At 36.4% G+C, this 72,089-nt stretch overlaps 2 protein-coding genes across 3 annotated transcripts in view; one reads left to right on the top strand and one right to left on the bottom strand.

Moving 5' to 3' along the window:
- Positions 1-11,782, top strand: part of SERINC1 (serine incorporator 1) — a 26,159-nt gene extending 14,377 nt beyond the window's left edge. Inside the window, exons 4-10 of the mRNA XM_032157987.2 lie at positions 962-1,041; positions 1,292-1,429; positions 3,142-3,311; positions 3,429-3,519; positions 7,911-8,055; positions 8,172-8,402; positions 9,950-11,782. Of these exons, the coding sequence (XP_032013878.1) occupies positions 962-1,041; positions 1,292-1,429; positions 3,142-3,311; positions 3,429-3,519; positions 7,911-8,055; positions 8,172-8,402; positions 9,950-10,085 (991 nt within the window). The 3' untranslated portion in view covers positions 10,086-11,782. The remainder of the gene's footprint in view (positions 1-961; positions 1,042-1,291; positions 1,430-3,141; positions 3,312-3,428; positions 3,520-7,910; positions 8,056-8,171; positions 8,403-9,949) is intronic.
- A 13,373-nt stretch (positions 11,783-25,155) lies between these two features.
- On the bottom strand, positions 25,156-58,615 carry HSF2 (heat shock transcription factor 2). Of its 2 annotated transcripts, XM_032157966.2 has the most exons (13): positions 58,337-58,552; positions 45,664-45,772; positions 45,380-45,507; positions 44,485-44,609; positions 41,842-41,917; positions 38,904-38,965; positions 37,914-38,001; positions 35,822-35,970; positions 35,161-35,400; positions 34,427-34,532; positions 30,147-30,200; positions 26,602-26,686; positions 25,156-26,185 (listed from the first exon to the last, which is right to left on the bottom strand). In XM_032157966.2, the coding sequence occupies exons 1-13, from the start codon at positions 58,427-58,429 to the stop codon at positions 25,890-25,892; spliced, it is 1,611 nt and encodes a 536-aa protein (XP_032013857.1). In that variant the 5' UTR covers positions 58,430-58,552; the 3' UTR covers positions 25,156-25,889. The 2 variants fall into 2 exon arrangements, with proteins under 2 accessions (XP_032013857.1, XP_032013864.1); XM_032157973.2 differs by lacking the exon at positions 30,147-30,200 and having other exon boundaries at positions 58,337-58,615.
- Between the last annotated feature and the right edge of the window lie 13,474 nt (positions 58,616-72,089).

Below are 72,089 nucleotides of genomic sequence, written 5' to 3'. Positions count from 1 at the left end.
TTCAATCCAATCAAGTTGACACTCAGTATTAACTATCAGAAGTCTACCCATTGTCAACTTGAACCCGTATACATCTCCTGAGATCATACATAATCTGCAAATAAAGACATAAAAGGTCATACAACTAACCTTATAACTGAAAATGCACCAGTCCCCAACCAAAATACTAATTACATGAAGTTAACAATACTTAAATGCTGATGTGAAGTCAGTAAATCTTATGTCACATGATAAAGGAGAATGGAAATAAAATGAAGATATTTTCTTAGTACAAGTATATGCATGCATGAACATGTTTTTGACAAAACAAGGAGGAAGTACTCACAACAATTACAGCCCTTGTTTCTGCAGCTGGACATGTGGTCATAGCTGGTATTGATGACTGCCTTCTGCTACCCATTGTGCATTCCCTTTGCCTTCAGCAAGCAACTCAGCAGGTCGTGGTTTTTTTCCTGGTGGAGTGACCCAATGATCTCCATAAGCGCCTACTTTAACTGGGGGACCACAGTGATGTTTTGGGTCCCTGGAATCAATGTCAGCTCAGAGCCAGTGTCCAGTAGTCCCCAAAATGTCTTACCATTTCCCTTTCTTTTCCAGCCATTTGCTCTGATGCTTCCTCTAGCGCGGTCTGGGCTTTAATCCATTCCTTTCACATTTTGACTTGCCTTTCTTATCAGATTTTTTTTTTGCTTTGTTTTTTCCAATTGGAAAGATCTGTAATATAAGCTTGGGTTCATGGTAATGGTTAATTTCACTCTCTCCAAACTACATTATCTAAATATGATGTTACCTTGTTTTGTAGTTACAAATATGGCTACACTCCAGATCATAATATCCTCAGAAAGAAGTAGAACATTCACATAAAGTGTAGCTATTTGTTAAGATGCAGTTAAATGATTTCATATATGAAATTATTTGATGAATGTTTATTAATAAAAAATTATATTTCTTTTTGTTTTAGATTTTGGTTCTTTAAATTTGCTGCAGCAATTGCAATTATTATTGGGGCATTCTTCATTCCAGAAGGAACTTTTACAACTGGTAAGAAACCCTTTTTAAGTTGTTTGACGTTGATATTTTATAAAGGAATCTGAAATAATTGTTACCTGGAACTATAACTCTAATTGTTTGTCTTCTTATGGGTGTGTGTGTGTGTGTGTGTTTCCCCAGTTGGCAAAATCAAGATGTTCATATAAAATTTTATTTTCCTTTTTTGTGTACTGTGATTTTGAAAGGAAATGATAAAAATCAAACTAACCAATCACTTACGTATGCTTTTTTTCCCTTTCAGTGTGGTTTTATGTAGGCATGGCAGGTGCCTTTTGTTTCATCCTCATACAACTAGTCTTACTTATTGATTTTGCACATTCATGGAATGAATCGTGGGTTGAAAAAATGGAAGAAGGGAACTCGAGATGTTGGTATGCAGGTAAGCTTTTGTCGCAGAACAACTTCAGTATAGTTGAACTTTGAAGTCGAGAATAGATATGTAGTCTAGGTAAATCACTTAGGATTTTTATGGTCTACTTTCCTATGAAGAGGTTTTCAATTTAAACTTTGTGAGTGTCAAAATATCACATTATATCAGCAAGCAGATCTTTTAGCAGATTAACTGGGAACATAACCCAAGAACCAGGAAAGAATCCAAAGAACCTGAATAGCTAAAATAAATGTTCCAAAGCATATTACTGAGAAAGCGTGTGCACTTTATAGCCTAATTTTCTAGCCTACAATGGGTTAAAAGTAAAATATTAAAGGGAAGAGGATTGCTAGGAATAGATAAACACACAGTGATACAATTCACAAACAGCAGCAAATAAAAAATATAAAAAGCAACTCAGACGTTTTATGCAAGTGCAAAGGATGCTTTTATGTGCATCAATAACAACTAAAGGAATTCCGATAGTAATGTAATTAATGATTATTTATAATGATGATGTTGAGTTCTTTGGGGTTATACTTGAAAACAGATATCACAATTCAGATGCTTACAGGGCCAAACCAGGTAACAAAAATGAGGGAACAGGAGGACAAAGTTTAAGTGCATAGGCTTTGTGCAAATAGTAGGGACTACAATGAATTGGAGAGTATGAATGCCCCATCTAAAGTGCATTACTACTGCTCAGCTCCATTTATTAGTTGCCTTGTGGGAATGTGAACTTAGTATTGCTTGATTTTTCTAATGTTTTTTCAAAAGAAGTTATAAATCTGGATTTTCATGTTAAATGACCTGAGTTTCAGCTAAAAAAATTTTTAAATTGGAGTGCAAGCCAAATCCAATGTGTCTGCTGGCCTAATATTCCTCTCACACAACTAATTTGTGGTGTTTTATCTCAGTGGTTCAAGTTAAAATAATTTGGTGCTCAAAGAAATAAGCTTTAGTCATTTGGAAATTTCACTTACGTTGAATACCTTGTTCTCTAAATGCAAAGTCTAATGCAAGGGTTTCTGTCTCTTTTGTTCCCTGCTGTATCCCCAGGGCCTGGAATGCAGGCATTCAATAAATATTTGTTGGATGGATCCCCTGTCAGCGAGGCAAATCTACATAAATACTTGTATATTAAGCACATATTAGCATAAAGGCTAAACAACTTGTGTATGTTGAAATTTACATAGAAAAAGCATAGGTTGACTTATTAAATAATAATAACTTACCCTTGCATAATATGTATCTTTTAAGATTTTAGTTCATGAGGAAAAGCATCATTGTTTTGAGGGCTTAACATTAATAATGAAAATAATTTTCTTAATGCCCTTGTTTACAACTGAGTGATAATGGTTCTTTAAAAACCTTAAGTAATATTCCTCTTATAGTTATTTTTCTTTATTTTGAAAATAATGGCTAACATGTAAACATAGTTTGTAAACTCTAATATAGATATTACTATTAAATCATATTAGTTTCTTACTAACTTGCCATCCTTGCAAATACATAATAGCTATGTGTAAAAACTAGAATTCTTCAGCAATAAAGGTCAGAATTAATTTTCTTTCCTGCTTTTATAGCCTTTATAATGCTGACAAAGTTGCTTAAAATATATTTTTTGACAAAATGACAGATTGTTTATAAAACAGGTCCCATTTCTAATTTTTAATAATTTCTGATAAAAAGCTAATTATCCAATTATATTTCTTTCACAGCCTTGTTATCAGCTACAGCTCTGAATTATCTGCTGTCTTTAGTTGCTATCGTCTTGTTCTTTGTCTACTACACTCATCCAGCCAGTTGTTCAGAAAACAAGGCATTCATCAGTGTCAACATGCTCCTCTGCGTTGGTGCTTCTGTAATGTCTATACTGCCAAAAATCCAAGTATGTCCTTTAAAGCATTAGCTTTTATGAAGCTTATACCTTTTTAAGTTTTCAAAAATCTAGAATGATGTCAGACTATTTACCTGTGTTGCTATATATATATTTTTTTTTTTGTAGGAATCACAACCAAGATCTGGTTTGTTACAGTCTTCAGTAATTACAGTCTACACAATGTATTTGACATGGTCAGCTATGACCAATGAACCAGGTGTGTTTTATTTATATTACATGTTCCTGAAGGTTCTGCAGTTGTTGTTGTTTTTCCAGATCTTTTTGTGAGATTAAATTACTTAAAAATTAGGCTCCTAGAGGAACAAAGTATGAAGTTTTTATCTTTGATGTATTATTTATTTCACTTAGTTTTTTCCATCACTAACAAAATTATAAGAAGGTTACATGTATACCTAAGAGAAATTGTGAGTTCAGTTTCAGAGCACCACAATAAAACAAACATCACAGTAAAACAAGTCATGATTTTTTTGGTTTCCCAATGCATGTAAAACTTTTGTTTATCTTACACTGTAGTTCGTTGTGTGCCATAGCATTACGTCTAGAAAAACAATGTGCATTCCTTAATTTGAAAGTACTTTATTTCCAAAAAATGCTAACAGTCATCTGAGCCTTCATCAAGTTGTAATCTTTTTGCCGGTAGGAGGTCTTGCCTCAGTGTTGACGGCTGCTGACCGAACAGGGTGTTGGTTGCTGCAGGTTGATGTGGCTGTTTTAGTATCTTTAAACTAAGACAGCAATGAAGTTTGCCCATTGATTGACTCTTCTTTCACAAAATATTTCTCTGTAGCATATGATGCTATTTGATAGCATTTGACCCAGAGTAGAATTTCCTTCCAAATTGGAGTCAATCCTCTTAAACCTGCTGCTGCTTTATTAAGTAAGTTTATGTAATATTCTAACTCCTTTGCTGTCATTTCAGTAATATTAATAGCATCTTCATCAGGAGTAAATTCCATCTCAAAAAATTGCTTTGTTCATCCATAAGAAGCAACTTCTCATCATTTAGGCTTGATAATGAAATTGCAGCAATTCAGTCACATCTTCAGGTTCCACTTTTTAGTTATCTTGCTCTTTCCACTGTATCTGTAGCTACTTCCTCCACTAAACTCTTGAAATCCTCAGTCATCCATGAGGTTTAGAATCAACTTCTTTCAAACTCCTGTTAATGTTGATATTTTGACATTTTTCCCATGAATCATGAATGTTCTTAATAGCATCTAGAATGGTGAATCTTTTCCAGAAGGTTTTCAGTTTACTTTGCCCACCCAGATCTATCAGAGGAATTACTCTATGGCAGCTATAGCCTTACAAAATATATTTCTTAAATAATAAGATTTAAATGTTGATATTACTCCTTTTTCCATGGGCTGCAGAATAAATACTGTGTTAGCAGACATGAAAATATTAATCTCCCTGTACATCTCTATCAGAGCTTTTGGGTGACCCAGGTGCATTGTCAGTGAGTAGTAATATTTTGAAAGGATCTTTTCTTTTAGCAGTAAGTCCCAACAATGGGCTTAAAATATTCCATAACCCATACTTTCAACAGATATGCTGTCATCTAGGGTTTTTTCTATTCATTGAGAGGCTGAATAGACTTAATATAATTCTTAAGGGCCCTAGGATTTTTGGAATGGTAAATGAACATTGGCTTTCTCTTAAAATCATTGTCTGCATTAGTCCCTAACATGAGAATCAGCCTGTCCTTTTAAGCTTTGAAGCCAGGCATTGACTGACTTCTCTATAGTTATGAAAGTCCTAGATTATATCTTCTTACAATAGAAGTCTATGTTGTCTTTATTGAAAAATCTGTTGTTTGGTTTGGCTGCTTTCTTTTTTCTTATTTTTATTTTTTTGAGATGGAGTTTCACTCTTGTTGCCCAGGCTGGAGTGCAATGGCACAATCCCCGCTCACTGCAACTTCTGCCTCCTTGGTAAGCCATTCTCCTGCCTCAGCCTCCTGAGTAGCTGGGATTACAGGCCTGTGCCACCACACCCAGCTAATTTTGTATTTTTAGTAGAGACTGGGTTTCACCATGTTAGCCAGGCTGGTCTCGAACTCCTGACCTCAGGTGATCCACCCGCCTCAGCCTCCCAAAGTGCTGAGATTACAGGCGTGAGCAACCATGCCTGACCAGTGTAGCTACTTTCATTAATTTTGTTGGCTAGATTTTTAGGATGACTTGCTGTAGCTTCTGCATCAGCACTTACTGGTTCACTTTATACTTTTATGTTATGGAGACAGTTTCTTTCCTTAAACCTCAAGAACCAACCCCATCTAGTTTCAAACTTTTCTTCTACAGCTTCCTTCTCTCTCTCAGCCTTAATAGACTTGAAGCGAGAGAGAGGGCTTTGCTCTGGATTAGGCTTTGGCTTAAGAGAATACTCTGCTGGTTTGATCTTCTATCCAGGTCACTAAAACTTTCTCCTCCATATCAGCAATAAGACTGCTCTGCTTTCTTATCTCTCATTTGTGTGTTCATGTTCACTGGAGTGGCACTTTTAATATCCTTCAAGAACTTTTTCTTTTCTTTGCATTTGCAACTCAGCTAACTGGAACAGAAGGCCTAGCTTTTGACCTGTCTCAGCTTTTGGCATGCTTTCTTTACTAAGCTTAATCATTTCTAGCTTTTGATTTAAGTGAGAAAGGGGAGACTCTTTCACTTGAACAGTTAGAGGCCATTGCAGGGTTATTAACTGGCCTAATTTCCATATGGCTGTGTCTTGAAATAGGCCCAAGGAGAGGGATAGAGACAAGGAAATGGCTGGTTGGTGGAGCAGTCAGAACACACACAATGTTTGTCGATTATTTCACCGTCTTATATGGGTGTGATTTGTGGTGCCCCAAAGAAATTACAATAGTAACATAATAGGTCACTGATGAGAGATCACCATAACAGATGTAATTAATAATAATGAAAAATTGTGAAATATTATGGGAATTACCAAAATGTGAAACAAAGTGAGTACATACTGTTAGAAAAATGGAACCAATAGACTTGTTTAATGCAGAATTGCCACAAACCTTCAATTTGTAAAAAGAACAGTCTGTGAAATGCTAAAAAAAAAAAAAAAAAGCAAAGCACAATAAAACAAGGTATGTGTATGTAAGAAACTGGGTGAAATTATAAGAAAGGTATCTGATTTGCATAGAGCATATAATTGTTGTATATAGAAAGAAAAGCTCTTCAAATTCCTGTTGATTCAATTGTGAACAGTATAATTTTTTCACATTATTAAATTACTGTTTTAGCCTGTGACTACCTTACAATTGAATTTGATAATTGGGCTTTGTAATGCATCGTATTATAGGCTAGTTATATTGCATACCATGAGAATAGAAACATATGTTAAAAGGAGACAAATTAGAATAGACAAAAATTATTACCTATTAAAAGGAAGAAAATTATCTCTTTTCCTAAAAAATTTATCTGATGTTATATGAATCTCATTGAGTTTACAAACTGTAGGTGTTTTATCATAGGTACTTTATAACTTGGAGACCAATTTATTTTTGTTTTTTGTTTTGATGTATTACAGAAAGATTTCCTGTTTTTTTCCAGGTAGGTGGTTAGAAAAAAATTACTAGTAGTTTGCTTTAGAGAAGGAAATAGCCTTACCTAATTGGCTTTAAGATAAGAATCATTTTCATTAGGAAGATGGAGTTTGACAGATCTGGCTTTGCGGGAGAAAAATATGTATTTTGGACACTTAGTGAATATTTTACCAATCCTACTTTTTTTTTTTGAGACAGAGTCTCGCTCTGTTGCCAGGCTGGAATGCAGTGGCATGATCTCGGCTCACTGCAACTGCCTCCCAGGTTCGAGTCTTTCTGTCTCAGCCTCCCGAGTAGCTGGGACTACAGGCACATGCCACCACGCCCCGCTAATTTTTGTATTTTTAGTAGAGAAGAGGTTTCATCATGTTGGCCAGGATGATCTCCATCTCTTGACCTTGTGATCTGCCCGCCTCGGCCTCCCAAAGTGCTGGGATTACAGGCATGAGCCACCGCACCTGGCCTACTTTCTTCTTTATAAAAGAATAAAACTTGAGTAAGCAGTAGGTCGTTATACCTTATTGGGTAATTTCCATGAGGCATTTGCTGGAGTCCTTATAACTGGTTTTTGTGTAAACTGTCTTGCTTTTTTAACAATGTGCTGTATCAAATTGATAAGCTCCATAAAGTCTGTATCATAATCTCAACATATGATAGAAAAGCCAGTGCATTGTGGTTTATAATCTCTGAATTTTCTTTCTAAATCTACTAGAATTATACTAACCTTAGAAAGTTCATCTATATTTCACCTCTTACCTGATTGTAGAAGTAATTATCTCTCAGCTATCACATGTTGTTGAAAATTAAATGATTTAACTTTTCCAGGTACTTCTATAAAATCAGAACTATTAACACTTCAAAGGTCTTATTAATAAGTGCAAGTTGTCTTCAATTATTTTTGTTATACTGATGCCTTTTCCAGCAATTGGTTCTCAATTTGCAGGGGTATAGAGAGTTCAAAATAATTTTGTTTGCTCTGAAAAACATCTTTTTAATATATTCTAACATTTTAATGTGGCTTTACATTACAGAAACAAATTGCAACCCAAGTCTACTCAGCATAATTGGCTACAATACAACAAGCACTGTCCCAAAGGAAGGGCAATCAGTCCAGTGGTGGCATGCTCAAGGAATTATAGGACTAATCCTCTTTTTGTTGTGTGTATTTTATTCCAGGTAGGAAAAACTATGGAATTTTTTCCTTTAAACAAGAAGTCTAGCTGTTTATTTATGAATCATTTCTTTTAAAAATGTTCTTTTCTTTCTCTCCTCCTAAACTCTCTTTCATACAGCATCCGTACTTCAAACAATAGTCAGGTTAATAAACTGACTCTAACAAGTGATGAATCTACATTAATAGAAGATGGCGGAGCTAGAAGTGATGGATCACTGGAGGATGGTGATGATGTTCACCGAGCTGTAGATAATGAAAGGGATGGTGTCACTTACAGTTATTCCTTCTTTCACTTCATGCTTTTCCTGGCTTCACTTTATATCATGATGACCCTTACCAACTGGTACAGGTATTTATATTTCAGGAAAACTCTGGATGTGTGAATTCTGATGGCATTTTATGATTCTTTTGTGAAACCATGATGTGATATGAAGTACTTTTTATCCTCTGATATATTTCAAAATGTACAGCTAAATGAATAGTGAGATCAGCATGAGAAATGCAATCTTTACTTCCTTGCTTTAACAGTAACACAAACATTGAAATAGTTCAAATCTTGGAGAGATTAAAATAAAAATTTTCATGAAACTAATGCTTTTTTTTTACAAAAATCCATGTTGATAGTGGATCTAACATACTTGTTTTTTTCAATTCTGTAAAGATAGTGAAGTAAAGGATACATCTTTTTTTCTCTTTTGTTTGAACTGTTATTAAAAGCTCTGAAAATTTTTAAATTTAAGTATGAATTCATTAATGTAGATAGATTCTTAGCATTCTTACAAGCTACAATTTATGCTTTTTTTTTAAATCACTTCAAACTTAATCCATAAATCCTTTTCTGTCAAGAGGAAGGTAGTGATTTATAGTGTTTCATTTTTGAAAGTTGTGGTTTTGTCCAAATGATTACTGAAAGATTTGGTCAAAGATTCAGATTGAACTATGTGGTTTGGGAAGTTCTGTTTTTAATAACTTTTTAATGCATAATATTCATAAACAATTTATAAGAAGGCTTTCAGTATCAGCAAAAGATGGAGGAAAAAGATTATTCTTTGTTGTATTTCTTTGAGTGCAGCCTTTACTGATTTTTATTATTGAAAAGAACATATATTTTTTAATTCTTACACTGCAGCGTATTACGCTATAAGAATCCAGCTGGGTTTTTTTGTTTTTTTTTGTTGTTGTTGTTGTTTTTTGAGATGGAGTCTCGCTCTGTCACCCAGGCTGGAGTGCGGTGGCTTGATCTCAGCTCACTGCAAGCTCTGCCTCCCAGGTTCACGCCATTCTCCTGCTTCAGCCTCCCGAGTACCAGCTAGTTTTTAATTCAGATCCTTGGCTGTCACGTAATAGTAGATATTAAGGCTTTATACCAGAAGGATTTTGGTATATTTCATTAAGTCAAAAATCAGTTAAACTTGAGATATATTTCCTTCCCAGTCTCTTAATTCTTTTTTTAAGGAGATGTCTCTGAGTCATACCAGTCTCTTAATTCTGAGCAGGGAGGGGTGGGGGAGGGGGCGGGGGGGAGTGGAAATCAGGTGAGGAGTTCCATATACACCTTGAACAATCTTATGTAATAGTGACATCTCATTTATCCAGAGGTCACATTCTGTTCCTCTTCTGTCTAATAACATGGCAGACATGCATAAAGTGCTTCAGAGATTATGCAAAATAACTATTTCAGAGGCCTGTGTACTTTACTCCATTAAAGGAAATAACAGATTTTTACCTTCACACTAGCAGTGTGGAAAGAAAGGGAGCAGATTAGATGCAGCAATGATATATCTGAAATCACAAACTGTATACAAAGCACACTTCTGAATTAATGAAGCTTCATAGCTTGGTGGCTGATAATTCAACCCCCTTGCCCCTTTTTAATAATTTTCCCTGAAATTTTAGGTACGAACCCTCCCGTGAGATGAAAAGTCAGTGGACAGCTGTCTGGGTGAAAATCTCTTCCAGTTGGATTGGCATCGTGCTGTATGTTTGGACACTCGTGGCACCACTTGTTCTTACAAATCGTGATTTTGACTGAGTGGGACTTCTAGCATGAAAGTCCCACTTTGATGATTGCTTATTTGAAAACAGTATTCCCAACTTTTGTAAAGTTGTGTATGTTTTTGCTTCCCATGTAACTTCTCCAGTGTTCTGGCATGAATTAGATTTTACTGCTTGTCATTTTATTTGTTACTTTCTTGCCAAGTGCATTGATATGTGAAGTAGAATGAATTGCAGAGGAAAGTTTTATGAATATGGTGATGAGTTAGTAAAAGTGGACATTATTGAGCTTATTCTCTGCTCTATAGTTGTGACATGAAGAGTAAAAACAAAATTGCTTGACTATTTTAAAATTATATTAGACCTTAAGCTGTTTTAGGAAGCATTAAAGCAAATGTATGGCTGCCTTTTGAAATATTTGATGTGTTGCCTGGCAGGATACTGCAAAGAACATGATTTATTTTAAAATTTATAAACAAGTCACTTAAATGCCAATTGTCTGAAAAATCTTATAAGGTTTTACCCTTGATATGGAACTTATACACAGGTAGGGAGTGTTCAGTGGACAATAGTGTAGGTTATGGATGGAGGTGTGGGTACTAAATTGAATAACGAGTAAATAATCTTACTTGGGTAGAGATGGCCTTTGCCAACAAAGTGAACTGTTTTGGTTGTTTTAAACTCATGAGGTATGGGTTCCGTGGAGATGTTTGGAACTCTGAAGGATTTAGACAAGATTTTGAAAAGGATAATCATGGGTTAGAAGGAAGTGTTTGAAAGTCACTTTGAAAGTTAGTTTTGGGCCAGCACGGTAGCTCACCATTGTAATCCCAGCACTTTGGGAGGCTGAGGTGGGTGGATTACTTGAGCCTAGGAATTCAAGACCAGCCTGGGCAACATGGTGAAACCCCGTTTCTATAAAAAGTAATCTAGGCTTTGTAGCATATGCCTGTGGTCCCAGCTACTGAGGAGGCTGAGGTGGGAGGATTGCTTGAGCCCAGGAGGCAGAGGTTGCAGTGAGCAAAGGTCACGCCACTGCACTCCAGCCTGGGTAACAGAGTGAGACAAAAAAAAAAAAAAAGTATTGAAAATCAAAGGAGGCAAAATTTTGACAGGGAAGGAAGTAACTGCAAAACACTAGGCTTTAGTAGGTACTTATATAAAATCTAGTCCAGTTCTCTCATTTAAAAAAATGAAGACACAGAAGTACAGACTTAAATAGCTCAGATAGCTAATTAGGAAATTTCAAGTTGGCCAATAATAGCATTCTCTCTGACATTTAAAAATAATTTCTATTCAAAATACATGCATAATTGATTTTACACCTCATTACTGGTGGATAATTTATGTGATGTGGATTGCTGGTGTCCAGCATGACCCATAAACTGGTCAGAAGAATGATGGAATGTTTTAGAATAAACTGCTTATAGTATACTACACGGTTCAAAAGATGTTTAAAATGCTTTTGTATTTACTGCCATGTAATTGAAATATATAGATTATTGTAACCTTTCAACCTGAAAATCAAGCAGTATGACAGTTCAGTTATTTGTATGTGTCACTAGTGTCTAATGAAGCTTTTAAAATCTACATTTTCTTCTTTAAAAATATTTATTAATGTGAATGGAATATAACAATTCAGCTTAATTCCCCAACCTTATTCTATGTGTAGACATTGTATTCCACAATTTTGAATGGCTGTGTTTTACCTCTAAATAAATGAATTCAGAGAAAGTGTGTAGTGTACTGATTATTTAGCAGCTTAACTTTAGGTGGCCCTAACAACATTTAGACCTTTCTTCCTATGTGAAAAAGGACCTGGCACTAGAAAGTAACTGCCTGTTTTCTGTAATGATAATTAAATTGCTTAGAAGGAGATTGTTACCCTTTGGTTGTCTGTAAGTGACCCCAGAAGTAGGATCTCAAAGGTAAAGAGCCATTCTTCCCCTAAAGAGTCTTCAGTATATGGACCAGTTTAGTTTGGAGAATATTAATATATTTTCAGTGGATATTCTACATCTACTATGTCTTCCAGCTATTTTTTCTGGTTGCCAGTTTTGATGCTTGTCTTCTTTCACAGATACTTCAGATAGTATAAAAATTTCCTTTACTAAAAAAGAATGTACTTTTACTGATAAAATACTCCAACTCATGTTAGTTACCAAGCTTTAGTATATTTTATTCCATATTTCTTGTGAAGTGGTCTGTCTCCAACATTATCAGCAGCACAATGCCCATAAAAGTATTGAGCATTTATCCCAGATAAAATCTTATGTTCACATAAAAAGCTGAACATAAATGTTCACAACAGCTTTATTTGTAACAGACAAAACTGGAAACAAACCACATGTCCTTCAATGGATGAATGAAGAAACACAACAGTAAACCTATACCATAGAATACTACTTAAAAAAGGAATGAACCATTAGTACATGCCACAACATGAATGCTGGGTTTTTAAAAAATCCAATCCCCAAAGATCACATATGATATAATTCCATTTATATAGCATTCATGTAATGATAAAATTATAGAAATGGAGGACAGATTAATGGTTGTTTGGGGTCAGAGATGGGAGAGAGAGAGCATTGTGGATCATGAACTATGCCTTTGGTGTTGTATCTAAAATGCCACTGTCAAACACAAGACCATCTAAATTTCCTTCTATGTTTTCTTTTAGGAGTTGTATACTTTTACATTTAGTTCTGTGATCCATTTGAGTTAATTTTTGTGAAGGGTGGAACGTCTGTCTCTAGATTCTTTTTTTTGCATGTGGATGTCCAATTGTTCCAGCATCATTTGTCAAAATATTTTTACTACATTATATTGCCTTTGTCCTTTCGCTAGGTATCAGTTGACTAAATATGAGTCTGTTTCTGAACTCTGTTCTGTTTCATTGATCATTTGTCTATTCTTTTGCCAATACCACACTATCTTGATTATTATAGCTTTATATTAAATCTTGAGGATGAGTACTATCAATCATTCCTCCTTCAATGTTGGTTTTCTCCTTCAATATTGTGTTTGCTATTCCAGGTTGTTTGCCTCTGCATATAAACTTTAAAATCAGTTCATCAAATATCCACAAAATATTGCTGGAATTCTGATTGGGATTACATTGAATCTATAGATCAAGTTGGCAAGAACTGACATATTGACAATATTGAGTCTTCCTATCCATGAATATGAAATATCTCTCCATTTATTTGAGTCTTTGATTTCTTTAATCAGGTTTGTACTTCTCACGTAGATCTTACGTATATTTTCTTAATTTTTACCTAAATATTTCATTTTGGGGTGCTAATATAAAGGACATTGGGTTTTAATTTCAAATTTGACTTATTACTGTTATATAAGAAAGCAGTTTACTTTCATATAATAACCTTGTATCCTGCAACCTTGCTGTAATTGCATATAGGTTCCAGGAGATTTGTAATCAATTCTTTTGGATTTTCTACATAAATGATCATATCATTGGCTAGCAGAGACAATGTTAATGTTATCTCCTTTCCCAAATAGTATACTTTTTATTTCCTTTTTTTTGTTTTGTTTTGTTTTTTTTTTGTTGTTGTTGTTTTTATTACGCTTTAGGTTTTAGGGTACGTGTGCACAATGTGCAGGTTTGTTACATATGTATCCATGTGCCATGTTGTTTTGCTGCACCCATTAACTCATCATTTAGCATTAGGTATATCTCCTAATGCTGTCCCTCCCCCCTCCCCCCACCCCACAACAGTCCCCGGAGTGTGATGTTCCCCTTCCTGTGTCCATGAGTTCTCATTGTGAGTTCTCATTGTTCTCATGAGTGAGAACATGCAGTATTCGGTGGGAATGATGTTTTCCAGTTTCATCCATGTCCCTACAGAGGACATGAACTCATCATTTTTTATGGCTGCATAGTATTCCAATGGTGTATATGTGCCACATTTTCTTAATCCAGTCTATCGTTGTTGGACATTTGGGTTGGTTCCAACTCTTTGCTATTGTGAATAGTGCCGCAATAAACATATGTGTGCATGTGTCTTTATAGCAGCATGACTTATAGTCCTTTGGGTATATACCCAGTAATGGGATGGCTGGGTCAAATGGTATTTCTAGTTCTAGATCCCTGAGGAATCGCCACATTGACTTCCACAATGGTTGAACTAGTTTACAGTCCCACCTCTCCACATCCTCTCCAGCACCTGTTGTTTCCTGACTTTTTAATGATGGCCATTCTAACTGGTGTGAGATGGTATCTCACTGTGGTTTTGATTTGCATTTCTCTGATGGCCAGTGATGATGAGCATTTCTTCATGTGTTTCTTGGCTGCATAAATGTCTTCTTTTGAGAAGTGTCTGTTCATGTCCTTCACCCACTTGTTGATGGGGTTGTTTTTTTCTTGTAAATTTGTTTGAGTTCATTGTAGATTCTGGATATTAGCCCTTTGTCAGATGAGTAGGTTGCAAAACTTTTCTCCCATTCTGTAGGTTGCCTGTTCACTCTGATGGTAGTTTCTTTTGCTGTGCAGAAGCTCTTTAGTTTAATTAGATCCCATTTGTCAATTTTGGCTTTTCTTGCCATTGCTTTTGGTGTTTTAGACATCAAGTCCTTGCCCACGCCTATGTCCTGAATGGTATTGCCTAGGTTTTCTTGTAGGATTTTAATGGTTTTAGGTCTAACATTTAAGTCTTTAATCCATCTTGAATTAATTTTTGTATAAGGTGTAAGGAAGGGATCCAGTTTCAGCTTTCTACATATGGCTAGTCAGTTTTCCCAGCACCATTTATTAAACAGGGAATCCTTTCCCCATTTCTTGTTTTTGTCAGGTTTGTCAAAGATCAGATAGTTGTAGATATGTGGCACTATTTCTGAGGGCTCTGTTCTGTTCCATTGATCTATGTCTCTGTTATGGTACCAGTACCATGCTGTTTTGGTTACTGTAGCCTTGTAGTATAGTTTGAAGTCAGGTAGCGTGATGCCTCCAGCTTTGTTCTTTTGGCTTAGGATTGTCTTGGCGATGCGGGCTCTTTTTTGGTTCCATATGAACTTTAAAGTAGTTTTTTCCAATTCTGTGAAGAAAGTCATTGGTAGCTTGATGGGGATGGCATTGAATCTATAAATTACCTTGGGCAGTATGGCCATTTTCACGATATTGATTCTTCCAACCCATGAGCATGGAATGTTCTTCCATTTGTATCCTCTTTTATTTCATTGAGCAGTGGTTTGTAGTTCTCCTTGAAGAGGTCCTTCACATCCCTTGTAAGTTGGATTCCTAGGTATTTTATTCTCTTTGAAGCAATTGTGAATGGGAGTTCACTCATGATTTGGCTCTCTGTTTGTCTGTTATTGGTGTACAAGAATGCTTGTGATTTTTGTACATTGATTTTGTATCCTGAGACTTTGCTGAAGTTGCTAATCAGCTTAAGGAGATTTTGGGCTGAGACCATGGGATTTTCTAGATATACAATCATGTCATCTGCAAACAGGGACAGTTTGACTTCCTCTTTTCCTAATTGAATACCCTTTATTTCCTTCTCCTGCCTGATTGCCCTGGCCAGAACTTCCAGCACTATGTTGAATAGGAGTGGTGAGAGAGGGCATCCCTGTCTTGTGCCAGTTTTCAAAGGGAATGCTTCCAGTTTTTGCCCATTCAGTATGATATTGGCTGTGGGTTTGTCATAGATAGCTCTTATTATTTTGAGATACGTCCCATCAATACCTAATTTATTGAGAGTTTTTAGCATGAAGGTTGCTGAATTTTGTCAAAGGCCTTTTCTGCATCTATTGAGAAAATCGTGGTTTTTTTCCTTGGTTCTGTTTATATGCTGGATTACATTTATTGATTTGCATATGTTGAACCAGCCTTTCATCCTAGGGATGAAGCCCACTTGATCATGGTGTATAAGCTTTTTGATGTGCTGCTGGATTCTGTTTGCCAGTATTTTACTGAGGATTTTTGCATCAATGTTCATCAAGGATATTGGTCTGAAATTCTCTTTTTTGGTTATGTCTCTGCCAGGCTTTGGTATCAGGACGATGCTGGCCTCATAAAATGTGTTAGGGAGGATTCCCTCTTTTTCTATCGATTGGAATAGTTTCAGAAGGAATGGTACCAGTTCCTCCTTGTACCTCTGGTAGAATTCAGCTGTGAATCCATCAGGTCCTGGACTCTTTTTGGTTGGTAAGCTATTGATTATTGCCACAATTTCAGAGCCTGTTATTGGTGTCTTCAGAGATTCAACTTCTTCCTGGTTTAGTCTTGGGAGGGTGTATTTGTCGAGGAATTTATCAATTTCTTCTAGATTTTCTAGTTTATTTGCATAGAGGTGTTTGTAGTATTCTCTGATGGCAGATTGTATTTCTGTGGGATCAGTGGTGATATCCCCTTTTTCATTTTTTATTGCATCTATTTGATTCTTCTCTCTTTTCTTCTTTATTAATCTTGCTAGCGGTCTATCAATTTTGTTGATCTTTTCAAAAAACCAGCTCCTGGATTCATTAATTTTTTGAAGGGTTTTTTGTGTCTCTATTTCCTTCAGTTCTGCTCTGATTTTAGTTATTTCTAGCCTTCTGCTAGCTTTTGAATGTGTTTGCTCTTGCTTTTCTAGTTCTTTTAATTGTGATGTTAGGGTGTCAATTTTGGATCTTTCCTGCTTTCTCTTGTGGGCATTTAGTGCTATAAATTTCCCTCTACACACTGCTTTCTGCCTTCATTTCATTATGTACCCAATAGTCATTCAGGAGCAGGTTGTTCAGTTTCCACGTAGTTGAGAGGTTTTGAGTGAGTTTCTTAATCCTGAGTTCTAGTTTGATTGCACTGTGGTCTGAGAGACAGTTTGTTATAATTTCTGTTCTTTTACATTTGCTGAGGAGAGATTTATTTCCAACTATGTGGTCAATTTTGGAATAGGTGGGGTGTGGTGCTGAAAAAAATGTATATTCTGTTGATTTGGGATGGGGAGTTCTGTAGATGTCTATAAGTTCCACTTTGTGCAGAGCTGAGTTCAATTTCTGGATATCCTTGTTAACCTTCTGTCTCGTTGATCTGTCCAATGTTGACAGTGGGGTGTTAAAATCTCCCATTATTATTGTGTGGGAGTTTAAGTCCCTTTGTAGGTCACTCAGGACTTGCTTTATGAATCTGGGTGCTCCTGTATTGGGTGCATATATATTTAGGATAGTTAGCTCTTCTTGTTGAATTGATCTCTTTACCATTATGTAATGGCTTTCTTTGTCTCTTTTGATCTTTGTTGGTTTAAAGTCTATTTTATCAGAGACTAGGATTGCAACCCCTGCCTTTTTTTGTTTTCCATTTGCTTGATAGATCTTCCTCCATCCCTTTATTTTGAGTCTGTGTGTGTCTCTGCACGTGAGATGGGTTTCCTGAATACAGCACACTGATAGGTCTTGACTCCTTATCCAGTTTGCCAGTCTGTGTCTTTTAATTGGAGCATTTAGCCCTTTTACATTTAAAGTTAATATTGTTATGTGTGAATCTGATCCTGTCGTTATGATGTTAGTTGGTTATTTTGCTCGTTAGTTGATGCAGTTTCTTCCTAGCCTCGATGGTCTTTACAATTTGGTATGTTTTTGCAGGGGCTGGTACCAGTTGTTCTTTCCATGTTTAGTGCCTCCTTCAGGAGCTCTTTTAGGGCAGGCCTGGTGGTGACAAAATCACTCAGCATTTGCTTGTCTGTAAAGTATTTTATTTCTCCTTCACTTATGAAGCTTAGTTTGGCTGGATATGAAATTCTGGGTTGAAAATTCTTTTAAGAATGTTGAATATGGGCCCCCACTCTCTTCTGGCTTGTAGAGTTTCTGCTGAGAGATCAGCTGTTAGTCTGATGGGCTTTCCTTTGTGGGTAACCCGACCTTTCTCTCTGGCTGCCCTTAACATTTTTTCCTTCATTTCAACTTTGGTGAATCTGACAATTATGTGTCTTGGAGTTGCTCTTCTCGAGGAGTATCTTTGTGGTGTTCTCTGTATTTCCTGAATCTGAATGTTGGCCTGCCTTGCTAGATTGGGGAAGTTCTCCTGGATAATATCTTGCAGAGTGTTTTCCAACTTGGTTCCATTCTCCCTGTCAGTTTCAGGTACACCAGTCAGACGTAGGTTTGGTCTTTTCACATAGTCCCAAATTTCTTGGAGGCTTTGTTCGTTTCTTTTTATTCTTTTTTCTCTAAACTTCCCTTCTCGCTTCATTTCATTCATTTCATCTTCCATCACTGATACCCTTTCTTCCAGTTGATCACATCGGCTACCGAGGCTTCTGCAATCTTCGTGTAGTTCTCGATACTTGGCTTTCAGCTCCATCAGCTCCTTTAAGCCCTTCTCTCCATTGGTTATTCTAGTTATCCATTCGTCTAATTTTTTTTCAAAGTTTTTAACTTCTTTGCTATTGTTTTGAATTTCCTCCCATAGCTTGGAGTAGTTTGATCGTCTGAAGCCTTCTTCTCTCAACTCGTCAAAGTCATTCTCCGTCCAGCTTTGTTCCATTGCTGGTGAGGAACTGCGTTCCTTTGGAGGAGGAGAGGTGCTCTGCTTTTTAGAGTTTCCAGTTTGTCTGCTCTGTTTTTTCCCCATCTTTGTGGTTTTATCTACTTTTGGTCTTTGATGATGGTGATGTACAGATGGGTTTTTGGTGTGGATGTCCTTTCTGTTTGTTAGTTTTCCTTCTACCAGACAGGACCCTCAGCTGCAGGTCTGTTGGAGTTTGCTAGAGGTCCACTCCAGACCCTGTTTGGCTGGGTGTCAGCAGCGGTGGCTGCAGAACAGCAGATTTTCGTTGAGACCACAAATTCAGCTGTCTGATAGTTCCTCTGGAAGTTTTGTCTCAGAGTGAGGTGTCAGTCTGTCCCTACTGGGGGGTGCCTCCCAGTTAGGCTGCTCGGGGGTCAGGGACCCACTTTAGGAGGCAGTCTGTCCATTCTCAGATCTCCAGCTGCGTGCTGGGAGAACCACTACTCTCTTCAAAGATGTCAGTCAGACAGAGACATTTAAGTCTGCAGAGGTTCCTGCTGAATTTTTGTTTGTCTGTGCCCTGCCCCCAGAGGTGAAGCCTACAGAGGCAGGCAGACCTCCTTGAGCTGTGGTGGCTCCACCCAGTTCGAGCTTCCTGGCTGCTTTGTTTACCTAAGCAAGCCTGGGCAATGGCAGGCACCCCTCCCCCAGCCTCGCTGCCACCTTGCAGTTTGATCTCAGACTGCTGCGCCAGCAATCAGTGAGACTCCCTGGGCATAGGACCCTCCGAGCCAGGTGCGGGACACAATCTCCTGGTGTGCCGTTTTCCAGGCCCGTTGGAAAGGCGCAGTATTAGGGTGGGACTGACCCGATTTTCCAGGTGCCGTCTGTTACCCCTTTCTTTGACTAGGAAAGGGAACTCCCTGACCCCTTGCGCTTCCTGAGTGAGGCAATGCCTCGCCCTGCTTCGGCTCGCGCACAGTGCGCTGCACCGACTGTCCTGCACCCACTGTTTGGCACTCCCTAGTGAGATGAACCCGGTACCTCAAACGGAAATGCAGAAATCACCCGTCTTCTGTGTCGCTCAGGCTGGGAGCTGTAGACCGGAGCTGTTCCTATGCGGCCATCTTCGCTCCACCCTCCTCTTCTTGTTTTATTGCATTAACCAGGACTTCCATTATTAGGATGTTGAAAAGAAATAGTGAAAAGAAACATCTTTGCCTTCCTCCTTAGTAGGAAAACTGCTAAATTTCTCACCATTAAATATGATGTTACTGGTTGGGGATCTTTGGTAAATATTCTTTATCAGGTTGAGAAAGTTCCCCTCCATTCCTAGTTTATGGATTGGGTTTTGACTTTTCTCCTGAATCTCGATGATTTTTGTTCCTATCCATATTCTGAATTCTACTTCTGTAATTTCAGCCATTTCAGGCATTTCAGCCTGGTTAAGAACCCTTGCTGGGGCACTAGGGTGGTTGTTTGGAGGAAGTAAGAGACTCTGGCTTTTCAAGCAATGCTCCACTCCTCAGTACCATTTTCTGTGGCAGGCCATTCTTATATTGCAATAAATACCTGAGGCTGGGTAATATATAAAGAGGCTTAATTGGCTTATGGTTCTGTAGGCTGTACAAGAAGCACAGTCCCAGGCATCTGCTCAGTTTCTGGTGAGGCCTCAGAAAGCTTACAATCATGGTGGAAGGCAAAGGAACCTGATGTCTCACATAGAGTCAGAGAAGAGAGAGTGAGGGAAGAAGCCATATACTTGTAAACAGCCAAACCTCATGAGCACGCACCAGCATGAGGACGGCATCAAGTGGGTGGGGCTAAACCATTCATGGGAAATCTGCACCAATGATGCAGTCACCTCCTACCAGGTTCCACCACCAGCAATGGAGATTACAATTCAACGAGAGGGTTAGAGGGGTCAACTTCCAAACTATATCATTCTCCCTGCAGTTCTATCAGTTTTTGCCTCATGTATCCTGATCCTCTGTTCTTAGGTGCATACATGTTAAGGATAGTCATGTCTTCTTGGAGAATGGACCCCTTTATCATTTTGTACTACATCATTATTATCCCTGATAGTAATTCTTGCTGTATAGTCTGCTATTCTATAATATACCTATTTTCTTCATTTTGGTTAGTGTTAGCCTGGCATATTTTTCTCCCTTTAATTTGTATGTCTCTTTACATTTCAAGTGGGTTGCTTGTAACCAACATATAATTGGGTTTTGTTCTTTGATCTGCTTTGACAATTTTTTCTTTTTTAAATTGGCCCAGTTTTTCCATATAATAATCTATCTTTGAATTGGTACATTTACACCCTTGACATTCAAAGTATTTATATATTTGGATAAACATCTACCATAATGTTACTGTTTTCTATTTGTTAACCTTGTTCTTTATTCCCATTTTTGTCTTCCATTCGTCTTGTGCCTTTGATGGTGTTAATTTGGTATTTTATTATTCTCTCTCTTCTAGTGTGGTTTTCTTGTGGTTGCCCTTGTGTTTGCAGTATACATTTACAAATAATGCAACCCCTCTTTCAAAGAATAATACACTGCTTCATGGGCAGTGTACCTTATAGTAACAAAATAATCCTAATTTCTCTTTCCTATCCCATGTATCATTGCTCTCATTCCACTTATATATAAGCACCCCTAAGTATGAAGACTATACACACACATACACACAAATATGTGTACAAAATCAAATACATTGTTGCCATTATTTTGAATGAACTGTGAACTGTTAGATTAAGAATTGGTACCGTATGGAACAGGTTAGTGGAACTTACTATAAAATGCTTTTCTTTGGGGGAAATTTTTAATTACTGAAACTATTTAGGAGGTGTGGGATTACATGTCTATCTTTAATTAGTTTGAGTAAAATACTCATAGTAATTTGTCTATTTTGTCAGTTTTCAAATGAATTGTTCATAATATCCTCACATTTTCAAATTTCAACTGCATTTATAAAATTTTCATTTTTCCATTCTCTGTCTTCTTGCTCGATCTTACCAAAATATTTTGTTCTAGTGCTTTTTCAATAAACAAGTTCTGGCTTATTTTACTTGGCTTTTGTCCAGCTCATTTTGTTTTTATTCCTTTCTTAAAAAGGCACTTAAGAATAGATTTCCCCTCTAGATATCACTTAAACTGCATCTCATAAATCTTGGCATTTACTTTTTTTTTTTTAATCATTAACATCAGTATTTCCAACATTTTTTGTTTGGCCCCAAAGTTTAGCAGTTCTTTTCCAATTTCCAGAAATGTTAAAGAATCTCAAAATGGTTCTTCTGGTTTCTAGCTTATTTGCATTGTGGTGAGTCTGTTTGATACCAATTCTTAGAAGTTTGTTGACTTACTTTATGACCTACTATGCTATACTGATTCTCAAAAAATACTTCATGTGTGCTTGAAATGAAGGTTTAGGCTCTAAGTCTTGAACGTGACATTTTATATACGTTAAGTCACAGTGAATGTCATTTCGGTATTTTTCCAGTCTGCAGACCACTCTTCTCACATCTCAAGCTCTAGATTCCTAAGTATGCCATCTGTAATCAAACACATACTGACACAACCTAAAAGAACATTTAGCTGTCTGTAATTCGCAAGCTTTTATGGTCCTAGTTCTATCTCCCTAAGACAAAAAAAAAAAGCTGGAAGTGGGATAATGAGGGTACCCCCTACACTGTCTTCACCCTGTGGTACTAGTTTCCCAGATAGTACAGGCAGACTTCCTCTGGTACACACAAGCTAGATTGTTTTTTAAAGAAACCACATCTTTCATTCCTATGTGTACTCTTTCCTAAAACTGATCTGGCTGAAACGGTGCCTCATGCCTCAGGACAAGGCATCATCCTTTTTTTTTTGGCGGGGGGGGACAGAGTCTGGCTCTGTCGCCCAGGCTGGAGTGCAGTGGCGCAATCTCAGCTCACTGCAGGCTCCGCCCCCTGGGGTTCATGCCATTCTCCTGCCTCAGCCTCCCAAGTAGCTGGGACCACAGGCGCTCGCCACCATGACCGGCTAATTTTTTGTATTTTTTAGTAGAGACGGGGTTTCACCATGTTGGCCAGGCTGGTCTCGAACTCCTGACCTCAGGTGATCCCTCCTGGACCTCCCAAAGTGCGGGGCGCAGGAGAATCGCTTGAACCCGGGAGGGAGAGGTTGCAGTGAGTTGAGATTGCGCCATTGTAATCCCCATCTGGGCAACAGAGCAAAACTCTTGTCTCAAACAAAACAAAACAAAAATTATTCTTTTCATACTTGACAAAACAAAGATATACCTCTTATCCATTCTGAATCTTACCAATGCACTTTGGAAAAAAATCTCCAGACAATTGGTAAAGGGACATTTAAAAATATTGGTGAGAAAGAGATGACACTGAGTTAAACTTTTTTTGTGATTTAGCTGGTTTCTAATATTTTGCTTTCAACAAAATTGAAAGATGATCCAACTGAGTCATCAGTTGATAGAATTATGGTACATAATTCTAAAGGCGTTGAAAAGATTAACAGTACTACACAAATTGCTTTTTCATCTACTTGTCATTTTGTACTATAAACAAAGATTTTCAGGATTTTAACCATCAGTGAAAACAAAAATAGGAATAAAATTGGTACTAACTTTTATTAAGAAAACTCAGAAGACCTGTTTATCCCACTATAAGATACATTTTTGGTAAAACTTTTTGTTTAACAGATCATCAAAATTAGACTATAATTGTAGTAAACATTACAAGCTATAACAGATCAACCCCCAAAGACCCAGGTAGAAAAAAGGTTTGTTACCCCTCACCTGAAGTGTAAAATGGTTATCCAGGACTGACAGGTGGCCCTCCTCTAAGCAGTAATTCAAGAAGCCATTTTTTTCCTTCTTGATTGTATATTTGAAAGCTACATACAACTATGCATCAAGCCAGTGGAGGGGTAAATGGCGTGGGAGGAATGCATGGGGGAAGTTACACCACCAGAACTGGAAGTGCTACACATCACTTCTCCTGTTTTACTGATTAAAACTCAGTTACATGGCTACCCCATCTGCAGTGGTGGAAATAATCTAGCCACATGACAGGAAAAGGAAACGGTTTGGCAATCAGTTAAGTCTCTACCATATATATTTATATGGTTTTAATCCACTGTGTAGTTATACAGTATAAAATTGGAGAGAAAGTTTTTAAATGCCTAGAATCTTACAGTTATAGGAAACAATCTCAAATCTAGATGTAAAGAGGTGTCACGAAAGATCGTCATTGTCTAACTTTCAAACATAAAAAAGCAGGATAAAATTCTTTGGAGGAAGCCGGGCATGGTGGCTCATGCCCGTAATCCTGGCACTTTGGGAGGCCGAGGCAGGCGGATCACCTGAGGTCAGGAGTTCAAGACGGGCCTGGCCAACACGGTGAAACCCCATCTCTACTAAAAATAAAAAATTAGCCAGGTGTGTTGGCACATGACTGTAGTCCCAGCTACTCAGGAGGTTGAGGCAAGAGAATCGCTTGAATCTGGGAGGTGGAGGTTGCAGTGAGCCGAGATCACGCCACTGCTCTCTATCCTGAGTGACAGAGTGAAACTCTGTCTCAAAAAAAAAAAATTGTTTGGAGGAAGTAGAGTGGATGATAGAGATCAAATCACTATGGCATTCAAATTCCTTTAGGTAAATGTTAAAGGAACATGTAACAATTATGTTTTAAAACAGCAATATTAACTATATCCTAAATTCCTTCCAACTATTTAAACTTAAGATGAAAAATCTTAAATGTCAACTTTAAAAGTACCAGGGTCATAATCAAGTTTTTCAAAATTATTTTTTAAGTGCTTCTAGAGCTCCAAAATGCCCCCAAGAAGAAGAAACTTGATTGTATTTCACAATGAGAAAGGAATGAAGAAAAGTCTTTTGAGGTTTTCTCCTCTGTTCCTAAACTCTGTTTCTAAACTCTTCTTATCACCCTTAGAAACATAACCTCTTCAGCTCATGCAGAGCACTGTTGTAGGGTCTTGAATTAATTCACCAAGATCCCACCATCAGAGCCAAGTATTTTAGGATCTAACTAAAACTTTCCTAAGGGAATTTTCCTATTCTTCTGTGCTAGCCCTTACTTTGAATCTTTACATTATAATAAAAGAAATTCTAAGACACTGACAGAATATGGCCAATAGGAAAACCTGCCTTGAAACTCCTCATTAGATAGCCCTATACAATATTAATTGTACTGCTTTCAGCCCTTTGCCCAAAGGTGAAATTCTTCACATGATTAAGTGCCCTGGCCTTGCATTAGGTCTCTATAATTCTCTTGGGCAACTGTTTCAAAGGAAAGAGGTGATTTGACTATTTCTCTTATCTTCTCTCCAGACATCCAGTGACAATATTCTTATCCTATTTGGGACAATGAGAGGCATACTTCTCTCACTTTTTAATAAGAAACATAGAAAGCAACCCAGTATAATTTTTAAACAAAGAACTTTAAAATACATTAACTTTAGAGATTATATTTCTCCCTTGTTGCAATATATATTTTCAAGATGAGGCACAAATATCTTAGTATGATTCATATTGAGAATAATGAATCACAGACAGTTTAAAGCTACTGCTTCCTATGAGAAGAAAAAATTGTTTCATGTGAGTGTCACCTCTAAAGAAGACACATAACAGACACTAGTACTCAACATTCATTGTATTTATTTTACTAAACAGTATGGTTCAAAAAAACACAATCCAGAAAACCTTTAAAACTAGTCCAACTAACTGGATGGGGCTGAATCCATCCCATCCCACCCCCGATCTTTCTATATATATGGACCTGGAACCCTATCAGACAGTGAGCATTCATGTACACTTTGTCTTTCCTGTTGAACATGAATAAACGTCTTTGAACATAAATGAACTTCTCTGAACCAAAAGAAACAAATGAAGTTTTACAAGATACAGGCACTTTATGTTCCCAGTTTTAAAAATAAGCCAAGTGAAAAATATTTAATAAAAATAACTGGAGCAGAGAAAGCTTTAGGAGTTATACCATTAGTTCAAATGACTTACACTCAATGCAAATAGACAGCATCAAACAGGAAAACAAACAAAAATTTAACTGAGGTTCATGGTCGTATTTGTAAAAATAAAGAAATCCAATTTACCAAAATTGGAGAAAAATGGCCATTTGAATCCAACTTAAAGGTACGCCAATAATGTGCATTAAATCTGTGTAACTATGCAGCTGAGTAACATCTGAAAGCTCTGCGAGAGTGTGTGGTTAGTGAGAAAAGCAAAAGGTGCTTTTATTCCACAGTATCTGATTAAACAAAACAAAGCAATTTACAAAAAAAGTACCAAATGATACTTTAAAATAAATAGTTCATCATTTTGATGAATATATACATGTAAAGTCCACTTCCTGGGGATTTAGCTATCTAAAAGTGGCATATCACTATCCAGAGGTGCAGGAGCAAGTTCACATAAATAAAACAGTGTAGCTTCACTAGCTTCAGCTTCAGTCAATGGCTCCAGGCGAACAAGCTTACTTTGGGTTGGTTCTGGGTCTAGGCTGCTATCCAGAAGCTCATCAACTTCTATGGGTTTATCTACAGAGGACAAAACTTCTGATGACGCTGTTGTACTCGCCTGTTCAACAGAAGAAGCAGGGTTCCCATCGAGGAATGCAAGAAGTGGGAAGGCAGTGTACTGGATAAGCTGCTTATCTATAAAGATCAGAAAAACACTCTTTTATCACCAGCTTATACCGAGTTCAAGCTGAGGGGAAAAAAATGAAAACAGAGATGCACACATAGGCAATTACTACTCTCATATACCCAAACAAGAAATGACATGATGCACTATGTCAATAAAGTTTAAAATGTGCAAGTCAATAGTTCTTATTCGACAATTAAGAAATGAGGGGTCTTTAGTTTCCTAAAGTTAAATAGGAAAAAAAAAAAAAAAAACTTAAAGAATTGTTACCTCACCAATTCAACTTTCTCCATATACTAGAACCTCGAAACACTATTCACAGAACTAAAGCCAGCATATTCAATTGTTAAGACTACCCTTGGCTTGCACTTGTTTCTACATAGGATTAAAAAAACCTACAGAGACTGAATACTATATTTATACCTACCTGGTTTGGATTTAGATTTTCTTCCCTCTTCCGAAACTGGCTGAACTACATTGTTCTTGGTAGTTTCTAATCCTTTATTCTCAGACTAAAAGAAAAAAAATATATATATAAGTACTTGTTTCATATTTTATGTTTCTGAAAAAAATGAAAAATTGATACAATATGTAAATACTGGTATATTATCTGAAATATATGAGATGGGGAAACATCAGGAAAAATGGGCTACAGAGAGAGATCTGAGTAGAGATAACAAGACTGGTTAAGGAACTATTGCTGTCACTGAGGGGATAAAACAAAGAACCTGAATTAAGATGTTCTACATTAAGTATCAAATGAAGGGGGATTTCAACAGCAGAACAGATAGAATTTGTCATGAGTAAAAGATCAGAACGAATCAAAGACGACTGGTTTCAAAATGTTAATTGAGAGATAATTAACTAAGCAATTAAATTCATTTTAAGTAGTTTTGATTTAAAAAATGTATTATACATTTCACTCATAAACAGAATATTTAGCATAAGTGAACATATTTAGAGTAGCTCAGGATGACATAATGACATCCTTAAAACTATTTATCACTATTTAGAAGCCTCAAAGTTGAGGTGGTGTTTCTTCTTGTCCTTTCTGTAGCTCTGTCAGTTCTTTTCTGTCATTTAAATTGCTTCTTTGAACCACTTTCTTCTCTCCTCACATCTGATTGTGGTAGGGAAATTATATCTTTACCGTTGTTAATTTCTTCAGTGCTCCTTTCAATGATGTTCAAACTCTGAGGTGCAGAGGTTCTTAATTTTTCCTGTAAGTCCCAGACATCTGCAAGTCCCAGATCTACATGCTGGCTAAATATATATGGTGTAACCAACTGTAAACTAATTTCAGTAATTCCCCTGATATTTAACATAAAATGAAGCTGTGTAAGTTTTAGGATTTAAGAGAAAATAAGGGCTTCAAGATATAATAAAAACTACGAAAGCTCTCCAAAAGTGTACATAAAAATATTTCATCACTTAGCATTCGCAATAAATACATAAACATTAATGAAATAATACCATCTTTATTTTTAAGCTTCCTAAAATAGGTATTTTCCAAAGATGTCACTGTTATTCTAAAACATGAGAACCCAATAACAAATGGATTTCAAATAGACACCATAAAAAATGATAAAGGGGATATCACCACTGATCCCACAGAAATACAAACTACCATCAGAGAATACTATAAACACCTCTACACGAATAAACTAGAAAATCTAGAAGAAATGGATAAATTCCTGGACACATACACCCTCCCAAGACTAAACCAGGAAGAAGTCGAATCTCTGAATAGACCAATAACAAGTTCTGAAATTGAGGCAGTAATTAATAGCCTACCAACCAAAAAAAGCCAGGACCAGACGGATTCACAGCCGAATTCTACCAGAGGTACAAAGAGGAGCGGTACCATTCCTTCTGAAACTATTCCAAACAATAGAAAAAGAGGGACTCCTCCCTAACTCATTTTATGAGGCCAGCGTCATCCTGATACCAAAACCTGGCAGAGACACAACAAAAAAAGAAAATTTCAGGCCAATATCCCTGATAAACATCAATGCGAAAATCCTCAATAAAATACTGGCAAACTGAATCCATCATAAAGCTTATCTATCACCATCAAGTCGGCTTCATCCCTGGGATACCAGGCTGGTTCAACATACGCATATCAATAAACGTAATCCATCACATAAACAGAACCAGTGACAAAAACCACATGATTATCTCAACAGATGCAGAAAAGCCTTTAATAAAATTCAACACTCTTTCATGCTAAAAACACCCAATAAACTAGGTATTGATGGAACATATTTCACAATAGTAAGAGCTATTTATGACAAACCCATAGCCAATATCATACTGAATGAGATTTCATTTCCCATGCAAATTCTTATTCATAGTGGCCAATTAAGATTGCTGTACTGAGGAGTATAAGGCATCTGATTTATTAGGAAAGTGTTGTAATCCATGTTATGTAATACCTGTCATGAGCAAGGGAAGGACAGCTGATGTGCCAATTATTTGAAAACATTAAAATCTAGATTCAGAACTATAATGAAAAGTCACTCTCAAATGTAATTTTTCTACAGCATTGTAGAGAAAAATGCAATTTGTTGCTTAACTGCTTATAGTTTTTGAAAACTATAATCAAGGTCTTGGTTTCAGGAATAAGAAGATGATCCACAAATAAAGAATGACTCAATGTCCAGTCGCAAATAAACAACAAAGCACATTCACTAAATGAACAAATGATATGGGTCCATTCAACTTAAACAGTCCATGAGAATAACATTCAGTAATGTATTTACTGAAACACAGAGCATGTTACACAAAATCTTATAAATCCAGGTAAACTTACGGTCCACATGCCAAATTCAGCATGCTGCCTATCTGTAAATGAAGTTTTTTTGCAACACAGCCACACATTCTTTTACATATTGTCTGTATCTGCTTTCACACTACAATTGCAGAACTGCATAGTTATGACAGAGAACATATGGCCTGAAAAATCAAAAGTATTTACTAGCTGCCCCTTTATGGAGAAAGTATGCCAACCTCCAATATAAATTATCTGAATACTGAATGTATAATCAACTTCCTACTTCACAAATTCATAAATTTTTTAAGCTCTAAGTTATCCATAATGTAACTTTGAAAATATAGAAAGACTGGTCAGGCTTACACATGACAATAATCATATAAATTCCACCCCTCACCCTAATCACTTATATTTATTTGAGATGTGCTCATTTTTGGACTATAAAATAAAAGAATCAAAATAAAATTCTGGCTTCACTAATCTGGAATTTGGACTTGATTTACCTTTAACAAGGCTTACTAAACAAGTTGGTACAAATAAAAGATAAAGGGAGTGTATGCCTATTCATAACAGTAAGTTATATAAAATACAATGATATATAAACACCTGCTCTAATAACTTCAAATTGTCCTTAGTACTCATTAATAACAAGTTCCACAGAATCTCTTGTCAACATTTGCTAAGCCCAAGTGCAGTTCCTACATGTTAAAAAAAAAAAATCCTTATTACTTAAAAAAAGTAAAAAATCCATACGTTTCAACTTCCCTTTTCTGCAATAAATAAGAATTCCTGAATTTTTACTGTATGCTAATGATAGAACTCATATGGGTACTATAACTTTTTAATAAAAAAGTTGAGAATAGAAAAAATAAGAATGTAAAATGCTGCCCATAAAACATGAAGAAATCATATTTTAGTTATTTGTTTCAATATACCAAGTTTAGTCAGGTGATCTCCCAGCACCAAAAGAAGTTAATTTCATACTGGTAGTTAACCCCACAAGTGCCAAAAGTGGGTAATAGTTCACCACATAACCGAAAGCTAATTTTTCAACTAGAATTTTATTATCTTGATCACACATACTGGGTAAGAATATAAAATGCTTTCTGTGGCTGGGAGTGACATTGCTCTCTACTTATTAGGACGTTTTTGTAGATTTTTATAGCTATGGGTCCTGAGCAACATGAATTAAAACTTACTTTTGTATTATTGATGTAATCTGTGGGATTCATCTGCACAGAACTAGTGAAAAGCTGAAAGACCAAACAAGAAAGACGATAAGTTTAAAAAATAATTAAAAATAATTGTGTGTTCAAAATTTTTATACAGCCATGTTGGGTGAAGAGATGTAGCCCCTGCACTAGGAAGCTTCTATACAGTTAAACAAGTTTGAAAGAGAAAAGCAGAAAGAAAAACAAACAAAAGCAGAACAAGCTAGCCCATGCATTAGATAAAATTTCATGTTGTAAGAATTTCTCTAAAAAACATTGGGGTAAATCACTTGAGACAAATAGTGGTTTTCACCTCCTCCCTTCTTCATTATTTATCATTCAATTTCATTTCCTTTATTTTTTTTCTCTAAATGTCTTTGGCCTTAAGTGGTGTGCAGGGTTGAGACCTCTGCCCTGACACTGAGCCTTCACTGAATACCTGGTTAGGTAAAAAATTTACAGAATCTGGTCTATGAGAGTGGCTCCTAAACTATGCCTCAAGTGAAGCCCTCTGACAAATGGCATATCTACTTGTGGTTCTTTTCACTACACCTCACAAGGAAAGTTGTAAGTGCTAAGATCACTGCTTGCTGCACTCCTCAGTCCAGCCAGTTCACAGATGTAACTATAAGTCATAAGCTTTAAAGTCATTAATTCCATAGAAATTTACTGAGTATCTTTAAGAAATAACTGACATCATAAAGACACCAATCCTGCTCTCTTGGAGCTTACAATCTAAAGGACAAGGTAAGACCAACATCGAACAGCAACACATGTTCAGATATAATCCAGTATTTTAACAGAAGACGGTGGCGCTCAAAAGCACTAAGGAGTTAAGAGAATGGGAAGGGAGGAAAGTGCACACAGAAACATACATAATGAAACAAAAGGGCTGATAAAACTATGTGATACATTATCAGTACCTGGAGAGTATTAGGTTAGAACTTGGAAAGGAGAAGATGAGGGGAAGAACACATGGGTATAACACTAGTGGCATCAACAAAGAACACATGGGTATAACATAGCGGTAGGATATGTTCCAGAAATAGAAATAACACAGAAGTTCTAAGTTGAGTAAGTTATATACATAGGTTCGAAAAGTAGAGGCCACATCCTGTCAGCAATAAGAGCCTTGGGAATGGCCTGAATCATGAAATGCACTCACTGAGTCAACCTTTTATGAGAAGGAACACACCAAATGGTTCACAGGATAGAATGAGGTGCAAAAAAGCCACAGGCAGATTCTTCCTCCATTCTCTCTAGACACTGATTCCCCTCTTTAAAGTTCCACATTCACGGTAGTCCTATAAAATTCCCTGGCTTTGCCTTTTCATTTCCTTCTCCTTTCTTACCAACTACTAACCTCAGAAAAGGAAGAAAGCTCAGATCCCTGAGAGTAGATAGTGACTCACGATAATCAATCTCTGCCAGTTTAGTTTATTACTCCCTAAGAAGCCTAACCCAAATTTTGTCCCTACAGAGAGTGGCATCTGAGGAGGACCAGCACTGTAAGCTCCTCTATTCTCCTCTTTGCCCAACAACCCCTGCCCACTAACTCAGGGATATCCTACATGTATTCCCAGGAGACAAATGGTAGAAAAAGTAGATCATATATAAGCTGACACAGCTGGTTGAATTCTAAGGCCAGGCCTCTCCTGCTGTGACCCCACTCTGGGTTACCAGTACTGGTTCTGAAATCTTCAGAGAGAAGCCGTAAACTTTTCAGCACACTTATTCACATTCTTACCATTTTTGTCATCTCAGAGAACAAAGTAGCATAGGTGGACTTTCTATTTATGACAATACAGCATAATTCAAGGATAAAATAATGAGGGTCTTGGATGAGAAAAGCAACAGTGAAAACTGAATATAGGGATGGTTTGTGAATGCTATTTTAGAAAACAGGACTTAGTGAATGATGAGAGAAAGAGAATTCAAGGTGATTCTGTGATAACTATCCTCCTAAGTAAATAGAAGTCTAATACCACTACAGAAAATGAGAAAGCTGTAAAATGTAGCTAATACAGAGAATAAAGAAGTTTGTTGTTAAATCAAATAATCTTAAGAGCTAACTGATGATCCCAAAGTCACGGAATTAGAATTCAAGTCAAGTTTACTTTAGAAAAATGTTAAGAGCTGGATATACACATTTGAAAGCAATCTTACAAGCCAAAATCTCTTCACAGAGGAAGAATGGAAAAAGAAGAGAGAGAGAAAAAATAAAAGAGGCTGAAAGATTGGGTGCATTAGGGGATGCCCTTAAGTAGAAGATAGTAGAAAAAAGAAAAGCTCTTAGATAAAACAGAGAAGATTAGGGAGACAGGGAGAGAACAAAAAAGTACAGCACCTCTAAAATTAACAATAAAATTTCTATTGTACAGAATACCCAATAATGTTAATAATAGTGTTAATTATTTCTAATTCTTGCCAACAGCCCTTCATGTTAGACATTAGCAACATTTAACAGATGGAGAAACTAGGCAAGAGGGAATAACTTTTCCAAGGTTAGTAACATAGCTAGTAAGTAACATAAGCCAATAACAGAACCCAAATTTGTCCAATTCAAAACAAACTTTCCACTAGCCCAATGGACTAATACAGCAAAAAGAAAAGAAAAATCACACACAGCGTACTCACAATGGAAAAAACCAAGACAACACAGGCAGTGCATTGTTAGAGTTAATAAGCAACACAATACAAAGCTTTAGACAAAATAGAGTAAAAAAGAGGTAAATATAGCCGCTCATTTCTAAAGTTTTGTAGTAAAGGAGTTAGAGAAGCAGAATGGTAAATGAACAAAGCAAGATGTCAAAATGGTTGTTTTTTTAAGATGGAGTAGATCTCTACTGAAGGCAGACAGGAAAGATCAAGGATAGAGGAGACAAATACAGAGGCAAAGGATGGGGTACAAACTGGTTTAAGGAATTACTTCTAAGAAAGAATACAAGATTGGAAACAGAGTCATTACTTATGAGAGAATGAGAGTATAGTTAATTATTCTCTGTGAATAAGGGGTTGTTGACTGGATAAGGTCTTTAGGGCAAATAAATGTGGCAAATGTTTTAAAGTTGAATTAAAATGACCTAGCTGAAGACTGTAAGGATTTGAACATGGCCAGAATTATGGAATTTTATTTTGTTCTTGGTGATCTAAAGGAAAAATATTTTGAAAGGTCTCTGGATCTAAAGAGGGGAGAAGGGCTGATAGGATCAAAAAACACTGTCAGGTTACCGCTAAGTTGAAGTAGGTCATCAACATGGATGCAAAATTCAAATTAACACGTATTCATAAGATAGAAACACAGGTCAAAATGGAAAAGAAATCTTCAAAGAAAGTAAAATCCACTTTGTGAGGTGCTAATGATTTAGTAAGAATAAGTCCTTGGGCCATTGACAAGGACTGGTGAGAAGCAAAGGAGTAATGCAGTAAATTAATGAACTTGAAATAAGATTGAAGAGCAGAAAGAACTAACTCTTGTTTAGCCTGAGAGGCTTTTAAAAGGGTAAGAGAAGCTGCAATGTAAGGCAAGAAACACAGAAAAAAGACAATAAAATTTTCCAGGATAAAGAGAGAAAACTGTTCACAACAGAAAATGGAAATAGGAGACAGAACAAGATTCATCTGAGCGCGACCAGACCATGTAGCAAGCTTTAGATAAAGAAGGGAGGAATAGCAGGAACAAGAGAGAACAGAGTAAGAAAGGTGGTTAGTGGCAGAAACGGTAGATAAGAATTCTCAGTCCAGTCAATATTGAGGTCAACTTCATAGGGATGGTGGTGGGGATTGCAGCAGGGGAACCTTGTGACTCAAAATATAAAAATGTAAAAAATAAGGCAAATATATTAAAATATATTTGAGTAAAAAATGTTAATCCTCAAAGTATTAAAAGGTGTCTCCATGCTATTTCCTGGCTATGTACCTCTATTACTAATTTCCACAAATTTCTGTTTACTGACAATTCATTCTAGAGCAACATAAAACAGCAACAAGTCCAGACAAGGCATGAACTTAACAGTACTGCTGAAAAGATCTGATATGTTCTCACAGGGAGATTAGCTCAATTGCTACTCTAAGGCAGGTGGTAATCACACTCCTTCAATGTCCCAAACCTATTTTTTCATTCTTTCTGATAAACAAAATCATTAATTTAAAAAAAGAAAATGCAAAAACAACCTGTAGAATACAAAACAAGATGACGTACTGGTTTTTAAATAATATACATAAACACACAAACTACCAGTATAGCAAAGATTACCCAAAGTACCTACATCAACCAGGAGATCTGGGTCTATGCTAAATTGTCTTCCTGATAGCATGGCCTGGAAGTCCTCTAAACTGCAATCAATACTGTCAAGATAATCCAACAGCTCAACCCTAAGGAAAAAAAAATTTTTTAATCAAATATTAGATATCTTTGTTTTTATGTTTAAAAATCACCATTACAACTTGGCTAGGCAAGATATTTCTAGCAGCTGCTGCATCCTTACCAGTTCTTAATATTAAGAGGTCTTATTCTAAAGTAGGAATTCCTGAAAATCTGGTTAACTGAAAATTCATAGCCTTTACAGAAAACTTTAGTATTTACAGAAAAACACACCCTGCAGAAACAGTCTGATTTACCTTTTTCCTCTATACTATTATAAAATGTTTAATCTCATTACTGATTATTACTAAATACTAAGTTTTCTTTGTTATAAATCCCTTACTAGAAATTACATTATTCTGTAGTTTGGATACACAAATATATATAATCACAAACACTGTATGTACACTCAAAGGAAGTACATCATCAAAGGAATCTGAGAAACTACCAGGAAAATACCAAGACTACTCTTGGGATGATTAAATCCCATTCATTACAGAACTCAACAGTGACCAAAACAGAGAAAGGTGGACTATGTGCGTTCATCATCTGAAAGGAGGATTACTCAAAGAGAAATAGAACATGTGAAGTGAACAAAGAAAGCAAGTAATTTTAGACAACATCTAGATGAGCACTCACTTTCCCAAAAGATTGATGTTATCGTTCAAAATGGAATCCATCATAGTCACTGGATCTTCTGAGGTCAGACTGGATGAGCCATTTAGCTGGACAGCACTAGACATGAGAGGGCTGCTGCCATCACTGCCTGAACTTAGGGATTCTCCGGCTGGTTCACTCTGCTCTCCACTCTGAATGACAGGTGCATACTCATCTTCATTGTCATCTTCAACAATGACAATATCAGGGTACTGGCTACAGCTAAATCAGCAATAAAAGAAGGAACCTATTACATTTTCAAATTTAATAAGTTCATACTATCCATTCATTCTAAATGGAAACTCTCTCCCCATACCACATACTGAAAGGCTTAAATTTCTTGAGCGAGCAGCTTAATCACAATATTGGTACTTTATAGTATAGAAGACCACAAAGATTGAATGAGAAGTGCTTAACTCCAAAATAAAAATTAAAAATCAATTAGTTTTCAGTATTACCTCCTTTGAGAGGAAAAGGAGGTGAGGCTTTATCTGGTTGAATAATTTAGCTTAATTATTAAGTTTAATAATCCAAATGTGAGAAAGATTATTAGTTTTTCAAAGAACAAAGTAGTTTTGAATTTTGCTCTGTAATAAGAAAAGTAATCAATATTTTCATACATTTTATCTCACAAACTCCTTACTTGGAGGGATCAGATATAACATCCTCATTAGTTTCTGGAATAACTGGGATATTTTCTTCATCTGCATTATCATCAGTAACATCATAAATAATGATGTCATCTGAAATCCTCTCCCTTGGCTTTAAACCTTCAGTCCTACTGTGTGGAACCTAAAAATTCAGAGAGAAAAATATATCTAAAAATCAAAATCATTGACTACCAAACAAGATATCATTTACAAAATAACTGGGCAACTACTATTTATTGAATCTCGGGGTATGCAAAACAGGTATGTTCTCTGCTCTTACGGAACTTACATATTAATTGGTACTAGTAGCACCAATTCACAGAGGTATGAAATGTATTAACTGCATTCTACACTTAACTTCTTCTTTTACTGTAAGGGACCCTGAAGATGACATCCCTAAAAATGTTTCTATGGAAAGATCTTCAAATTTTAAAGTATTTTTCATGCCTCAAGAATAAAAAAGTCTTAGGACTTCACTGGAAATTTCAAGCACAACCAGACAGCCACCGTGCTGACAGGGATATTGTTTCAGCTCAAGCTGCTCTGTTTTGAAATGTGTTTTATTCTTATTCATTAAAGACTCTCACTAAGAGAAAAAAAACGCACTTCACCTCTCTCAGTTACGTGTTAGCTTGACTTTTTAGCAATGATTTTTTTTTTAACTTAAGCTACAGATATAGTCAGGCTATAGCTGTATAACCAAACTAAGTTCAATCCTGTAAAGCAAACTAAAGTCATTATTAAAATGCAAAAAACCTATAAATTCCAACACTAGATAATAAAGAGGCAAAGGATGTGAAGTACTTTAAAATATATAAACCCAGTTAAAAATGTAAAAATCTTCATCCACTTACATGAGCCTTCAATCCTAAAAACAAAATAGGTATGCTTGATTATTTTCTAACAGTAGAGGGAAAAGAAATCAGATGTGAGGTTAAGTTTGATTGTCCAAGAACAAAAATCCTGTTACTTTAATAATAAATCTAAAGAACTATTTTGAATTCTGAAGTTTGAAAGTAGTAACAAAAAGATAATAAAAAAGATCTGGACTTTGGACTGGACTAATTTGCCACTGGATAGAAATCTGACAAATTATTCAGAAAGCCTGTGACAAAATGAAGGTAAACATTTAAATTGCTGGAGTAAAAAGCAGTCTAGTTGGTGCACATTAATAAAAAAAGTTGAAAATAAAATAACCAATGTAAGAATAATCACATTAAATTATTATAATTACATTTTCAAAATATTCAATTATTATATAATATTGAAATGAGTAAGCCAGGTGCAGTGGCTCATGCCTGCAATCCCAAAACTTTGGGAGGCTGAGGCAGGCAGATGGCTTGAGTCTGGGAGTTCGAGACCAGCATAGGTGACATGATGAAAATCCCTCTACAAAAAATACAAAAATTATCCAGGTGTGGTGGCACACACCTGTAGGCCCAGCTACTCAGGAGACTGAGGCAGGAGAATTGCTGGGGCCAAGGAGGTGGAGGTTGCAGTGAGCCAAGATCGTACCACTGCACTCCAGGCTGGGTGACAGAGTGAAACCCCATCTCAAAAAAAACAAAAACAAAAACAAAAAAAAACAAAACGAAACAAACAAAAAAAGAAATGAATAAACTAAATCGCTGTGTTTAATAAATCTCAAAAGCAACACCAAGTTAAAAAAAAAGCCACACTGTAAAATGATACGCACAAAATGATATTATTTATATGAAGTTTAGATATATGCAAAATAATACCAAGTACTGCTCCTGGATTCACACATACAAAATGGCCATGAGAATGATAGATACTAATTCAAGATAGTGATTACCTCTAGGGTAAGCGGGGAGAGTAAAGAGGGGAGACAAGAGAGGGGGAGAGAGAAAAACTTGGAAACAGGCAACTGGAACAACTAGATTTGTAATGATTTATTTCTTACAATAATCTAAAGCAAATAATAAAAAAGTCACAATTTAACAAAGCTGTGGGATGAACACTTGAATTGTTATTCACCACACTTCTTTGAATGCATGAAACACTGCCATAATAAAATTTAGTGTGAGAAAATAAATATAAAATAGACTCTAACTAAAAAATTACTTTATGATGATGATTATCAGTTGGTTCTTTGACTATGTGCTGAAACAGGTTTTTCTTTTGGGCTCCATTAGTGTTTAGAAGTAGAGGCCTGAAAACCAGAAGAATATGCAGTTCAGTGAAGCAAACATACAAGGAATTTAAACTCCCTCTATTAACTTACCCAAACACACACACATGCACATTCACTTTAATAATCAATAAAAAATTTCAGTAACAATAAATAAACTTAAAAATGATTGCACCTTAGGAACAGAAACTGCTGGATGAGAGTATCTGGGACTTTCAGTTCTCCACTTTTCTACACTCTTTTTGTTATAATAAACTATTCTTTCCAGTTATACTTCATTGCTTACTGAACCACACAACTCTATGAACTGTATTTATATAGAAAAAATAGATAATATCATAAGAACTAATTAGTGGAAGTAGTTAAGGCCATAAAGCTCTGATCATAATCAAGTTTTCCCCAAATCTTAGTGTTACAGATCATTTTTTCCTTCCAATTATTCCTTTTGTCCATTATTCTTCTAATGTTTTAGCTGTGATGATAGTAGCTACTGACATTTACAGGTATCACAACCCATGGTTGAGATACAGATTTAAAAAGACTATGAGTGGCTTAAACTAAGAGAGGTCAAGTAAAACAAATTTTCATTTTTTTTTTGAACATATGGCCTCTTTTTAAAAATTTCCCTCAGGCCTTCTAATGCTACTTTAATAATGTGAATGAAAAGTGAGTATTTTGTATTAACTGTATGTATGTCTATAAAGTGACCATTTAGGCTATCCTTATCTCTCACAAACATCAGCAGAATGATAAAACTAAAAAATAATACCACTCTAGAGATTTTAAGAGTATAATTTAACAAAGGAGAATTGTTCTTTTGGGACAACAAGCACATACTCAGCAAATGTAGGCTACTCATGGTTAAACACTAAAAAGTCTGACTGTCTATATACAGGACATAATACTTTATCATAAAAACTTACCTTTTACGTTTTAAACTCACAAGTTGGTTATTTTGAACCAATGTAACAATAAACTGGACAATCTGAAAAAAATATAAACAAAAATTATTTCATTATACTGTTAATTCTTTTGTCACTATTACCAAGTCTTATAAAACAAATTCATATAATAATTTGTCCTCTATTCTAAGTCTCATAATTTCTCACATACTAACACTTGAAATCTGGACACACCTTAGAACTGCTGTCTAAAGAAACAAACCAGCTTCCAGGCAGTTTATTTGTTTTGGTGATAAGTACCAAACTTGCCTGGCTATAGATCCCAACTTTTTTACTTCAAATACTTTGAAGATTACATTATGGTACAAAAGAGAAAACTGGTGTTTGATAGGCAACATTTGTCTTATACCAGGTAACAGAGGCAAAAGAAACTGTCAGTTCCTTTAGAATAATCATAAAATTTTCGAGTTAGAAAAAGGTGACGGACCAGGCATGGTGGCTCATGCCTGTAATCCCAACACTTTAGGAAGCCTAGGTAAGAGGATTGCTTCAGCCCAGGAGTTGGAGACCAGCCTGGGCAACATCGTGATGCTCCATTTCTAAACAAACAAACAAACTCTGCTTGCAACCAAAGAAAAAAAAAGAAAAAGATAAAAGTTTATTGCCTGATTCTATAGATTAATGTCGAGACCTATCTGTCAAAACTTCCTACTGACAAGGGAAGCGAATCTTTAATATTTAATTAAATTTAGAAAGAAAATTGTCAAGACACACAAACAAGCTTTCATATTTTATAGTAGTGTTTCTTAAAGTGTGGCCCATAATACCAACAACACTAGCTTAGGAACTTTGGATATGTTAAATTCTCAATCCTACAGAATTGCTGAATCTGAAATTTGGATCATGGGATCCAGTATGTTTAGAAAACCCTTTAGTGTGACTGGATACTGATGTGAGTATAAGAACCACTGGCTTAGAGTATGTCTTGAAATTACATTGCCAATTTCCTAAAGGTGTTATAAAAGGTGAGGATCATATGGTAAACTATAAAAAGTAGTATATCACTGAGAAGCTATGAATAAAAGCCAAAATTTATTGGAGCACTATTTAGACTCTGTGCAGAAAGTGTGCTTATAAGCTTTGTGAAGTTACATGATTAAATAGAGTATTATCAATTAAAAATATCTATTGTATAGCTTCTAACAGTGAGCACTTCCTCACAAAAAAAGCTACTAATAGATGGTCTGCCTTATAATCAATATCAATTTTTCAATGGACAAAAATATAGACATTTTAACTGAAGAATTTCATAGTATTAGAGTCTATGAAAAGGAGGGTAGCCACTAAATTGCTTATTCAAGAGAAAATGTTAAGAGCTAGTGAAAAGACAATATGTAAGCTTAAAGATATCTATGATACAACTCAACTTCAGTTTTTTTAATTAATAAATGTTATGGGAAAATTCTAAAAATTTCAGGTTGAATTTATAAGAACATCAATCACTGCCTAAATTAAATTTATTCTACATCTCAGTTCTCTTTTGCCACTTCTGGATCACATTACACAGGGATTTTTATCTGAAGAAGATAAGGCATCTAACATTCACAGCATGTAACTTCTGTACCTGTTAAGTTCTATAACTGGACCATCACACATATTATTCTCAATTAATCCATGGCTGAGAGTAAATTCCAGGAGCAGAGTAAAAATTATTGGTTGTCATCATGCATTATATAAACACCACTCACCAAAGCACAGAGATTCAAACTCAAATTTTAGCAGACAGAATGTTAGCATTCCTGAAAAACTGAAATGTCACATAGCTATTTTATCAACTATTCTTGCTTTCAGGAAAAAAACATCTACACATTATAGAGTGTTGTAAGCTAATATATTACCAAAACACTGTTTCTGAAAAGTATTAACAGACTGTTTCCATAAAGTACAGGTTAAGGTACATCTATTGTTTTAAATCAACTATTCTTAACCAGGCTACACATTAGAGTTGCCTATGAAAGTTTTAAAAATATATGTATTTGGACTAAACAGAACTGAATTCTACTACATTCAACCTTCACCTGCACACTGTTTAAAAAAAAAACAAAAAACAGTAAATCTATGTTGACTGTAGGCTACAGGCTGCAACTGCTATTCATCTTTGCTTTAAAGCCTTCTCCATTAGACCCTGATCCTGTCAGTCACAACCCTATTTTTAGTTCAAGGGCCTTCTAAGCAGGAGCAATCAGAAGCTCCCCCTCAAAAAACCTGTTGCTTAAACTCGGAGTCTAGTTTACTCATGAGCAAAAAATAGCTGCCTTAATTACTCTGTTTCATCTCTTATTAGCAAATGAAAGCTGATATGCAAAGATTAAATCACAAGGACACAACGAAACGGAGGGATTCCAACTCCTCTATTAAATTTTCAGCTCAGATACTAAAATCTAAAATTCATTTTACAACACTATGCTAACTGCTTTTCTGCACAGACTAATAACAGCATACACTGAGAAATCATTTTTTGAACTCATAATTTGGTCAACTGATTTGAAAATATTTGTCATTTATCTTCTGAGACCTTAACTATGCCTTTTATAATAAAAACCAACAAAAAAAACAATAAGGCTATGTTTTCTAATTTTAAAAGAAATTGGTAGTGTATTAATTATGCTCATAAAAATAAAGTATTTCAAAATTGTTATATTAGGCAAAAGATCATTTACTAAAAGCTACTGAGACATTATCTGCGAGTATGGAATAACCATCTTTAGCTAGTGAGAAATTTTTTATTAAAAATATGTAACACTTGGCTTAATTTCATTTCATTTTTTACTTCTATCTGTGCATCCAATATGTAAGAAACTAAGATCAATCACAGACACTCAATAAAGACCTTTTTGGGTCACAAACAGTACTCATTAAACAAATGCAAATTATGGTCCTGGGGAAAAGAGCTTCTTACCTTTCGAATAACTTGTTGCTGTTGTGCATGCTTTGCTCGTAATTCTGACACCTCCTTCCAAAGGGACTCATTCTCACTATGTTATAATTTATTAAGCAACAAAACAAAAAAAAGTCAATCAGAAAACCAGACCACAGTATCTTTAATTAAGAATACCAGACAACTTAACTACACTTGTTTTTACTATATATATTTAAGAGACCAAGAAAACTTTAGTTCAATTACATAGGAATGACAACTACCGTGACACAACTCCTGAATCATTCCTTTTTTTAAAAAAAAGGCGGAGCTTTGCTCTGTCACCCAGGCTGCAGTGCAGTGGTACGATCTTGGCTCATTGCAACCTTCGCCTCCAGGGTTCAAGCAATTCTCCTGCCTCAGCTTCCTAAGTAGCTGGGATTACAGGCATGTGCCACAACCAGCTAACTTTTTTTTGCATTTTCAGTAGAAACGGGGTTTCACCATGTTGGCCAGGCTGATCTCAAACTCCTAACTTCAGGTGATCCACCCACCTCGGCCTCCCAAAGTGCTGCGATTACAGGCATGAGCCACCGCACCCAGCACCAGAATCATTCCTTAAGTGTATTATCTGCTACTCATGGCAATAGATACACAGAAACTTAAGACATATGCCTACAGCCATATAGTAGTTGGCGGTTTACTACTTTTGACAATCTGGCTCATTATTTTTTGCTTAAAAAAAATAAGCTAATCTTTCGACTGTGGTTACCAAGTGAATTCAGGCCTTCCTAATCACCTTAGGAAATAAAGGGTAGTGATATATACCCAGTATTTACTATACTCCAAGCACTATGCTAGACATTTTATGTGTATTACTCATTTAAAACTTCTCTAAAAACCACCAAGAAATAAGTCATCATCTCTATTTTATAGATGAGGACACTGAGGTACAGAGAATTGAGGGGAACTGCTCAAGATCATACAAATAATTTGGTAAGTGTTGAAATCAAACTAAAGTCTGTCAGATTCTAAAACTATCTTAAGATCTATCTCAAGCAACAGCATATGTAAACCACTAAAATGTTATTCTGAAAAAGCATATCCAATAATGAACTAATAACTTGCCAAATATGAATAGCTTCTTCTTCGTTCACCTTTTTTAACTGAAACTGCATTATGTTGTTAAATGTTAGCAGCACAGATAATGCTGAATACCTATTAAATGCTTTCATTTTCCATCTTTGGTTAATCTCCACAAGTCATCTTCTTTAATCCAAACTAATACAAAAGGAACTGGAGATTTACATATAAGGGTATACCAAAGGAGATTTTAATATTTACTGAATAACTACTGTATTTTTCTGATTCAAATTAAAAAATGTTGTTATCTGCTTACTAAATAAAGTAGGGCTGGGTGCGGTGGCTCGTGCCTGTAATTCCAGCACTTTGAAAGGCCGGTGTGGGCGGATCACTCAAGGTCAGGAGTTTGAGAACAGCCTGGCCAACATGGTGAAACCCCGTCTCTACTAAAAATACAAAAATTAGCTGGCACATGCCTGTAATCCAGCTACTACGGAGGCCGAGGCGCAAGAATCGCGTGAACCGGGAGGCGGAGACTGCAGTGAGGTGAGATCAAGTCACTGCACTCCAGACTGGGTAACAGAATGAGACTGTCTCTAAACAAAAACAAAAACAAACAAAAAGATAAGGAGAAGAAAGTTCCCTCTAAGATACAAAAGATGATTTGGGGATCACTTTCTTTAAGGGCTAAAACTGTGGTCCCAAGGAACTGGGTCAAAGAGCAGCTAGTATACACAAGATACATACAGTAAACAAGTTGTTAAATAAAATACACAAAAAGAGAAAGCCTAAAGCTTATTTAAAAAAGAAATCAAAGTTATAGGTTCCTCTTTTAATGAAGATATTTGAGTTATGATTAACTAAAGTAACGTCCCACATTTGATATGGAAGAGAGAATATGTAAACTAACTACTCTTAAGCCCTTGGCACCTATTAGGATACAGAAAAATTCCAGCTACTTACTAAGAAGAGTTATACACCATCTACTCTATATACAAGTTATTAGTATGGCAAGTTAGAATAATGGTACCAAGAAATATAGTAAAATAAAATGAAGCATCTTTCCGTAGATAAAAGCTCTGAATAACACTTTTCCAAGTCTATACGAAATAAGTATCAAGCAGGGCAACTCTCTTGTATCATTGTTTTCCGATTTTTTTGTGTCCTACTTTTTCCTAAGAGCCCACACAAAGAAACCTTAAGAGACAACCATTAAACACAGGATGGGTAACATACAGGGTTTTTATGTCATATGCCCTCATTGTCTATGAACACCATATGAGCTAACCTAAGTAGAATCATATTTCCTACATCTTCTTAACGACCTACTGTTTATTGCTAAGACTTATACATCAAACTGTTTTGATACGCTTAGGTTTATATCTTCTTCTGACTATCATAATTAAAACAACATTAGGGTAAAGTCAATGGCCACAAATCAAAGTAAAGGGAACCAATACTTGCAGAAAAATGACTTTTGATCTTGGCTTCAACAAAGTGATATGAGTACTTACAATAAAACATCAGACAACCTCCAAACTCAACACACATAGACACATACCCAATTCCCACATTAACATTATATTTGGAAATAAACTTTACCTTTTTAATTCAGAAAGCCTGGACTCAATAGTTTCCTGTTTTATTTGAACCTTCTGAGCACTACTTATAATTTTTGTTAAATCTTCCTGACGAATTTTATTTTCTTCCGGTTTTGAAGATGAAACCTTTGAAAAAGTAAATTTAGAAAATCAAAGAAACAGTAAACACCCACGATTGTAATACAAAGCTTCCCTATTAGAAGAGGTTTTCGTAGCCTGTTCATGAAGTGAGATCTGGTTCCAAAAGCCCGGGATGAAATGCTAGGGAAAGAATAAACTTCAGAGCTCAATGGGAGAGAACGCAAGGAATAATCCACTTAAAAAAATTTTTTTTTTAATGTGTAAAAGTTTCCACAAGCAGGAATATCTTAGGGTCTTTTATTCTCCCCTTATGCCAAGCTCCTTGCAATTTCCCCCAAGCCTCTTTATTACCACATTCCACATTTAATTAAATTTATGCAGTAAGAGGTTCATGCCAGGCCATTTTCTTTCATGGTCCACCCCTTCTATAGAGTTAATAAAATATCTTATTTTACCAAAAGATATTATGCATTAAAAAATATATTACTGAATGCATTTCTGAATGCCTACTATGTGGACATATTTATATTATTAGAAGAGACTTATTGTAGGCACTGGATGTACAATTACAAACTATAGAAAAAGCCTTCCAGGGAGCTCATATTCTAGGAGGAACTTACTTTTTTCTTTTCTTTTTTCTTTTTTTAAGCTAACTTAGGAAAAAAATACAGGGAAACAAGCAAAACTTTATTATCCTAATTCATCCCAACAAGGAACAGTTGTGCATTTCTGTACTTTCAACAGCTAAAATAAAAATCTTGGCCAAGCACACTCCAGGTCAATACCCTAATTAGCTCATGTTCACAATAGCTCACCTTCCTTTTAATATTCTCCAACAAGTCATCCTGTCCTTGTTTGAAGTAAGGATGCTGAAATTCTACAGGACCATCTCTTTCTTGCTTTACAATTCCAGAGTCGATATGTACTACTTTACGGAAACCATCTGAAAAATATTCAAAATTCAAATGACTAAAATAAACGAGTCAAAATTTGGTGGTGCTTGTATGGAATAATTTTCCTTTATCACCCTAATGGGAAAAAAAATGGCTTCATCAGTAGCTGATAATAGTACTCCAAATAAACTGCTGTCCATACTCACACATATTCAGTTGCCTCACAAAGCTTGCCATGTTATTGTGCTTGAAATATTTGGGAAGAATTTCTTTTGCAAATCGCTGCTCATCCAAGACCAGAAAACTTTGGCCATTCTGCAAGGGGAAAAAAAAAAAAGAAAAGAAAAAGTAAATTAGTTAAGTTCCTATGACACATGGTGATATATTTATACATCCCAAAACTGTCTTGAGTAGTCCAGTCCTTCCTTGATGCCTTCAGACCAACATTCTATTCTTGACAACAGGAACAAGAAACGAATTGCAATTAAGCAACAAATTGCAACTAAGCTTTTTGATGTCAACCTCAAAAGTTTAGGAACATATCTCAAACCAAATGCCACATCACACTCTATGGTGAAATATTAGAATTTCCATTAAAGCAGAAATGAGAAAATGAAATACAATTATGTAGCCAGCATAATTAACATTGTTTTAAAACTAGTGCAATTAAGACCAAAAAAAAAAAAAAGATTTTGAGAGGAAGTACCATTTTATAATTATTTGCAGTAGACATAATTGTATCTTTGTACAATCAATTTAAAAACCCTTTAAGAATTCAGTAAGATATGTGGTTACTAAATTAATATTAAAAGTCACTAGTGTTTTTCTCTACAGAAAACAAACACCTGGAAACACTACAAAAATAAAGTAATCAAAGTAGCATGGTACTGGCATACAGACAAACATATAGACCAATGAAATAAAATAGGCCAGAAATAAACCCTGCCAAAGGATTTTTGACAAGAGTGTCAAGACCATTCAATAAAAAAAGGACAGTCTTTTCAACAAATGGTGCTGGGAAAACTGGATATCTACATACAAAAAAATGAAGTTAGACCCCTACCTGATACTATATATAAAAACTCACTTCAAATCAATCAAAGACCTAAACACAAGAGCTAAAGAAACTTTTAACAATAGTAGAGCATAACATTAGATTTGGCAATGATTAAATGTAACACTAAAAGTACAGGCAACAAAAGCAAAAATAGACAAATGGAACTACATCAAATCTAAAAAACTTTTATGAAAAGAAGACTACCAACAGACTGAAAAGGCAACCCTCAGAATGGAAAGAAGAAAGTGCAAATCATATATCTCATAAGGAGTTAATATCCAGAACATAGATAGAACTCTTAAAATTCAAAAAGAACAAAAGACAAAAAAAACCCCAAACAACCCGATAAAAAATGAGCAAGGACGTGAGTAGATATTTCTTCAAAGAAGATACACAAACTGCCAATAAACAAATAAAAAGATGGTCAGTAACACAAATCATTAGGGAAATGAAAATCAAAACTAAAACAATATACCACTTCACACCCATTAAAATGGCTATTATCAAAAATGCATAAAACAAGTGTTGGCAAGGATGTGGAGAAATTGGAATATTGGTGCATTATTGGTGGGAATGTTAAAATAGTGTGGTTGCTGTGGAAAACACTATGATAGTTCCTTTAAAAATTAAACAAAGAACATATAATCCAGCAATTCGATTCCTAGGTATCTACTAAAAAAAAAAAAAAAAAAAAAAAAAAAAAAAAAACCACACACACAACAAAAAAAAAACAAAAAAACTATAAAAGCAACGACTTGAACAGATATTTGTACCCCATGTTCACAGTAGCATTTTTCACAATAGGCAAAAGGTAGAAATAACTTCAGTATCCACCAACACATGGTGAAATATATATGGATAAAGTATGGTATATACATGCAATGAAACATTATTTCACCTAAAAAAATAAATTCTCACAAGCTACAACATGGAAAGAACTTTGAAAACACTATGCTGTGAAATAAGCCGGTCACAAAAGAGCAAACACTGTACAGTTCCCCTTATATGAAGTTTCCATAATAGCCAATTTCAGAGACAAAAAGTAGAATGGTGGTTGTCAGGGGCTGCGGGGAGGAAGGAATTAGAAGTTATTGTGAAATGGGTATAAAGTTTCAGTGTGGTAAGATAAAAATTTTTCTGGAGATGGATAGTGGGAATGGTTGCCTAACAATGTGAACCTAACTTAATGCACTTAAAATGGTTAATTTTATGTTCTGTATATTTTACCACAATTAAAAAAATTAGAAATTAAAATAGAATAAAAAATCCTAATAATAGTAGAAAAATGTTAAGTAACTAAAAATAAAATTTAAAAATATACAGGAACTTTAAAAATATTAAAACTATAGAAATATAAAAGACAAATGCAGTATTGTAAAGGTGTCAATTCTCTCTAAATTAATCAATACATTAAATTCTCTCTTAATTAAAAAAATGATTTGTCGAGTAAAGATGAATTGATGCTATCATAACCAAACGTAGGTACTTAAGTTCATTTGTAAAAATAATTACATAACAACAGGCAAGAAAATATGGAGAACAACGAGAAGGAGTATTTTAACCCTACCCAATATAGATTATAAAATTGTAGTGTTAACAATTTAGTACAAAAGAAGAAGTGATTAAATAGATGAATGGACTGACTAGAGAGGATAGATGAACCAGCAAATCTATCTGAGAATTTACCAAGTAGTAAGTCAAGATGGCATTCAAATAGGGGGTTAATCAGGACAGAAAAGGATTAAGAAATTTTCCATTTGGGAAGAAAAATAAGAGCTCAATGTCATCTCACTCTTTACAACCAAGCTTTTGGAGACATGACATAATAAACCCAGAAGACATACAGATAAAATATAAATTTATCCATGGAGACTGCTAGCTTCCTACTCTCTCTCTACTGTCCTCTACTTTCTTCCTAACAGAAACACAATTTTGAAGAAAAACACATTGTGAAATTTAGAAGAGACCCAGACTCATAAATGAAGAATGTAGAGCAAAACAAATAATGATTTTCCCTTATTAGATTAAATTTACAACCCTTGACAATAACCAGTATTGGCAACTAGGTAATTATCAAAATTAAAATGCAGACATCTTTTCCTATCTTAAAAGAACTTTCCCTCTTCACGCCTTCTTTTTCAATCTACCCATTTGTCTTTTCCTTAACTGCAAAATTTAACAAGCAGGTATTTTAAACCCCCCTTCTCCAATTCAGGACCATCCACTTACTCTCACTGAAAACTGCTTTTGGTTCCCTCACTCGACTGAAACCAGATTTCTAAAATGTCAAATATCAAATTCAATGCCCTCTTTTCAGTCCTGATCTTCCTACACCTCTCTGTGGCATTTCATTTGGTACAACTAACAATCTCCTCCTTAAATGTTCTACTCTCTGGGCTTTGACGCTAAACACTGTTGAGTCTCTTACCTCTCATATTTCCTTTCAATTTTCTTCCACCTATCAAGAGGTAGCTGTGTTTTCCAGGTTTTTATCCTTGATCATGGCACCATTCATATTCTTTCCTCATCCACAGTACGGTATCTTATTACTGACTTTATTTTATATGATGATAAACACATCTACAGCTCTGTCCCTGATCATCTCAAATTACACACTTCAATTTAAAATTGTTTACATTTTTTACACTGTTCTTTAACTCAGTATGTTCTCAACCCATTTCCTGTTTCCCCCGAAGTCAATCTTTCCTTGTGTCTTCCATTCTAGCAAGTCCCTTCCCCACTAAGTTACCCGACTACATCTGATGTCAAAAAAAAAAAAAAAAAAATGAAGTTAAAAACTCTCATTCTAACAGCTAGTAAGGGGGAAACATTAAAAACATTCCCTTTAAAAATTAAGAACAAAGCCAGAATCCCATGATAATTGCTTCTATTCACTCTTAGTTACTGCCAAAAGAAAAACGGAAGGCATAAAGGTCTGAAAGGAAGAAAATAAATGTCAATCACAGACACTATGGGTGTACTCAGAAAACTGAAATCAGTAAAACGATTTGCTCACTGATTTATTATCAATATACAAAAATTACTTGTATTTCTAATTACCAGCAACAGCTAGAAATCTATTTTTTTAAGTCAAGAACACCATTTACAACATACATAAGATATCCAGGAAGAAAATCAACAAAGATCCACAAGGCCTAATAGCAAACATAAATCAACAAAATGAATTTAGAAATATGCCTTGTCATGAGAATACACAACACAGAGATATGGATTTTCCCTAATCTGATTTATATAGTTTTGATGCAATTGCAGCAAAAATCCAAAAGGCTTTTTTTTTTATGGAACTTGATTTTAAAACGTATGTGAAAGAGCTAAAGACCAAAAATACTTAAGGCACTCCTGAAGAATAGATTACCCTACCAAAAGACTTTTTCTGAAGCTATAGTAATTAAGACAGCAGAAGACAGGCACAGGATAAATTGTCCAATGGAATGGCATAAAGACTCCAGAAACAAAACCACTGAATGTTTGTGTCCCCCAAAATTCTATGTTGAAACCCTTGCCCCTGATACGGTATTTGGAGGTGGGGCCTTTGGGAGGTAATTAGGTTCAGAGGAGGTAATGAAGATAGGACTCCCAGGTTAGGTTAGTGTCCTTATAAGATAAGAGAGACCAGAACACACACACACACACAGTCTCTCTCTCTCTCTCTGTCTCTCTGTCTCTCTCTCTCTCTCTATGCCATTGGGAAGACACAGAGAGAAGGCAGCTGTCTGCAAAGCAGAGAAAGCTCTAACACAGGAGCTGAAATGACCAGCGCCTTCATCTTGGACTTCTCTGCCTCCAGAACTGTAAAAAATAAATTCCTGTTGTTGAAGCCACCTGGTCTATGATCTTTTGCTACAGCAGCCCAACTGATTAAGACAATATTTATATGTACTTGCGACATTAAGACAGAAGTGGCAATATAGATCATTGGAAAAGGAAGAACTACTCAGTAAAGGTGCTAGACAACTAAAACGTAAAAAGCCACAAACTGGAAGATATGGCCAAAACATAAACTCGAATATGTAGAATATATAGGAATTCTCACAAACAATAAAAAACCAACAGAAAAATGGCAAAACAAACATTTCACAGAACAGGAAACACAAATGGCCAACAAACGTGAAAAGGTTTTAGACCTCATTAATAATCAAGAAAATATAAATCAAAACCTCATTGAGACAATACTTTACATCAATTAGATTGGTAAAAAGTAAGAACAATAACTAATACACAGTTTTGAAGAGGTAGATTAACAGAAAATCTCATACATGGCTAATAGCGGAATAAGCTGGTGTGATCTCTTTGGAAGATAATTCGCACTATCTTGAGGTTAGACATTTCATATCCTATATCCCAGCAATTCATGTGAGTGTACAGACCTTAGAGAAACTCTTGCTTATATACACCAGGAGAGATATACAAGAATATTCCTAACAGCACGTAACACAGTTGATCTCTTTCCTGAGCCATTTTCTTTCATTAACTTCTGTGGGTTCACTCCCTTGATTTTCCTTCTTTTTCACAGTTCCGTCTCAGCCTCCTTTGCTGGCTTTTGTCTTCATACTCTCTAAATGTTGGAATAATACATCTTTTGGTTCCTTCTATCTTCACAGAAGATGATTTCATTAAGTCTCCTGGCTTTACCAGTTACAAGGTCCAAACTCCACCCTGAATGCCAAAGTCTTATACTCAACAACCTATTCAACATTTCCACTTGGACATCTTGGAGTGTGGAAGTCAGTCAAGCTGTTCAAAAATAGTCCTGTTTTTTTTCTAACACTGCACTTCCTCATCTCTTTTGAAATTAGGTGTGGCCATATGACTAGGCACGGTCAAAGTTAAGAAAAATTAAACAATTTTCAAGTTGTTTCAAATACTACTAGAGATCCATTTTTAATCTCAAAGTTAATATGCCAAAAAGAATCTCTAACATATCTTTCCTCAGCAAATGGATTTATCCTGTAGTTCAAACCAAATTTATGAATCATTTTTGTCGTTCCTCCAACCATAGTCAATTTATCAGCAAATCCTGCAGCTTTGCCTTCAAAGATTTCAAAGCTACTTTTCAATACCTTGACTGCTGCTACCTTAGACTCAGCCACCAATATTTTCAATACCATATAGGAAAACTGTGATAGTCTTCTAACTGGTCCCCTCATTTCCAATCTTCTTACTGTAGATCTAGGGCCCTATACCATCTGCTCCTGCCTACCTCCCTACCCTCACTCTCCTAATTCCCTAAAGATACTCTAATCACATGGGCCTTCCTGCTTCCTTGAACAGCCACATTCAAGGCCTTTCCTTTTGTCATTCCCCTTTGGCCCATCTTTTCTAATCATTTAGATCTCTCCTCAAACATCATCTCCTTGGAGAGGCTTTCCTCATCACCTTACCTAAAATATGCACAAATCCTAGTCTGTTTATAGGCCAGTTATCAATTTATTGCTCCAAATTCATTCTTCATTGTCTGCTCTACAAACATAGAGCTGGGTTCCTTAAATAAATATCTTTCTTTTTCTAGGTGCCATGATGTTAAGGTTTGTCAGCAGGGGATAAAAGAGAGATATTACAAGAAAAAGGAGTTCTTTTTCCTGACTCATGTATCCTTGGCAAGCTTCTGCAGCGGAGGCAAGTTCTCCAGTGCCTAGCTCTTGATATTAATTGTGGTCAGCAACACTCAAAGACCATCAGCTTTCCCTGGTGCTTCCTCTCCCTTGGGAGGTTTCAAAGTAGAGTATCTCTAACAAGATATCTCCCCATAAACAGTTTTTTAGGGTACTCCAGAACAGGGATTTATAAACTTTTTCTTAAAGGGACAAATAGTAAATTAGGCTTGCAGATTATAACATCATAATTCTAACTTTGTAGTGAGAAAGCAGATATAGACAATATGTAAATAGATTGGGCATAGCTGTGTTCTATTCAAACTTTATTTATAAAACAGCTGGCAAAAAGACTATAGTTTGCCAACCCCTGACCTAGAGGGCATATTTCCCAGCAAGTTTTGAAGGATGCATTTCCAGTAAGTTCCACCAGAGCAACACCAGTGACTTCTCTGCTACTGAGTCATGGCCATATTTTTTCCAATAAGGTAAGAATATTAGCCTTGGCAAAAAGGGTTCTTACTTGGGCACTCTATCTCAGCCCTATCAATAGTGGCTGCTTCTTAAAACTATTCCTGTATTCTTTAAATTTTCTTTAATTTCCCTGATACAGTCAGTAACTCTATTAAACTTACCCTCTTGAAAATACCTGTGGCTTCTGACTTATGATTGCATCTTAACCAACACACAGTTTATCTTGTTTTTTTAAAGGCATTTATCACTAACCGAAATTGTATCGATTGTGTTTTGCTTGCTTTTAATTTTTTTTTTTTTTTTAAGAGACAGGGGTCTCAGTATGTTGCCCAAGCTAGTCTCAAACTCCTGGGCTCAAGCAATCCTCCCAACTCAGCCTCCCCAGTACCTGGGACTACAGACATGCACCACCATACCCAGCTTGTATTTGCTTACTATTTATTGATATCCACCGCTCAAATGTAAGCTCCATAAAGGCCGGCACTTTGGTTCACTACTGAATGAATTCCTAATACCTAGCACACTATTAGGTCATAACAGATTAATAACAAATATTTGTGACTGACTAAATTAATCTTTGGCCAAATAAACTGAATTTTTAGAATTTCAACTATTTGATTATATAAAATAGGGAGACGACAATAATCTCTTGCTATACCTGTGCTCACTCTCTCTCACATACACTCCTTATTCATTCACATCACTCTATCTCTGCTTATTGTATTCCCTCAGTCTCTATTCTAAAATTAGTAAATGACTTCTTTGAGTGCAAATATTCACCTTCCTGTCTTTTAAATCTGTGAGGTTCAAGCAATACAACACAGAATCTCCCTCTCTAAGTATTTTACAAGGATGAGAAAACTACTACTGAGTGAGGTGGGAAAGATAGGCATCTTCTCCTTAAACCTTACCCACAAACATTGGCAAGGGTCCAAAGAGTAGAAACAGTCGTTACTCTCCAAATTAACCTTTTGGCACTCTTGTTAGAACACTCAAAATATTCCTAATAATCTAATACTTCAGCCACATTACTTTAAAACATTTTTTGGAAATTTGTGACTTACCAATCTATAATTTTTAATATGCACCAGCCACTCTTTTAGAGTCTTTAGCTAATTCTTTCTCTTATATATACAAATAAAAATACTTGAAAATCAATCTTTCAACTTTTCTGCAGGTCTATCTAAGTTGAATTTTACCCCCATCCTCCCACACTTGTAGTCTTTCTTATTTTCACTTTGCAATACTAATATAATGCAATGGTTGCTGGGATGTTCAAAACAATACTAGCACTTTGTGAAGTCCAAGGGCCTACTGCTCAAATTCATCCAAAACAGCTAGAAAACAATGGAAAAATTCTGTTTTTGCTCTCTCTCCCTCCTACCTACTTCCTAATTCATCTCTGCTGACATGAGGCAGATAGAGAAGCAGAGAATGCCAAAGGGCACAAAAAGGGGGAAAAGCTGGGTATGAAGTCTTTGATGGAAATCACTTCATTTTCTCAAACAATCTGAAGAACAGAGACAAAGGGAACAACACTGACAAAAGGATGACCTTCCAGTTCTTTCCTTCTTTTATACTGCTTCACTTCAGCATACATGGGTTATAACATTTCATTAACTTGTAAAGGCTGTTTTTTACTATATAACTTCATTTAACCTCTACAGCCTTGTCTCTGAATATCAAGTTTCACCAGTTGCTTCCAAGCTAATATGTGCCCTCTCTTTAGGACACTTAAGATTTAAAACAGCTTTAGGTCGTCTGACAGTACAATCTCTGTACTTGATTCTGACAACAGACTACCAAAGTCAAGAACAGTTATATAAAATTTTACATTTAAAGGAAATGTTAAAAAAAAATGAAACTTTTCATTTTTGTTTTTCAGAAGAGTAACGGGAAAATGGAAATATGTAAAACATACTTTCTTTTCTTTCTGTTTTTTTTCTGTTGTTGTTGTTTTGAGACAGGATTTCGTTCTGTTGCTCAGGCTGGCTTGCAGTGGTGTGATCTCAGCTCACTGCAACCTCTGCCTCGTGGGCTCAAGCCATCTTCCCTCTTCAGCCTCCTGAGTAGCTGGGACTAAAGATGCACGCCACCATACCTGGCTACTCCCTGTATTTTTTTGTAGAGACAGAGTTTCACCATGTTGCCCAGGCTGGTCTCAAACTCCTGAGCTCAAGCAATCTGCCCATCTTGGCCTCCCAAAGTGCTGGGATTACAGGCATGAGCCACCACGCCTAGCTACATTATGCTTTCTTAAAGACAGTCTGGAATTAAGGCATTTCTATTATTTTAGAGTCAATAACACATTTAAGTATAATTTCAATTGTTCAGATTATTATATTCTCGTATTTAATGGTGAGAGGTATTATTTCACTTTTCAATTTTGTCATATTGCAAATTTCAAGGAAAATTAAAGTTATGTAAGTCTCCAGAGATATTATCCAGAGATATTACCAACTGTGTTTTCCAAAACACAGTTGGTAAAAGTTTTTTTCTCTTGCCTTACACTCAAGATAGAGAAATAAATTATTTTCCACCATTGAAAAAAAAAATTGCACAAAAGGTTGTCTGGTTCCCAAAACAATGGCTTCTTCTAAAAGTTCTCAATGATTTTCATAGTATAAATGCTAAATTACCTCAACAGAAACACAACACAAGTTTGAAGGAAACCAGAAACCACCATAAATAGCAACTTTAAAAGGTGAGAGTACCTGGGTGCCGGTGGCTCACGCCTGTAATCTGAACACTTTGGGAGGCCAAGACGGGCGGATCACTTGAGGTCAGGAGTTTGAGACTGCCTGGCCAACATGGTGAAACACTGTCTCTACTAAAAATACAAAAATTAGCCAGGCATGGTGGTGCGCATCTGTAATTACAACTACTCGAGACGCTGAGGCAGAAGAATCGTTTGAGCCCAGGAGGCAGAGGTTGCAGTGAGCTGAGATCGTGCCACTGTACTCCAGGGTGACAGAGTGATACTCTACCACAAAAAAAAAAAAAAAAAAAACGAATGTGATATAGCGTGATATAGTCTCTGCCACTTAGAAATTCAAAGCCTGTTGAGGACTATTATATCGTCATTCCTACCACTCTCATTACATTTTCTAGGGATTTCATTTATTCATCAAAGAAAAGAGAAAGATGAAAGTAACTTATTTTGGTTTTTCCACCTAACATTATTGTTAAAGTTTTACTTTTCAGTGTTAGCACTGCTTTTAGAAAAATCCATGGAGAGCACGAGTGAGACAGCTGCCCAAGCAACTAGGCTTAGCCCTAGACAACATTTATTCAGAATTGTCCATTGACTTGTGGCAAGCAACATTTTGGTATAAAACTAAATATGTCAACTTGTATTAAGTCTAGTTCTATTGGTGGAAGACTGATCTGGGAGCTCAGACATCTATTAGGGTAGGGGTGTCCAATCTTTTGGTTTTCCTGGGCCACACTGAAAGAAGAACTGTCTTGGGCCACACATAAAATACATTAACACTAATGATGGCTGATGAGCTTAAAAGCAAAATTGCAAAAATATCTCATGTTTCTTTAAGAAACTTTATGAATTTGTGTGGGCCGCATTCAAACCCATCCTTGGCCACATGTGAGCCTCGGGTTGGACAAGCTTATGTTAGGGTGTTATCTCCAATCTTGGCGAGCTGTATAATTATGGATAAATAATCTCACCTGTCCAATCCTCAAATCCTCATCTATACAATCATAAGGCTAACCCAGATGATCTCTAAGATTCATTTCAAAAATAATTTTATCTTCACCATTCCTACCACTCCATTTCATTTTCGAGGGATCTCATTTATTCATCAAACAATTATTAAACACCTAGTGTGTCTCTGGCACAGTGATCTCACTGAGCTTACATTTTGATTGTCCCATTGGCATATTATAAAATTAGTTAACACATAAGCTTAAAGTTATAATGGGATTAAAAAATGGTTAAGTGCCCTGTTTATTTGGCTTAGAACTCATAGAATGATTCATTTACGGATCAGTACGAAACTCTCCACATTTGACACTGCTCAGAAAATAAGAATGTTATTAAAACACTGTTACTAATCAGAATTTAATAGGCCTACCCGACATGATACTCTGATTAAAAGCAACTGCCAATATATATAGCCCCTATTTCTGGCCCATAAAAGACAAAAAGGTATGATAAAGTCAGCTTTCGTGGGGAGAGAATCTCAGTCCAATCTCTTAACAAGAATACGTGTCTGAGTAACAGTCTGTGCTGATCCTTCTTGTCAACTTTTAATCCTTCTAACTGATGAAAAGCATGAGACATGTGTTTATTTTAAGTACATGCTAGTGGCTGGCTTTCTTATTTTCACCTAGCTTTGTACGATTGTACAGAATTCATTAAATGCTTAATATAAACACTCGCGCCCCCTTACTCAACTCCAAGCAGGGAGTGGGGCTAAAAGGATAACTCATTTGCTCATAAGGAACACACAAAAATTAAATCCTAGAAGGAAGTCAGAAAAAAGAACAAATAATAACACAAGGCAAGCTATGGTATTGCAGAAGTCAAAACTTCAGGGTCTTAACATGGTGCTCACTCCCTGTTAAGATAAAAGTAAATAAAACTGAGAGTTCCCATAATAGGAGGAGAACAGGAAAGAAACGAGGACGGGAGATAACATTTACTCAGCACTTAACAGGTGCCAGGCACTATGCAGATAGTTTTCACTTATTCTTCTCAATAACTACACATATGAAAACATGCCTCAATAGGTGATCATCTACCATAAGAGTTAACCACTTCCCTTCATAAAAATGATTCCAACAGCCTAGGAGTGTATTCTAATGCACATGTACTGTGGATGTAAATAATCATTCTGCCTAGAATCTTGTATTTGGAACTGAAATAGGTCTTGGGTCACCTAGGCAACCCATCCACCTTATGAACGATTTAACTTAGGCCAGACAAGATAAAGGGCTGGACTAAGGTCATCCTTGTTTAGAAGCAGAGTTGAGATCAAACCAATAATCAACACATCGATATGCCCCTCCGCTGGTAACTGTTCAGCGAAATTTAGTAACTACTAAGTTACTGACCACCTATTAGTACTTTATTAAAACAATCCTAATAATCCGATTATACAAATAGCACAGAATCTCAAAAGAATTTCTATATATTTTTAAAACCAACTGATAAGCAGTAACCTGCGTTTGAACATATGTCTATTTCCCTGACTGCTCTCCACATAAAGATCCCAGATGCAAAGCAGTGTTGAGGGAATGGCGGGGGGTGATCGGTCGCTGAGGTAAAAATCGCCTCCTATAAAGCCCCACGTTGATGATCCTGGCCCTGGGTTCCCTGTCCCCTCTGCGATTTGTAACCCCTGAGCCGCGCGGTAGGACGGAGGATGAGTGTGCAGTAAAGAGGCTCCCGCGCCCTGGGCTCGCCGATTCCCCTCGCGACGCCAGGCCGGTTCCGAACGCGGACCGGTCCGTTAAGGGGCTGCCTGGGCCGCTACGCTCCGCGCGGGCCGCCCCTCCCCCACCGCGGCCTGAGGCGAGCGGCGCTGCCGGCCGGGCCCCCGCGGCTCCCCGAGCGAACAATAAAGGGGGTCCCCCGCGAGGCCGAACGCCAAGGCCCCGCACCGCGGGCCTCGCAGACAGCGTCGAGCCGCAAGGCCGCGAGAGACCACCCCACAGGAGAGCGAGTGAGAAGGCGGTTATTCAGGGGGTTCAGAGGCCGCCGTGGCCTGACCGTACCTGGCTCCAGGTGATGAACTCGTTAGTGTGGGTTTCCTCCACAAGCGTCCACAGCTTGCTGAGGAAAGCCGGCACGTTCGAACTCTGCTTCATTGTTAACGCGGCGCAAGGATTCCAAATTCTACAGCCGAACGCGGTGGTAGCGGCGGCGGCAGCTACGGCAGCAGCTCCCCGAGAACGCCCACAACGCAGGCGCAGCACATCTTGGTCCCCGCCCCCCAACCCCGCCAGGCGCGCGGCGAGGCCCAGAGGCCGGGCGGCCGCACGTGACGGACAAGTCTCTGCGCTCCGCCTGTGCGCGCAGTGGTTCCGCGCCGGTTCCGTCCCTGGCCAATCCCAGGGGCCGACTACACGACAGAGAAAAGCGATTGGCTGCTGCTGACATGAAGGGGGTGGGAGCAGAAGGGGGTGGGAGCAGAAGGGGGCGCTGCCTGCTAATTTGCCTTTTATACAGAAGCCTTGATGGTAGCAGACATTCGGCTTGGGAGACCGTGTTTGGATATTTCACGTGGAAACAGCTTATGGTTTCTTGGCTGTGGCTGGGAGGCTACAAAAACCCTTCAGGGCCTTTGAGTCATAAGTTTGGCAGGCAAAGTGTGGTTTGCACCATTTTAAAGAAAGGATCCATTCGCATTAGGAAAAAACCAGCTCTCAAGCATGATGTGCTAGGCCCCAAATTGAAATTCTCTTAAAAATAATGAACCTTGTTCTTACATTTTCACTGGGAGAAAAAGCTCTCTTTAAAATATGTTTATCAAAAAGAGCAGTTTAAATAACTCACTCTGTATTACTTAAAACTGTAAACCAGGAACTGCAATTGATACATCATGTGCTGTTTTTAATCCAGTCATCAAGTGCCTACTCTACCCAGAATAAAAAGAAATAGACTCGTTTCTACTATTTTAGTTAATTAAAATAGTTGTTCCTGCGTACACTTTACAGATAGATTCTTTTTTGCCTGAGAGATTGGTATAGTGGAAAAAAACAATGGAAAAGGAGTCAGTAGATCTGAGTTTAGATAAAGCCTCTTGGACATTTTTCTGTGTATTAAAATACACTGGTACTGTCATTTAGAGCAATTCCTTAGCCACCAGTGCCAGTTTTTCCCATTTCTTGACTGGGAAGATCTATCTTTTTACCCATTAAGAGTGTCTTTAATACTATAATGGCTGTGCAAATGCTTTGAAAATATGAAGTCTACAAAATTCGACTTTTATTTTTTTGCAAAAGTCAGCATGTGAAGGCAAAAACTTACAAACAAGTCAGAGATAACATACAAAACTTCAACATAGGATTGGTTTACTTCTTGGGTAAATGTAAAATAGTACTATATATACACATACATATATATACATATATACATACATATATATTCATACATATACATACATATATATATATTCCAATAAGCAAATATTTAGTGAATGCTGCCTTTGTGCTCAGCACTGGGATGTTGGCTGAAGCAAAATCATATATATGGAGGCCTACATGTGATAGAGGAAGTAATATTTGATGAGCCCTTATATATGCCAAGGGCTTTACATATATTATTGAATCCTCACAACAACCCAATGAACCAGGTTTTATTATCCCATTTTCCCAGAGAAGATTCTGAGACTCAAAAGTTGATTAATTTCTTCAGTCACAGCAAGTAAATCGGAGAGAGTATTTATACCCAAGCTTTATTGAGCTCAAAAGTATGTGCCCTTTCCATTGTACAATGATGACACTGTTTCAAAGCTCCAGATGCTTATAGTCAAACTCAAGAAACAATATGACCACAGTGATCAGCACTCAATATATACAAAAAGAGCTAAATGTTTGGTATAAAATAAGTACTAGATAAGTTTAAAAAGACAGATTAGTAGGTTAAGGTGGTAAGGAAGGATTTCATGGCAGATAGGGACCTTAAGTTGGGTCTTGAGGTACAAATATATTTGAATAGCTAAAAGGAAGACAACAGAATGAGAAAAACCAGGAAGCTAATGATCATGTCTGTCTATGGAGGGCAACAGCTCAGGAGGTAAGACTGGCAGTGTCTAAGGAGGAAATGTGGCCTACTTTCATGGCATTATATTATTTTCTTCTAAAAAAAGAAGGTGTGGTTAGATAGAAGCAGAAACTCGTCTTTGGACATTCAAAGGCTGGGCATTCATAGGGCTGGGCTTAGTGCAGTGCCATACTTGGTTTAATGCTCTGTTCTCATCCTCTTGAAATTCTCAATTTTTGAACAAGGAACTCTACATTTTCATTTTGCAATGGACCTTGCAAATTATGTAGCCGACTCTGTTTCCATTGTATGGCATCTTACAGCCGTAAGTTTGAAACAAATGGTTCTCAAACTTAAGCATGCGTCTGAATCACTTGGAGAGGGGAGCCTTCCAGTACGCAAATGAGCAATATCACTTATTGGGTAGTATTTGTAATACTTATAAGGGCAGTGACAAGGATAAGTTATTAACCAGATAAGAAAACCTTGGCACCAGAAAATTAGATGATGTATCCAAAATCATCTAGTTAAGGCTGGAATTGAAACCAGGTCTTTCATAGTCTGAAACATGCTTTTTAAATTTACACCAATGTGCCTCAAACTTTAGCGCAGAATCACCTGGACAGCTTCTTAAAAAACAAATTGCTGCTTCTGCTTCCATGGCTCTCAGTAAGTCTGGGGTACAGGTTAAGAATTTTTATTTTTAACAAGTCCCAGATGGTGCAGATGCTACTGGCCCTGGGACTGCATTTTGAGAACTGCTGTTATAGAGGAAAAATCAGTAAACTGAGCTTCCCTTACTACTAACATGTACAGACTTATTGTTATGCTTCACTTATTTTTTTTTTTGACAGAGACTTACTCTGTCATCCAGGCTGGAGTGCGGTGGTGTGATCTTGGCTCACAGCAAATTCTGCCTCCCGGGTTCAAGCTGTTCTCCTGCTTCAGCCTCCTGAGTAGGTGGGATTACAGGTCTGCACCACGAAACCCCGCTAATTTCTGTATTCTTAGAAGAGATGGGGTTTCACCATGTTGGCCAGGCTGGTCTTGAACTCCTGAGCTCAAGTGATCTGCCATCTTGGCCTCCCAAAGTGATAAGATTACAGGTGTGAGCCACTGCACCTGGCCACGCTTCATCTCTTAATAAAATCCAGATGTTCCAGGAATAACTTAAACTACTGTTTTTTCTATGAACTTATAATTGTTAATATTTATTATAATTAATACATTTTCTGAAAAACTAAGTATTGAATGAAGACTTTTTTGGGGGAAAAAATTATTTCTTGTTGGCTTGTTTGCACTTATTTATAAAACTGAGAGGGGAAGAAAACAAAATCAAGCTTTATCTCACAGTCATTTGCCACCTATAATATCCCTAAAATATCAGAAGAAACAGATTTGCGCCAGTGTCAACAATTTTGACATGTTTGTAACACAAGAAGATAAAAATGTCACTTTCTTAAAGGAGTTGCCTCCTATTAACTCCAATTTAAAAAGCTGGATTATTTTCATGGTTCATTTGCAGCCTAGAATGTAAGACTTAGATTTAGAATAACATTCGAAAATATGAATGATCCAGACCTTTGTATAGGAATTAGAAAAGCATATTATGGAGCAATCTGATGCTTCAAATCATCAGACGATGCCATAAATTCTGTCCAATCGATTTTGCAAAACTAATTGGAATCAACAGTGCAACTAGTATTAGCTTTTAAAGATTTTTTTTTTTCAAGGATAGGATGATTAAATCCAAAGGTGAACTGCGTAGAGGTTTCCACCTATATTGCTATCTGGACAAAGTGTTGATTTTCCTCAATTTTGGAATGACTTAGGGGACCTTAGGCAAATCACCTAACATTTTCTAGTCCTTGTTCCTTATATATAAGATGTGAGTGAAAAGTATCTGCTATACTCACTTCACAGGGTGGTTTTGAAGATCAAATAAATTGTCTCTTCCTCCAGTCCACTTTCACAATCTTTATGGATCTCTTTCTAAAACACAAATCTGAAAAGATCACTTCCTGACTTAAAACTATTCAGTGACTTCCCATAATTTCCAGAATAAATTCAAACCCCTTAATGGGCATAAAAGGCCTTTTCTGATCTGATGCCACCTACCATTTCAGTTATTGTCTACCATTGTTTACAACGCCTTTCCCTTAGCCACACCTAATTGCTTGTAGTTACCTTACTGGTCATATTCTTTTGTACCTCTATGTATTTCCATAGGCTATTGTCTCTGTCCACAGAGCCCTTCTTCTTCACCATTTTCCCCTACATTCTTCTTCAACCTTCCAGGTCAAGTACAATCCCGTACAAACATAAGTTCTTTTGTGAAACCTTCCTTGGTAACATTTATTATAGCACTTACTACATCATATTATAGTTATTTATTTACATGTATTTTTCATTCTAGACTATGAAACTGCTTCAACATAAATACTATGTCATATGTACATTCACTTATTTACAATGACATTCACAGTGCATGATATATGTTAAAATATCAATAAATATTTGTTGAATTAATAAATGAATACATGAACAGGTAAAGACTACCCATCCATTTATTCTTGCATGACTCCCAAATCTGGATTAGTTGTTCCTCCCATGTGCTCCTATAGCTTCTGGAACTTGACCTTCATAGTTTTTACCACACTACTGCTGCTCATTTACTTCTCAGCAACCCTTACTAGACTAGCAGATTGTGCTTGCATTGTTCACTCTTGTATCCTGAGCACTCAACACAGTGCTAATAATAACATAGGAACTGCTCAATAAATATTTGTTGAATTAATAATTTTAGCTTTTGAAATCCTTTGGATAAAATGTGTTCTACCTAATAATAAGGAAACCCCTTACAATTTATTCTCACAGTAGAAACCTTTTTGTTTACAAGAGAAGAAAATGAAGAGAAGAGCTTAAGGATAGCTCAACTGAGAAGCATGCGAATGAGGAGCTGTTAGTAACTGAACAAATAATCGAATCCTGGAAATGCCAGATGTTAACAGAATGCTATAGAGGCCCAGGTTTGAGGTCACTTATATCTTCAAAACAAATGACAGTGGCAAAATGCTTAAGGACTCTTGAATAGGCTTGTGAGTATGTGAAGAGCTAGAAGACTGTGAAAGTTAATTTTAAAAATTTTTCAAGAAGCTTTCTTCTTCTAAGGCTACAACCTGGGTGCAAAAGACACTGGCCAGAGGAGCTTTTTACATGGGAAATGTGTTAGTACTGCTTGTACCAGACTTGGGCTGGAACTGCTCTACATTAAAACTCCAATCTATGCCAGATGTGCTAGAATCCAATCAGTCATCCAACTAGGGTGACAAACTAGTTCAGGTTTGCACAATACATTTCCAGTTTTAATACTGAAAGTCCTATGTCCCAGGAAATCCCTCAGCCCCAGGCGAACCAGATTGTTTGGTCACCCTAACTCAGCCTCTTCCAGTTATTGATGTTGGACAGGAAGCAGAGGCTCTTTAAGCAAAGCAAAATATTGTATAGCGACAATGTAGATATGGGATCTGGAAACGCGAATGCAGCTTTGGCCTTTCTGGAAGCAGTGTGGAGGCTCTTTCACAGGCACTCCAACAGCTAGCCGATAAATAGAAGGAATTGATGTATCCCCGCAACTCAAGGTCCCCGTGAAGGCTCAGACACACACAGAGAGATGTTGATAAGAAAGAAAATTCAAGGCTAAAAAACGTCAAGGACTGGCAACATTAGAAAAATGGAGTGGAATAGAGAAATGGCCTACAATATAAGCCTTCTGTTATTTCCACTAGAATAAAACCATGTTAGGGTTTAAGTTTCTATTTCGCTGGGACTTGTCTTGTTCCAAGAGGAGGTGGTGTCCAAGATACATGGAATGTGTTAGGAGTTCATCTTTCTGGAAAATGTGGTTTAAGTGATCATTTTATTTAAATCATTTGATAACTAAGACCTTTGAGGTCCTCAAAGATGAAATGAGCTGAATTATAGGGATTGGATACAGAAATATACTCATAACTTGAATATTAAACTGGAGAAATTGGGTTCAGTGAGGAGGTAGTCACTGTCACAGCTGTGTGTCATGATCTGATAGGTGTCTGTGAAGAGTTGGTAACCATTGGGACATTTCTAACCTCTTCATAGTTTAGTCATCTACTATGAGCAGCATCCAGCTACCAGCCATAAAGAGAGACGACTTTTCTATTCTGTGCTCACAGTGTGGTGCAGTAGAGTAGAGATGAAACAAATGCTCAAACTGCTACTTTCTTGAGAAGGCATCCTAGGATAGAACTGAATGAATTCTGATCTTTCAGAGAAAAGTCTGCCATTGCCTGAATCAAGTAGTTGCTAGGACCTATTAAAGATTTGCGGTCGGGCACAGTGACTCACTCCTGTAATCCTAACACTTTGGGGAGGCCAAGGTGGGCGGATCACAAGGACAGGAGATCAAGACCGTCCTGGCTAACATGGTGAAACCTCTTCTCTACCAAAAATACAAAAAATTAGCCAGGCGTGTGGCACACGCCTGTACTCTCAGCTACTCCAGAGGCTGAGGCAGGAGAATTGCTTGAACCCGGGAGGCGGAGTTTGCAGGGAGCTGAGATTGTGCCACTGCACTCCAGCCTGGACGACAAAGCAAGATTCTGTCTCAAAAAAAAAAAAAAAAAGAAAGAAAATTGCTAATTAATGGCAGAACTCTTGATTTATAAAGCCCTTATATATGGTAATTGTTATATTTGCTATAATTTACTTTAAAATACTACAATTTATTTTTATTTATTTATTTATTTATTTTTTTGAGACAGAATCTCGCTCTGTCACCCAGGCTGGAGTGCAGTGGCATGATCTCGGCTCACTGCAAGCTCCGCCTCCCGGGTTCACGCCATTCTCCTGGCTCAGCCTCCCGAGTAGCTGGGACTACAGGCGCCCGCCAACACGCCCGGCTAATTTTTTGTATTTTTAGTAGAGACGGGGTTTCACTGTGTTAGCCAGGATGGTCTCGATCTCCTGACCTTGTGATCCGCCCGCCTCAGCCTCCCAAAGTGCTGGGATTACAGGCTTGAGCCACCGCGCCCGGCCTTAAAATACTACAATTTAAACAGGAGTATATAGTGTGGTAGTTAATTGTAGTCTGCACCCTAGGGGCAGTCAAGTTAACAGTTGTAAAACCCGAATTAGGAAGGCATTCTCCCGGGGTGGTTAGTTAGCATATGAAAGACTAATCTAATGCTTTTCCTATGAAGATTTTTTCTTAATGTTTTTTTTTAAATCAATACCAAAGTTTTGTTAACTAGGGTAATGGATGTGGAAATGATTTCTTTCTTGGTAAAATTAGTGAAGTTCAGGATATGTGTATTGACTAAAAATAGTGTATTGTCTTTCCCCATTTTTGACTAACCTGAGAATGGCGTTATCTTGAACTGGTAGCCTATTCTCTTCTCAAGGTGCCCTAACCTTAGGATCCTCATAGATCCAGTGTTCAGGGGATTTAGGTGGCCTGAAGCAAAAGTAAAAATAGAGGCTTACATGCCATATTTCAGAAGTTTTAAAGATTACAAATCAAGCTAACAAACTGTTAAATAAAATATGTTCTAGTCTCCTAGCTTGAAAAATGTATCTTCATAATAATAAAATTAAAAGATATGTGTCAAATCATAGTTTTCAGCCGGGCGTGGTGGTGCATGCCTGTAGTTCCAGCTACCCAGGAGGCTAAGGCAGGATTGCTTGAGCCCAGGAGTTTAAGGTTGCAATGAACTGTGATTGCGCCAGTGCACTGCAGGCTGGGTAACAGAGTGAGATCCTGTCTCAAAAAACAAACAAACAAACAAACTCTCTCTCTCTCTCTCTCTCTCTATATATATATATATATATAGTTTTCATAAGACACTAGGTTGGCAAAATATTTTTAAATTAACTTTGATCCAAGAAAATCAAATATAATTATTGTTTGGTATTCTGTTGATGGAGGAATGATGTTTTTGATGATTAATAAAATAGAGATATATAATTTGTAGATCATTGTATATTTATTCCATAAAATTATTTTTTCTTGCCTACATTTCAGTTACCTACATTTTTTCTTGCCTACATTTCAGTTATTTTTTCTTGCCTACACTTCAGATTCATTGTCACCATCAAGGTTGTCACATAACCTATGTTCTGTTGGATCAAAGTATTTGAAATGTAGTTGTTTTCAAAGTACAACTGTATTTAACAACCAAATTTGAATATATTTTATAAAATGTATTTCAAATACATGTTAAAATAGGAAAATTAAAGTTTTTGTACATTTTGTTTTAAAATATTTAGAAATGTCATAAAATTAAAAATTAAATTATAATTAATAAATTTCTAATTTAAAAACAAAATCATTCATATAAATTTGACATTTTAAGCTTAATATTCTGAAACTATAATCAGATTGTATTAAAAGTTTCAAAAAATAAACACTTTTCTCACTCTGAAGCAGCTGGCATGGGCATAAAGTAGTACAACCTGCAAACCTTGTGTCTCAAGGGCATAGGAGAAGAATTTTGCTGGAGCTGTTAGTTGCTGGAATGATGTTTAGAGTTACACTATGCCAACACGGAGTGCTGGATTCCAAATGATAGAAGTGACCGTCTGTTCCCTAATAAATTAACTTTTTGGTATGTGTTATGATATTCAGGGCTGTTTAAGGTGCTGGGTTCCAAAAAGAGATTCCTCCTCTAGATTATAAAGGCAATACTGCTACTTAGAGTAGATTTTTGTCACCTGACTTTCTTGAAAGTTAGCTGAATCCCACTGTTCGAATACTGCAACATATTCTATGCAACATACTTCATCAGGTTTATACAGAAGGGTGAATAACTTTTTGTGCCTTCTAGCTAATATATCTTTGTATGTGTGGCAGAATTTCTGCTTTTTTCATGATGATTATTTTAATATTTTTAAAGTATAAACTTCTTTCTGGTGGTAAGGTTTTGGTCAACTCAACTTCACCTAGCTCTAACTCTTTGAAGCTACCAAAACGGTCATTGTGGATAATCAAATTGGCTTAGATTAGTTCTCAGAAGTGTAAATCTGGCAAAATTTTCTAAATTGATGCAACAAAATAGATCCCTACATTGAACTATGAGTTCAGTTAGCTGGGAAGCTAATTTTCAGTGCTGGGGGTCATAGGTTTTATTGGATATGACTTTGTAGGCATTAGTGGCTAAAGATATATTTCAAGACGTACTAAAAAGTACTATGGCCAATAAAGGCCTCTGAGTATCACTCTGTAGAGAACTCCCATTGCCTCCATGTAGGGATTATATCATTTATTTTCTTGATTTATTTGAACAACCTATTATTCCCTCTAGTTTGCATTTATACAGGGTAACTCATTTGACAACCTGGTGTCATCCTTCCAAATTTTCTCTATTTACAGTAGGTTATATACGTATTTATATGTATAAAGATAGTTTATTGACATTATTTTTATATAAAACATTTTCCCAATTTTTAAAATTTACTTTTAATTGCAGCAAAATATACACAATATAAAATTTACCATCTTAACAATTTTTAAGTGTACAGTTTAATAGTGTTAAGTACATTCACATTCTTGTGCAATCAATCTCTAGAATGCCTTTCATCTTGCAAATCTGAAACTCCATACCCATTAAATAACATTTATGCTTTTCCTCCTTCCCTCAGCCCCTGGCAACCACCATTTTACTTTCTGTGGTTATAAATTTGACTACTCTATTACCTCATATATTTGGGATCATACAGTCTTTGTCTTTTTGTGACTGGTTTATTTTACTTAGCATGTCTTCGAGGTTCATCTATATTGTAAACATGTGTCATAATTTTCTGTCTTTTTTAAAGCTAAATAATATTCATTTGTATGCATACACCACTTTTTTTATTCGTTCATCAATGGACACAAGTTATTTCTACCTTTTGACTATTGTGAATAATGCTGCTATGAACATTGGTGTATATAAACAATTTTATGCATTTTGCTTTTCTCAGTTGATAACGCATGGTAGAAATTCTTTCATGTCAATTGGCATAGCTATAATTTATTCCTTTTAAAGATTCCATGATATTCTGTGGTTTGTGTGCAGCACAATAGATTCAGCCATTCTGCTTCTGATGGGCATCTGCTTTGTTTCAAGGTTTTTATTTTTTTTCCACTCTGAGATGCTGCAAAAATATTCCTTAAACATAAATTATTAAGCATTGGTGCTTTTATTTCTGTGGAGTAGTAAATTCAGATTTTCATGTATAATTTGCATGGCAAATCTATACTTTAGATTACTGTACCAGGATATAAAAAGAGCATGCTGCTGTTTAAAAAGCCCTACGTTTGAGCTAACAGAATGCTATTGTATACGTATCCAACACTATGACACTCCTAGCAACAAGAAATGTCAACATCATGCTTCCATGGCAATAGCAAATGTTTAAGCAAGACAGAGAATAATCTAATATTTAGTGCTCAGGGGTAATTTCACCTTTGGATAGAAATAAAAGGAGATACCTTTATTCTTTGTTATTTTCATAACACAATGCAAAGCCAGGAAACTATACACTTTATTACATGTGATTTTGGGGGGCATTGGTGGCTGAAGATATATTCTGTATTGCTTTTGGACTAATGTAGCTCTGGTTTACTTTCCACTGAATTAGTTCATAATTGTCTGTAACTATCTCTTCTAGTCCTAGCCAGCTTTGAAAAATTAAGAGAGTAAACAAAATGAGCTAGTGTTCTGGTGTTTAGAGATATTTATTGAAATTGAAACCCAGAGAGGTTTGATTACATTCTAATAGGTCACGATCAGCATGTTCTATATATATATGTATGTGTGTGTGTGTGTATGTGTGTGTGTGTGTGTGTTTTGATTCAGACTTTTCCACTTTGAAGCCTATGTCTATCACTTTATGATTTACCCTATGATGACCCTAGAAGAATCCAAACCAAATCTGGTATCCCAAGTCTCTTGTATCTGATGTTCCCAGAGTGAGTGCTTGACATCCCCTGTTCCAAGTGGCAGGCTTCCAATTTGACTCTCTTTAGCCTATAACTAGGCTGCACTCCAATTCCCATACGAGAGGCAGAGCCCTGCCGCCAATACCCACCTACTTGGCTGGGCTGATCCCTTAGCCCTTACTCAGGATCTTCCACAGGCTGGCTAAGACCTATAGTCACCAGTTAACAAAACTCTATTCTAATAAGAATTAGAATGTGTAATAAAGTTCTGCTTTTTTATGATAACTATTTTAATGATTTTAAGATATAAAAATCTGCAATAAACCAACAAATGAACATAACTGAACAAAAACATGTTTTGGTTCTCCTGCTTTGGTGCTTAGTGAGGTCATTGTGTGCTCTGATCCTGAGTCTTGTTTCCATCAGATAGATCATTTGGGTCTTGACGCTATGTGTTATGGGCTGAATTGTGTCCCCTCAAGCTTTATTTGTTGAAATTTGAATCCCCCAGTACCTCAGAATGTGACTGCTTTTTTGAGATAGGGCCTTTACGGAAATAATTGATGTAAAATGAGTCCATGCAGGTAGGCCTGATCTAGTATTACTGGTGTCCTTATAAGAAGGGGAGATTCAAATGCAGACAATACACACACCTACAGACTGAGGAGTAACTGTGAGAACACAGGGAGAAGGAACCCATTGGCAAGCCAAGAAGAAAGATCTTAGAAGAAACTAGATCTGACAACACTTTGATCTTGGACTTCTAGCCTCCAGAACAGTGAGAAAATAATTTTCCATTGTTTTAGCAACTGAGACTGCTAATGTACTCTCTATAGGAGGACTTTCAACTATACCAAAACCTTGTGACAACCAAAAAGTCCAACTACTCTGGATATTAAAGCAACTTTAATAAAAACATTTTACTAACCTTGTTGATTTATAGTGACTGGATAAACTCATGAACACATTTTAATGGCTATTAATATTTTTTATTTTTATAACCAAAAAGTTAATTGTGAGACATTAAGGCATTATTTTAAGCCTAGGTGAAATGAGAATTATTTCTCCATATTAAAATTAAGATAATCATTGTGAAATTTGTCATTGGGTATAAAAAGTTTAATGAATATGCAACACTTGATACCTAAGAATACAAAAATTGACCGTGTATATTTTGTGTTATCAAATGACATTTTCCCTTGGCTAGCCTAATGCTTTTAAATTATCCTTGAACAAGTAATTGGATGGATTTTTACTATTTATTTATGTATTTTTTAAAGATTTTATCATATACAGTACTTAATTTTCTAGGGATGCAACTTCTAGAAAAGGGAAGATTCAGTTTTGTTTTATTCAGAACCTTATCAAGAGTTATTCACATCACCAATATGTGCTATTTGTTTTCAACTGCACATGTCACTCCTCTGCTCAAAACTTTGCAAAGGCTCTCCATCTCCATCTCTCCACTCCAATTAAAGTCAAAGTCCTTTCAGTGCCTACAAGCACCTATGTGATTTGTCTTCGCCCAACCCTGGCCCCTGGTAAAACCTCTGCACCTGGGTTGTGGGGATTGGGGGACGACTGATCACATATTTCTTCTCTTAATGCTCTTATTTCTTTACAGATGTATTGGAGTCCTCATTCTTCAAACATGTTGGGAGCACTTTGTCTTAGGGTCTTTGCACTAACAGCTTCCTCTGCCTGGAATGCTCTTTCCTCTAGATATTCTCCTCCTGGCTTCTAAGATTTTGCTCAAATGTCATATTTTCTATGAGGCCTGTCCTGATCAGCCTGTTTAAAATTGTAACCTTTTTGATTACTCTCCCCTATACACCCCCAATTTCTTTTTATTTTTTTCCATGAGCGCAGGGATCTTCATTTTTTTCTATGGATGTATTCCAGGAAGTGTGCCTGGCACATTATGAGTGTTCATTAAATATTTATTGAAAAAATGAATAAATGAATAAATAAGAGGAGAGCATCTTTATGCAATGCTATCAACTAAGTTAATAACCGGAGTTGAGTAAAGGACTTGGCATAGAGACAAGCTTTATTTAATGATGCATTAGCTCTACTCTACTCCAAGTTAGCAAAGAAATGGCCCACTCCTTGGGGTTCAAGAAAGGGTGTAGGCTGATTCTTAAATACATGAAATAAAAATCAAAGGACTTGATTGCTGTTATGAAACTTGATTCTCTCAATAATAAATACTTGTCCAAGATTTTCCATACTAACTGTAAAACGCATTTGTTTCACTATTGGAAAATTTTAATATTAATGTATTTTGGGAATTCAAAATACATTTGCAGAATTTCAACTGTTTAAATCAATCAGTTTTTGACATTTGGTAACTCCTGCTCTGTTTCTTTAGCTAATTCTGGAAATAAACATTTTGATTTTTCTTATTTTCACTTTATGTCTCTATAATTGTGCTAATTACATAAAATGTCTATTCAGTCCCCAAATGGAAATTATTTTTCCAATTTACTTGTATCAATGGAAGGTATTACAGAAGAAAGAGCACATATTAGAAGTTTGGCAGACATAGTTTTGCCATTATTATTATTATTATTATTATTATTGAGACAAGATCTCCCTTTTTCACCCTGGCTGGAGTGCAGTGACATGATCATACCTCACAGTAGCCTCAACTCCTGGATTTAAGTGATCTTTTACCCTCAGCCTCCTGAATAGCTAGGACTATAGGTGTGTACCACCATGCTCAGCTAATTTTTGTATTTATGTAGAGATGGGGTCTCGCTATGTTGCCGAGGCTGGTGTTGAACTCTTGGGATCAAGCAATCTTC

The sequence above is a fragment of the Hylobates moloch genome, unplaced genomic scaffold (genome assembly GCF_009828535.3).
Source record: "Hylobates moloch isolate HMO894 unplaced genomic scaffold, HMol_V3 SCAFFOLD_2, whole genome shotgun sequence".
Lineage (NCBI taxonomy): Eukaryota > Metazoa > Chordata > Mammalia > Primates > Hylobatidae > Hylobates > Hylobates moloch.
This window is presented reverse-complemented; position numbering and strand designations above follow the sequence as displayed.

What these genes read in the sequence shown, in the direction of transcription:
- HSF2 (XM_032157966.2), bottom strand. Translation starts at nt 58,429, where the DNA reads ATGAAGCAGAGTTCGAACGTGCCGGCTTTCCTCAGCAAGCTGTGGACG. An exon ending in AGTTCATCACCTGGAGCCAG is followed by an intron (nt 45,773 to 58,336) that starts GTACGGTCAGGC and finishes TTCCCCTTGCAG; the next exon opens with AATGGCCAAAGTTTTCTGGT. An exon ending in AACATCAATCTTTTGGGAAA is followed by an intron (nt 34,533 to 35,160) that starts GTGAGTGCTCAT and finishes TTTTTTCCTTAG; the next exon opens with GGTTGAGCTGTTGGATTATC.